The sequence below is a fragment of the Populus trichocarpa genome, chromosome 18 (genome assembly GCF_000002775.5).
Source record: "Populus trichocarpa isolate Nisqually-1 chromosome 18, P.trichocarpa_v4.1, whole genome shotgun sequence".
In the NCBI taxonomy this organism is placed as follows: Eukaryota; Viridiplantae; Streptophyta; class Magnoliopsida; order Malpighiales; family Salicaceae; genus Populus; species Populus trichocarpa.
The window spans coordinates 441418-510836 of NC_037302.2; the positions used below are offsets into that span (position 1 = coordinate 441418).

Consider the following 69419-nt stretch of genomic DNA (forward strand, 5'->3'; position numbering starts at 1 on the left):
GACAAGTGGGAGGGGGAGAGAGAGGCATTTGTAGGGGAAAATTCATCTTTTTTCCCTGCATATACGCGTCCAGAGAAAGAAGAAGAAGCACAGTGTCGTTCAAAACGACACCATTTCATGCTTCTCTTCTTTTTTTAATGTGAACAATGCATGAAACAGCGTCGTTTTGAACAAAACGCGCCGTTTCATTTAAAAGAAGAAGGAGTCAAAATGTGTTAATTCCAAATCAGTCCTTAATTTCTTATTTGTTCAATCAAGTCCTCAATTGCAATTTTAATTTTAAGAATCAATTCAATTATATCCCTACCAAATTCAAATGTCAGCTTTAAAGTTGGCCGTCTTTTTCGCTTTGATTCTTAGTTATAAATTTGTGTATTTTGACCCTTAATTGATCAATAAACTTTTATTTTCTTCAATTTGGTCCCTGATTTGGTCAATTTCAGTCCCTTTATTTACGCACATTTTCCAGTTTGGTCCTTGGTTTTGGATTTCTTCAATGAAGTCCCTAATTGTCCATCAAACTTCAATATTTATGCAATTTAGCCCTTGATTTGACCAATCAACTCTTAAAAATTATAATTTTGATCCCTGGACTTTAATTTCTTCCAATTAAAGCTCAAATTAACTTGAAAAATAATTTTTATTGCATTCAAACCCTCCATAAATTCAATTAAACCTTCAATAAAATTTAATTGAGTCCTTAAATATCTGATTTTGGATTGTTTTTTCTCAAATTGAATTTTCTTTGTCAATAGGGCCTTCATCAATAAAAAATATATAGTCAAATTTTAATTTTTATATTTTTAAACTTCCTCAACCAATTTTTTGCTATTTTCTGGGCGCTCTGACATCCTCTTTTCATTGCTATTATTTTTTTATTTTCTGTTGAATATATTTTTTATCTTTTTTGTATTTTCTCTTTTTTTTTGTGAGGACCAAAAAATAGGTAACAACAAGGGTGAGACGATCCATTTATAGAGGTTTGTAGGGGCTCGTGTGTCAACCTTTCAGTGGTCAAGAAACATATGAAATCTCTTTTATTTTTCATGTTTTTTATTTCAATTTTATTTTATTATTTCATGTAAAACTAAAATAAAAATGACACGTCAAAAATTCTAATTAGTTGAAATTTTTTGTTTCTACAAATGTAATTGCTTCCCATGACGGAGGATATTGGAGGGAAGGACAATACTTATGGTTATGATGAGTCAATGATGGATTTGCCATAATTAGACTACATAGATAGTCTTCTAGGGATATTTATGGATAGATGAGACAAGACTAAACCCATGAAAAGGTCTAGATTGCGCAAACCGATCAACTTGATAAAAAAAAAATTCATAACTTTCAATTGATCATTAAATCGCACTCAGATTTAGCTAGACGGTTTAAAAGGTCCAGCTTTACATGAGAGTTGGCTGAATAAAATCTATCGATACTTGGAAGGCCTTCAAATTAGACCCTAAAAGTGCTATCCATGCCAATTTTGTTATTTCTCTTTATTTTTATATTTCCTAGTTTATTAGTAATTTTATTTTATTTTTTTATTTTTAATTACAACTCTTAATTTCCTATCTTGTTTGGGTTGTTTTTTTTTATTTATTTGACTTGTAAAGAGACAAAATAATCGAAAAGAATTTTATGTGGTGACCTTTTTTCGCAGAATTTTATATTATTGTGCTGGTGATCTTTCTTATATTGTTTTCATCAATGTCATTGATCCACTCCTCTGGAAGTTTCGGTTTTGGAAAAGTTCATCAATGTGTGATCTGATCCCTTTTTCCTATCCACTGCGATCAAGAACCAATTCTCAAAGTTCAATAAGATAGCGTTACCAAAACGGTTTAGGAGAAATGGTCAAGATGAACAGAACTACACAGAAAAATATTAGACAATAACAAAAATATATCAGAATAGAAAGAAAGCTTCGTGAATGTTGTCTCATCTGGTTGTAATAGTAGGAAAACTTCAGAATATTTAGAATTGTAATTTAAAAAAATCCTCGTTTTCTATCTTTCACTGTACATTGCATCAAACTATCTTTGTTTGTTTACATTTTTAACAAAAAGATGAAATCACACAGAGAGGATACAGAATTGGTCAAGATTAGGCCCTTTTAGGATAAGCAATCAAGAAAATAAACTTTCTACGTAGCTTCAACTTGAGAAAGTGGCGTTTGGTTTCAATTCTTATTCATGCTTCTTCCTCTAGGAGGAGAAGAAGGTTGAGCTTTAATGGTTCAAATTAAAATTTTCAATTGTAGCCATTGAACATGTTGAATCGATAATCAAAACAAGTCTAGGTGTTGAAACCTGAAAGGTTCAGAACTCAGAAGTTATGGTTCTGATGAAGATATTGATAAGAGGGCAGAGATTTTATTTGCTAACTTTGGATGGTAACGGTTGATGGAAAGGATATTGATTTTAAGAAAATTTTCTTGAGGCTAGTATCATTTCTTTTCCCCAAAGAAATTTTTGTATCAATTCTATCCCCAAACAATTTTGGTTTCTCTATTACAACTCCTTAATTGAAAATCTTAAGTTCCCTAAAAATGATTTGCTCATTGCAAAAACAAAGTACAATTTGGATGGATATATGACCAAATCTGAATGGAATGGCTTGACTGGGTATTTCTGAAACTTTGAGGACAGAATTGATACAACAATTTGTTGGGGCCAGGAATTCTGTTCTTATAAAGTCATTAGTTGTATCGTATGATGAATTGAATACAGCAATATTTGTAAATATCATCAGGGAAAATCCAGTTCAAATGTTAGTTGTCAGGAATTATCAGCAGCAAGACATATGTACCAGTCTATAACAAACGTTTCCATACAAAAAATTCATAGGATTAAGTACATGTTCTTGGCTATGTATCACGAAAAGGAAAACAGAAAACAAACAGGAGTCATGTATTCTAGAACATTAACAGCAATGTTTTTCTAAAGACCACAATATCCACACATCAGCAACCTTGAAATTAAATAAGCTTCAGCTACTCCAATTCAATGGAGAATTGTCTGGATGTTGTCATCAGGTAGGTTTATTTAGAACCAGATTCATAGTCTATGACTGTCTCAAAAGCCCCAACCAGTGCCTTCACCTTGTTCTTTCTCTCCTCAAGTAGCTTATTCTTAGTCTCTTCGATCACATCATTGTATGCAGCATGAGATTCCTTCTTGCTTCCTTGTACAACTTGCTTCTTTTGCGAATCAGCTGCATCTGGTGCTTTTTCTTCTTCATGAACATTTTTCACTACTTGATCTTGTCCTTCATGGGGCTTAAGTTCCTCACTTCCTTCATTACCTTGGTTCATGTCTTCATGCTTCTTTTCTTCACCCACAAGTTCTTCATCAGAAACTGCATTGTCGTTCACAATGTTCTCTTCCACTCTTTCTTTATCAACAGCCTCAACTTTAGCCTCATCTGCGATACCCTCTTCAGGGTTAGCATTAGCGTTGATGCTTTCTTCTAATTTGCCATTATTATCCTCTCCTTCAAGTTGGTCTTCGTTTTCTTGATGCAACTCAGTTTCTGTTTCTTCAACCGGTTTAGCTAATGCGGAGACATTAATTTCTCCTCCAGCGACCGTGGGAATGTTAGAACCCTTGATGAGCTTCTCATCTTCACCATTGTTAACTTCAGTTTCTTCAGCATCAATATGCACTTCCTCATTTTCAGCCTTTGGTGAATCAGAAGGAACTTGTTCCTCGCTCACATCATTCAGTATCTCTTCAGTTTCATGAGCCAAGAAAGACTCTTCATTGCTTTCTAGCATGGTTTCAAGATCCAAATTGAGAGTTCCATCATGACTAACTGGCTCCTTCGGCAAAACAGGAGCATTGGTCACTTTCTTGTTAGAGAGACTAATACTCCTCCCTATTGTCCTTGTAGTCAGTGGCTGATGAGATTTTCCTGGCTTATGTGTTGGGGCATTCCTGTCCACAACAGTTTTTGGTGAAGTAACATTTTTTGATGAAAAAGATGAAGATCGGGCAGTGCCTATTATTCTGTCCCGACCCAGTCTCTCTTTAGGATCTGATGAGGGGTCTAGTTTTTGTACATGGTGATGAAGAGATGGAGGCCTATCAAAGGATCTTCTTCTAAGAAGAGCAGGCTTTTGAGTGGTGTCTTCATGGCCAGTTTTCTTAACTTGTTTTAAGGGCTCAGGTCTTGAGCTAAACGTAGGCTTGAGGTAGTTTGGGATAGGTTTTCCTGATGGGGTGCTGGAATTATCCTTGTTCGTGGAGCCTGATGAAGGGCTGGCTGGTCTTGAAACTCCTTGCTTGCGAGTACTCGTGTGAGGATGTGAAGAGGGTGTGGCCTTCTTCTCCTTCTTCAAGGTGCTATTGGTTGCACTTGTTGCCATATATTTTCAAGTTTTTGAGCTCAAAAACTTCTGAAAGATCCTGCATTATCACAGGAACCCACAATCTGTAATGAATTGCTCGATTTCTATTGTCAGAATAGATTAGTACTTCTTGTCTTGTTTCTACATTTGGGTTAGCGAAGTTTTTTTCTATCTATGATTTTATGTCCAATAAACAAGCAAAATTTCCATAATATTTGTCCAATCATATGCTCAAAAAATCACAATGTATGTCTCTAATTTGCTTCATTTCCACCCATTTAATGGAACCGAAATGATGCAATTTGCAAACCTTCATTTATATATCAGCATAAACTAGTATCTTAAAGCTCATTTATTGCACCATTCTCTTTGCCATTGCTCATGTCGTTGACCAAGGTTTAATTTATGTTCTATAGGCAAAGGCCGGTTACATTCAAACAAATTAAGGGAAATGATTCGTATTCACAATGAATCTTATTTCTCGGGAAAAGAATAGCAAGCTTGAAAACTTCATCGTTTATGGACAAGAAGAAAGGAATTGGTGACATGATTTTTGTCATCTAGGGCAAGGTTTCATTCATGTCTAGGGCAAGTGGGTACATTCAAATGAAAGAAAAAAAAAATCTGAAGCTAAAATGATTCTTAATTATTCTTGAAGATTTCTTATTATATATGGAACAAAAGAAAGGAATTGGTGACATGAATTTATTTATTTTTAGCAAACACTTTGTTGAAGACCATATAGAAATTAAATCGATCATGCTAGCTAGAAACGAAAAGAAGATTTTCTTTGTTTGGTTTCTTGTAAGACAAACAAATTACAAACTAATCAAAAAACAATAGAAATACAATAGAGATTGACATTACAAGCAAAAAGAGAGCGAGAGATGGCTTGAAATACATGTTTCGTACCTTGATCAAGGCAAGGAAATGGGGCGAGGAAGAGTAATATTGTTGATTGCTATGCCATGAGAAAGCAAAAGAAATGAGTATATGAAGAAAGGAGAGGAGATATGGTTATTGGGATTGATAAAGGAGAGTGAATTGCGCAAAACAAAAGGAGAAACGGTGGTGGCTTTGGTTGTGGAGATCATGGAAGGCCATGAAATCAAGTAATGATAGATCATCGATATCAAGCAACCTAGACATGTGGAGGAGGGAATGTTGACCTTTTCAATGCTTAGAAACTTAATTCTCTTTCTCGGTACTCACGTACACATAACAACGTTTTTAGTTGTAATTAAGCTGTTAATTAAAGGAATAATTATCAAGTGTAGGTAGTTTCATTATAAGGTATGGTAGTTATCAAAACAATTATATATAAGTTGTATGATAGAATACATCATCTAAGATTAGATGATGTCTAGAGTATTAAAAATTGTGGCCATGTCACAGTAATGGTAACCACATCAAGTCTTAATTAAACTCTCTTTGTTGGCTCACATGGTCAACCATATAGATAAATATTTTTTATTTTTTTTACATTAATAAATTATATTAAAATCATCCAAAAACATTTAAAAACATTAAATTTATATTTTTTAGGTGAAAAGTAATTTTAAAAATAATTTTTTCAAGTGAAAAGTAATTTTAAAAATATTTTAAAAAACAAAAGTATTCACGGTATTAAATAGATACTTAATGAGTTGGATTAAGTTATGTAACTTTCTAAGAATTTATTAGAAAAATTATGAATAAATTAGTTTAAATATTGATTTTTTTTAATTTAAATATGATGGGAAAGAAACTTAATTTTCAAAATTTTATTTAAGAATTGGTAAATGTCAAATATGTAAAAAGAAAAACACAGAGAAAGCCTCGATACAACCGATCTAATTCATCTGACAATTAATTTATTGATTAAATAGAAACAAGAAGGAAACTTGGGTTGATTACTTTAAAAAAAAATCATTTACAAATCAAAGAGATCAAATCACTCATGCTTTCTCTATCAAGAACTCATTGTCCTTTATTTTGGTCAAGAGATTTTCAATATTAAAAAAAGAAAAGGTTAAGATTCTTAGATTTTTTTTTTCTTCAATTGAAAAGGATTCTCATTGAAGTTAGCAAGGTGGTCTCCGAACAAATGATGAATTTTCATGAACTAGTTGCATAACAAGGTGGTCTGTGATGGCTGCTTAGCCCACAAACAGGTCTCTAATGATATTAGATAAAGACTCCAATGAATAACAGCACAATTCTTGTTATTGTGGAAGAGAGTGATCTCATTCAGATTGGAGCCTGGCCATGGATGTCCACACATATGCAAAATGGAGTTTCACTTTTCTTCTCCATCTCCCTCGTTTCCTTCTCAGGTTGACAGAGAAATCCACCTACTCATACAATTGGCTGTATGTGCTTTTTCAGACTTAATTTGTAGGCTTTAAGGAAAAAAATACGAAACTAAGGATGGTCAAATGTTTTTTTCCCTTAAAACACAACCAAGAAGGAAAAACAACTGCTTGTTTGTCTAGTTGCATTTGGCAACTCCTGGTTAGTTCTGGGTCATCGATGTCCGTGAGATATGATTGAAATCTTTCCATATTATCAATTTTGCCTGGAAATAATTTGGATCTGTTCTTAATTGGATCCCTTTATATCTTTTTTTATAAAAGAAAACTAACTCCAATTAATCGAGATGAATTCATGATCAAACGACAGATATGGATGGAAATTCTTAAACTATTAAAACTTGAGGGACCAAAGTTGATAAGAAAATGTCTAGATTGAGGAAGAGCTGAGGCAAGAGGGTACTTTTCAGGTTAGTCCCTTTTGTTTTCAATAGAGGGAAAACATCCTTCTTATAGCTGTGATAGCCAATAAGCCATTGACAATTGGACTACAGAAAACTCCCTCTTCTTGGTAATTAATTTATTGCTTCAAATTTGTCAGCTTGAAACAAAAACAAAAGGGTTTGGTTTTGTTGAACAGGTCACCCTCCTGCTTTTCCGCTTTGGAACACCAAACTTGAACTTAGTTTGTGTTTTCCGTTGCTGTTTTGGTTTTTGCGATTACAATTTTAAAAAATAAAAATAAAAAATATAATAATTTAGATTTTTTTGTAATTTATGGTTAGAATCATACCGCACCACATAAATAAAGAGATAATATTGGATTAGCCAGCCAAATACTGGTGCTGGCAAAGCACCATGAAACCCCACTTTTGCAGTTGTTGTGGAGGAACTTGGGGCTTTAGGCAACTTCCTGACGGCTTTGTCCACATCATCATCAAAGGTGACCTGTCATAGATGGTGGCTTAAGCCAATTTGTGCATAATCTTTTTTTAGACTAATTTATTAATGCAGGTCATGTCTTTCTTTTCTCTATTAATAATTGGAGATGATTTGTAAATTGATGATGGGTACTGTTGGAGAATTAATTTATTCTATTTTATTAATTAATTAATTTTATTTATTTATTTGCAAATCTTCTTATGCTTATCTTAATTTAACTAGTGAACAAGAAGATGGGGGGAGGATAATTATGTCATGGGTCTTGGTTAGTGGCACAATTGGCTCTTCCTTGTGTTACAACTGGCAGTGTAATCCTTGTGTTCATACTGTTTTTTTGTTGACATCCTTTCTTTCCTGTTTGGGATATTTTCAACATTTTATAATTATAATTATAATTATAATTAATTATTACCAGTAATACATGTAACATATTTGATAATAAAGTGAGTAAGAACTCACTCAATCACTGGGCCTGAGTAGTTTTGTAAAATAAAATAAATGAGCTCTTGAGTTAAATTCTCATTTTCATCCGTTTATTTCTGGTTTTGAAAGAAAAATAAAAGTTCTGGTTTTATTTACCCACTATAACTCAATCTAATATCTTTAAACTGCATGTTGATTAATATTTTTTTAGATCAAATTGAATATTAGACAATACATGAAAGGTAGCCGGCTTTTACTTTTAAAAATACAAAATTAAAAAAGATATTTTATTATTATTTTATAGAAAACATCATGTTATAATACCAAATCACCTTAAAAAAATATACTAGCTAGCTTAATTATATCACAACTAATACTAATATTGATTTTTCTCCTTTTCTGTTCGAGTTAGAAGTTGACTGGATTAATCTAAATTAATTTTAGGTTAATTATAATAATATTATTTTATTTTAAAAAAAATTAATAATATTATTATATGGAGTCACGCTAGATGAATTTCTAAATAATTTTTTTTTTATGTCCAGTGTGGATAAGTACAGAATGAAACTAGGTTTAATAATTATGTTTTGGATTAAAACTATTTTTTATATATAAAACTAAGATGAAAATATTCAATAGATGAGAATCAAAGCCCCACGAGCACCTGCTTTGTATATTGTGGGGTTGGGAACCTTTGCTCAACTATATGATAAAGTGATGGCCAAAACAATAATTTTTCTTTATTCTTTTTATTTTATTGGGATGAGCAAAATATATAATAGCTTAATAAGTGACTTTTGTCAACATAATTAATTTAGTAATGCCTTTCAACAGCACCACCACCACCACCACCGGCCCATCAACAATGAGAGTTTTTGAACCTTTATTCCGAGAAACCACTATGATTTGTCGTCTCTTAAAAAGTATCATAATTTATGCCGTCCTTTCCTATATAGAGTACACAAGAAGATACATAAATGATCATTAATTTTTGTGGTATTTTTGTTGGATTATGTAATGAATTTATATTTTATGTTTTTTTTTAATTAAGCTTGTGTTTTATTATATGTTCTTGTGATATTCAAACAATACATTTAAAAGCTTTTTTATTTATCTTTTATTTCTTAAAAACAATTAAAGAAAGGCTTATTATGTGATTTTACTCACTTGTTTTTATTTTTTTTACCTAGAAATATTTTTTGAATTTTTTGGAAATATTGAAGATTTATTGGCATACAATTTTCGATTTCTTTTTTATTAATTATTATAATTCTCTTATAAAAGGTTTAAGGTGTCTCGTTATGTAATCATCATTAATTTAAAAAAAATATAAATATGAAGAGTAACATTTTCTTCTTTTACAGCCATAATTTCCTTTGAATATAATCATGACAAGTAATATAATGAAAAATATATACAAATAAAAAGTCTTGACACTAAAAAATATATATAATGAAGTTTAGCCAAAAAAAAAACTAAAGAAAAAAAAAATCCAATGAAATAGTAGTTTTTTTTAATTAACGTGGGTGTCCGAGTCAGTTTGTGCGTGCCTCGATTAATCTCACGGGCCCTGAAATTAACGACCATGTAAGTATCCAGTGACCATCATATTAGCAACTATAAGGCTCGAATCTAAAACCACGGGGAAGAAAACTCTTTAATCTCTAGTTTTTAATATACTAAGATGTTGTGTATCTAACATCATTAAATATAAACTTTTTTAAAAAGATATATTATAAAAATGAACGTATTGATCTCTAAACTAGTCATGATCCTAAAACTAGTCTGCCCCGTACAAATTCAAAGAAAAGCTTTTTATTTATCCGATTGGAAGCAAAATAAAATTTGAAAACGTGAGAGGCAAATACAAATGAAAAATCTTTCAATCTAAAGCTATCAAATTCCACAATTTAAATGTTTATTTAGTTTTTAACTCGAGTTTGATTAAAAAAAAACTTTGATCATTAAATTATTGATTAATTCATAAATTACTAGATTAATTATTTTTTATTAAAATAATATTATCTTATATTTAAAAAATATATTTGATATTAACAAGTTAGGATTAGATCAAATTTAACCAAGTCAATTATGAATATATTTTTTTATTAAAAATAATATTTATTCTAAATCATACTTCGTTTTTGTCTAAAATAACCCGTCAATGTAACTATTTCATTTAATATCTATGACTAGAGGTTATCAAAAACAAAGAAAGAAGGAAAATATTTTGGAGCACTTTGAGACCTTTTCCAAATCCAAGTGTTTGGAAGTTTGAGCAGATCACCACATAAAATGATTGTTTCGATTTCCAAGATGGCAACACTGTGAATTGTGACAATTAATTAATTAATTAATTACGTGGTTGCCAAAAAAAAAAAGTTTGTGAAATTGTGCTTTGTTGATTTTTTTTTTTTTTTTTTTTGCAGAATGAAATTTGTTGATTTTTAAATATACATGACCACATAATATAAGTCTATGGTGACGTGGTTTTGTCTTAGTTTTTTTTCTTACAAGGTCAGCTAGGATTTGAATGGATTCCACAAGTTTTTTTTAAAAAAAATATTTAAATTCTATTATATATACAAAAATAAGAAAAGCAATATTATAATTCCATAAAAATTAAAGAGGAGTCGATTCAATCTCCTTGGCATGGATAATTTATTAAAAAAATTAGCACTTTTTTTGTGGATTGAAATAGTTTATATATAGTTAAAATGGAAGAAATGAATATTATTAGAAAGATTTACACCAACTCCATTATGAATAATTTATTTTAAATATAAATAGAAAAATATTTAGTTTTAATGCTTAAGTATCAGGAAGAATATCATATCATAAAACTAAAAAAAAATGAGGAAAAAAAAAAGGGAAATCGAGCCATAAAAATATCTCCCCAGCTAAAAGATATCAGCAATACTGTACTATACATGTAAACAGGGCGAAGCAGGAACAAAAAAATTGGAAGGGTCAAATTAAAAAAAATTATTTTAAAAAAATTAAAATTTTAATTATTTTTACTAAAATGATAAATATTTATAAGAGAAGTGCTGAGAAAAAATATTTCTTTGGACCGGGATCCCTACCAGCCCCATGCCTTCACTACTAAATACTTTCTGTTTTTTTTAAAAAAAGGTTTTTGAGAATGATAATATTTGTTTTCATAATCCAAGAAATAGGATAATTTTATTTTTTTTAATAAATGTTTTTGTAAAAATAAGAGGCTGGCCGGCTCAAGGAGAGGTGGCGTGGGGCATCCTTTTCCCGTCCAAAAAAAGAGAGCATAAATAAAGTAAGTGATGTAAAGGTCATCAGTAGCCGTAGATCTTTGACTTCCACACGTACTTAATCCAACGGCCAAAAAAACCTCACTCACTTAGGCTCACGTTTTTCTTTCATTTACTTACTGGGACGGCACTAACTCCTCTATAGCCCATCGTATCGATTAATCAATTAATAAATAATATATAAACTATCTTATAAAATACTCATCACCACGTCAAGAAAATATTACATGGTCAAGAAAGATCTATGTTCATCTTAGGTCAAATTTTCATATAAAATAGTGAGAAATATATCAAGAATACATTTTCAAATAAAATTTTGAAAGGATAAAAAATCATTTCAAATTTTTTTATAAATAAATTTTTTTATTTTTTAATCAAACATATTACTATTTTTTAATATTTATATGATGCTAGAGAATAACTAATATTATTTATTAAATATTCTCTACACCCATTTTAAAAAAAAAAAAAAAGGATTAAAAACAAAAAAAATCTCAAATAGAAATATTCTCGTTACTTTAAATGATTATATTATACCTCATTTTTATATTAATGTCTTTATTTAAAATGAATTGCAAGAAATAACTAATATATATCACTAGCATCATAAGATTTTTCATTAAAAGCCTAACTAAACATAACTTTAATAATTTATTTTATCATGTAAATTGATATTTAATCAATATTTATATTTAATATTATACGTTAAGATAAGAGAAAATGGTTATGAGAGGCCCCATTTTTATACAAGCTAGAGAAAAAAAAAAACATAAGAAAGTATAATGATTTATTTTATTATGTAAATTAAAGTCGAATTAGAATTCACATTAACTTGTTATTCGTATTTTCATACAGAAAAAATTGAATCTAAATACTTGAAATTAACATGATTGTTAAAATCGGTTTAATTTAACCATTATCAATATTATTATCTTATCACTAATTTATCTTTTAATTAGGATAGAAATAAATCTTAATTTAAATTTAATTCATGAGCTCTTCATATCACTTATTTATCTTTTAATTAGGATAGAAACAAATCTTAATCTTGCCGTTAAAAAAAAGGGGAAGTAACAAAAGGTAAATTGTAAGAACAAAAATTAGATTAATTAATATTTGGATCTTCCATCCTGCCTTCCTTCTTCTTCTTCTTCATTTATAAAAACAATACAAACACACACGTTTTTTCCCACTTCTCTCTCTACTAACTTTCTCTCTCTGAAAAACGCCTCCTTTTCTCCTTTAAGCCTCTCCCTCTTTATCGAACAAACACAGAAGGAAAAGAAGAAGAAAAGGTAGACCAGAGCACACGGGTTTTCATCTTTTTCTTGGTTTTTATTCAAAATTGAACAAGAAGAGTTGGCTTTGCTCTAGTTTTTTGTGTTTTGCTATGTGGTTTGTGGGTTTTTTTTTTGTTTTGACTGGTTATATATATATATATATATATATATATTTTTTGTTGAATTTTCTGTCTTTGTAAGTGTGAAACCTGGTTGAATTTCTTTGTTTTTTTTTTTTTTTTCATTTGATGGAATCCTGGAATCACGGAGAAAAGGTCAGGTTATTTTTGGAAAATAAGGGACAGATTGAATGGAGAAAAATTCAGATAAAAAAGAGAGCTTTGGTTTCTAAAAACACTGAAGAGACCCACTTTTTTTGGAACTGAATTGTGGAAGTCTTGCCATCTGGTTGTTCTCTTTATCTTTCTTTGCATGTTTGGTTTTTCTTGTTTTCCTGTCTTTGAGTGATCAGGATTGATATAGTTGTCAAATGGAAACTAAGGCTCTTGTCTTTTCACTATGTGATTTTTTTTTGTTTGTTTTTGTAGGTTTATGTGATTGGTTCTTGGTAGGTTCTTAATTTAAGGAACATGGTTTCTTTTATTACCTTATGTCTGTTTTGTTTTGTCAGGTGTTTAAGTTTCTTGTAATTGGGTTTTGAATTCTTTTTCTTTTTTGCTATATTTATTTACTGTATTTATGAGCAGAAGAGGGAAAGGATGTATATTTGAAAATAAATAAATTATTTACCAAGTGAGGCAAAGGAATGGAGTAATTTGATGGCTGGAATTAGACTGTTGTTTGAAGATATTACGATCTGTTTATCTGCTGTTGCTTAAACTTGAGGTTAGAATGTTAGATCAAACTCTAAACATGTTCTGTTCCTGTAGCAATACTGAAGGTGTGGATCTTAATTTGGTTTTTATGGGATTTGTGCGTGATGGTAATCAATTTCTGTGGCACACATACTACCAATTAATGCATTGTTGAATGTTTATTTAGGGTTCTTCAAAGACAAACCTATGAGTATTCTCAATAAGAATTTTTGAGCAAATTTGCAGATATTTGCGACTGGAAATAACACCTCTTTTGGAGCCATTGTAATCTGAAAAAATCTTGATTGGCAATTACTCTGAATTCTTCCTTTGGCACTTGGCTGTAGTTGTATGGTTTGGTAAATGGCAATAAAAATGGAGATTCTTGGATTGCACTTTGCATTGTCTTATAATGATTGGATGGACCAGGGACTTATCATGTAGTAGTTTTTTAGATGCATCGTATGTGTCTCCAATAATGTTCATAGTTACTTTGACATAAACACCTTATATGGTTTTGTAATCTAATGCATGATTGATCTTATTGTTAAGTGTTTATTTTTTCCATCAATGATGATTGAGAATGTAATTTATTCTTGAGTTAGATTTTGGCAGCAGGTTTCCTTTTTCTTTAAGTTGCCTATTGAATCATTCATAGTTCCTAGTTATGCCTTGCATTTTCTAATAGTGTATAGTGTGGATAATGTAGTGGTACATTCTTCTTTTTTACAAGATGTTTGCCATGCGGCTAGCCTTTTCCATTTCATATGATGCAGCTTTTCAAGAGGTTTAATGGTCTTAACAATAGATTTAATTTGTTGTTGTTGCAGATTTAAGGGAGTTATACCATTCATGGATGACTATTCTGGTAAGAGAGCTGGTGATCGGTTCATTGTCTCCAGAAAGGGATCTCCCCATGTTTTGAGAGATACTGCTAACAATAGAGATCAAAAAGCTCAGTTTTGCAACCGAATTGGATGCAGTGGCAGACTGAACTCTAGTAAAGGTACTCAAATAAGTTCAGAAAAAGCCAAATCTTCAAGGCCAAGGCCATTAATTTCATCTTCCTCGAGTGGCAAGGAAAAAAATGGAAGCTCGTCTAATAAGGCTTTCTCTGCCATCAGCAAACCTAGAAATTCCTTGCAGGAACCTCGTAAAAAGTTTTCTTCTCAGCTAGAATCAGAATCCTTAGAAACTGGGAGTGGTCAGGATGAAGTTACACCACCTTCTGGAAGGATTAAGTTAGACCTTCGCCCTGAAACCGATGGAGCTGCTTCTAGTGATATTACCTCAATGGAAGCTGGAAGCTCCGGTATATCAAAAAGTACAAGATCTCATTGGAATTTTCATCAGAAATCAGGATTGGTAAACCCCGAGACTGTAGTGGGGTCACCTGTTTCTTTGGCATCCAAAAGCACCATTCAGGGAACTCGACTGAATGCCAGCAGGTTTGGTCACAGAAATCTTAGATGCAATACAGTATCTGATTCTTCCTCTTCAGGTTCTTCATCATCAGATTTAAATCTAAGTAGACGGAAAGACACATTCAACAAGAGAATTTGTGATGGAGAAAGTAGTTCCTTTGCCAGGGGGAAAAGGATGATTGGGTCTTCATTAGAAGGGCGGAGTTCTAGTTCAAATTCCGGTATCTCCATTTCTGATTCAAGGCGAGCTAGAACTGGAACTTTGAATAGGGATAGCAGTGCTGCATCAATTGGGTCTCGAAGACCACTCAGTGGCTACACGAGGGCAAGGGTCGCTAACCAAGGAAGTGGAAACAATTTATCAGCAAATGAGATCCCACTAACATCTCAACCTGATATGTCCCTGGATTTGAATGCTCCGAGTTCATCACACCACTTCTCAGTGGAAGCCTCTTTAGGCCGCCCAAGTTCTTATAGTCGACCTGGCAGTAGCAATGGGAGTTTACGGGGTATTAGGCCATCCAGTCCAGAAGTTAGCAATGCCCAATCTTTGATGAATCGTGAGAGCTTCCAGCGCTACAATATGGTTGGGATTGCTGAGGTATTTATTCCATATTTTGTTTCGCTATACTTTTGTGCCTTTTCATATCATTAGTTGAACACAATGTTTAAATAATTTTGTACAGGTATTATTGGCACTCCAGAGGATTGAACAAGATGAAGAACTAACATACGAGGTTGTTAAAATTTTGCCATTTTGATTTCATATGGTTACATATATGTGCCTGACTCTTCTTTGCTGTCTTGCAGCAATTGCTTGTTTTGGAGACCAGTTTGGTCCTTAATGGACTAAACTTCCATGATCAACATAGAGACATGAGACTGGATATCGACAATATGTCATATGAGGTTTGTGAGTGTGTTATAATAACTCATGCAGTATATCTTTCTCCGATTATGTCCTTATACTTTCCCTCCTTTCTTGCTTTATGTGCTCTTGTGTTTCTTGTTGGTTTTGTTATTCAAACTGCTGTGCCTCATCAACAAAGAGTTGAAAGTCTCCTGAACAAGTTATGTCATCTTCAACCTCACATTTTTGCTATTCCAACAGGAACTATTAGCTCTTGAAGAGAGAATGGGTACTGTGAGCACAGCACTAACAGAGGAAGCCTTGTCAGAATGCCTCAAGACTAGCATTTATCATTCCACTCCTATGGAGGATGCGACTGCAAACCTTGAAGGTGATAAGGATGACATCAAGTGCAGCATCTGTCAGGTCTTTTTCTGTTCATAACTTTTCCTATAGTCTTTGATTTCCCCCCCCTTTTCTTGCTCTTTTCTTTTTTCAGTTTTTGTCTTGTCTAAGATATGCCTTTCATTTACTTGGAATTTTTTTTTTTTTTTACACATTTTGATTGAATTCAAAGCATTAGATAAGGGTGACTTGACCTAGATGTAGAAGCAATTGTGCTAAACCAGGCCATTTTGGTTTCTCACCTCAATGAGCCTGGAGGTTTGATCAAGTTATAGTCAAACAAGTCTGAGCTTACCCATTTTCAAGAAAATAAAAAGAACAATAATTATAAGATAATCCGAAAATCCAGTTAGTGAGAAGCCAAAAGAAAAGGTAGTTTCATTAGTTAGACTTTAGGGTACAAGTTACTCTAAAGAAAATGAGTATGGGAGGAACGAATTTATTCTGCTGTTTCTTATCTCTCTCTCTCTCTAATACATCACCCTGTTTCTCATGCTACCTGATTACTATTTCAGGAAGAGTATGTTGTTGGAGATGAAGTGGGAAGGTTACAATGTGAGCATGGATATCACATGTCCTGCATACATCAATGGCTAAGTCTGAAAAATTGGTGCCCTATTTGCAAGGCATCAGTGGCTCCGTCGCCACCATCCTCGTAAACAATTAATAAACTGGATGCAGGCGACTGGCTTTTTCATTTTGTACAAAATAAGTCTGTCACCTTCATCTTTTTTTCTTTCCTTTTTTTTATATGTTTTCTTTTATGTACAAATCAATTCTCTTTCAACAGACTAATAAGTCCAGGCTCTGTTGGCCTCTACAGTCATCACTCGATTGTCTACCCATAGAAAAAGAATGAATGAAAATTACTTTGATTGTTTCTGGCCTTTTGGCACATTGTGCCCCTTCTATGTGATACACTTGTTCCTTGAAAGACGAATTTTAAGGTACTTGCAGTTTACTTTCTGCATTGGTGTGCCTTGTTCGGGGTGATAACCCCTTTATCAAAGCAACTTAGGGAGGTCACCCTAACCCCTCCAAGGAAAAAAGGAACCTTCGCTTTTCAGATTCGGTCCCTGACGCCATGTTTACAGCTAAGGTGAATAGGTGATGAATTTCATCTCAGCTGGCATAAGCCAAGCTTATAATTATCGGTAATCATGATTGAATGCTGGTTGCAACAAAGGCATCCGAAATTAGTAATAAAATCTCGAAAAGAGAGTATGATACCCCTATATCAGGGAGGTGTAGGTCCAGGGAAAGAAAAAGGGTTCCAAAAGCATTTGTTTTCAAGCTATGGGACAAGGTCTTAGGCTAGTAAGGGGCCATGGAGGCTAAAAAAATGGCACGACAGGATAAACACAGGGAGGGCAGGTTCAAGAAAGAATGTTTTTAACACAAGGATAACCTGAGAAATTATTGCACGTCCCTGTTCACGTAAATTGTGGGATCTGTCATTTTGTGATTATCGTCGGCTCATGGTGATCCAAACTCGTGCAATAATTTTTCAGCTGCTTGACATTCTACCAAGTGAATCTGATTGTCTTGACTCTTGATACCCCTTGTCTCCTCTCCTTGGAAAAACAGGTACAAGAACAATTGCAGGAACACGAGCTCATTTGCTCATTATTTAATGGAGTTTAGAAAGGGCCACTCTTTCCTTATGGTGTGTTGGTTTTATGGTTCTTTTCTACATCCATCTAGGTCACCAACCAGTTGAAGGACTTTGACTGGAGATCAGCAAGTGTAGCCTTCTCAGATGTTCATATCAAACTCGAGGGAAAAAAAAATACAAGGACCCAAACGAGATGAACATGTTCAAGGCACTACTACTTTTGGATATCAACACTAGATTTGACCAGTTTGATGCCAAGTTTGGTACTCAGAAGAACCAGCAAGAACAGATGCAACAGGCCGCGAGTAAACCAAGGCTGCGACTGCTCAAACTATGACTGAAGTAGCAACGATGAGAGCAGATATTAAGGCAGTCATGTTACCTTAGGACTACTTAAAGACGTAGTTTCCCAGGATGCTAACACAACGATAAATCCTGGAATCGGTCACGTTTCAGCTGGAGGTGGAATGTTGGGACAGAGTGAGTCTAAGGGCAGATCCAAGTGCAACTAACCCATCTGTGCCACACATTATTATTACTAGCATTGCCACTAGTGCTTCTGTGATGAGAAATATGTGTGGTGAGCTAGGTCAGGTCCACATATCGGGTCTCCTCATATCATACCACCGACTCACACTGCTTCACAGAGGCATTATGGGGGCATTAGTGGTAACCTTGGCCAAGGACACAACCATGTCTTTGGGGTCGGCATGGATTAGCTCAAATGCAGGGAGCCCTCTATCGAGCAAATGTGGCAGGACATAATGTATATCCATCTGGGTATGCTATGAGCCACTTCTATGGTGCTTGGCCCCATGTTTGATGACATGAGGACTAGATAAGTGAAGAATCTGCTTTAAATTCTTCATAGGAGGGTTATCTCCAGAGTTTCAAATTGCAGTAGAAAAGGCCAACCGAAGTCACTTGACGAAGCCATTAGCCAAGCAGATATGAAATACTCTAGCCAATGTCATAAGCACACTTCCACCCCAAAACCAAGCCACCCAACCATCCTCGTTTCTCTTACCTACATACACACAACCCCATACAATGAAACCACACCAAACAACCCAACCTGTGAACACTACACAAAACTAATTTTGCACCGCAAAAACTTATCCAGTCAGAGCTTGAAAGAAGGGATGCTAGGAGAGATGAGGAGTTATGCTATTGGTGTGATGAAGCTTATAGTCAGAATCATAAGAGTAAGAAAAAGAAGTTGTTTTTAATAGAAATGGGGTCGAATCATAAGAAGACGATGGCATAATTAAGGAGGAGGAATGTGATGTGGGAGAAGAACTCCTTGATACCTACATTACATTGAATGCAATCACTGGTGCAAATGGATATCAGACCATGAGGGTTAATGGGAAGGCTAAAGAGAAACCCTTATCCTCAAGTGTGTAACTCCAGCTGATTGAGGGCCTCTAAATGGAGAAATTGTTACTTAAGTATAAAGAAATTCAAGAGGCACAGATTTGTAGTCTCCATATTGAGCATGTAGTGCACGAACCAGAGCTATATGTAACAGTGAAACTGAAGGGCACCATAAGTCAGCTCAATCCCCATTGCAGCATCTATTAACAGAATGTGGTGATGTCTTCACAGAACCCAAATCACTTCCCCCACACAGTTCCCATGATCATCAAATAGTGCTGAAGGAGAGTACCTATCCGATTAATTTATGGCTATACCGATATTCCAATATACAAAGGGTTTTCATCGAAGAGATGGAGAAGGAACTGCTTAGTTCAGGTATAATTCAACACAGCGCACCAGTCCTTTTTCTTCTCCTGTTGTGCTTGTTAAGCAAAAAAGGATAATTGGTCGGTTATATTTTCTAAGATGGATTTAAGGTCGAGGTACGATCAAATTAGGATGCATTCTGCTGATGTTTCTAAAATGGCTTTCAGAACACATGAAAGGCATTACGAGTAAGTCATGCCATTCGGATCGACCAATGCACCCTCTACTTTTCAAAACCTCATGAACACCATCTTTAAGCCTTGCTTGAGTGAGTTTATTCCTGTGTTCTTTGATGATACTCTCGTTATAGTCGTTCTCGAGGAGAATTGGGTACATCATAGAATGACTCTATAAATTTGAGGAATCATGTGCTGTTTGCCAAAGAAAGTAAGTTTTCCTTTTTGTTTAGACAAGATTGAATACCTAGGACACTATATCAGCAAGGAGGGTGTTAGAGGTCTAGGCATGAGGGTGTGCCAACAAATGCACTCTACCTAGGGTTCGATAGCAAAAAACATTGTCAGCCTATGCAGACAGCAGCAAATTTGGCCGACAACGTGTAATGGTTCATGCAAGCCATGGGTTCTTGGCTTGGCATGAACATGAGGATTGGATAATGAACCATCTAAGTTGGCATAAAACACAACATAACTGACAATAAAAGCTTTTCGTTAGACGTTCATCTTGTAGGAAAAAGTGGTGGCAGAGTTGTGAGAAGTTTTGATTGTTTTCAGACATGGCTAGTTGGGGGGAGGACTGTCCTGATCGTGGGTGATGGACTGTCAAACGTGGGGCATAGCTGGGAATGCTCTATATAGTCACTAAGTTCATGGAAACATAGAAAAGACTGTCCAACAGTTATTGGATTGAGGCCATTAAATTCATAGGAAATATCTGGGAGAAACTACCCCACTATATTTTGAAAAATTAAGATGACAGCTTTGCTTTGTAACTCTCATAATACTATCTATACATAGGCTTGAAAGCCTTTGCTATGTAGCATACAAGTTTTTGCATAACACACATAAGTGTGTTGTGTATTTCCTTTGTTAAGGTAATAATAAAGGTTGAGAATTTTCTTGTATATGTTATGCATTATTCTGTTTTATTGCTTGTGTTAATTATGTTTGATGATGACAAGTTAACGTGTATGAACCTTCTCGGGTGAGCGAAATACATAGTTGTAGGCAAACACGAGCAAAAAGGTAAGTAAAGGCTTAGTTTAATGGGACTAGACTACCGTATGGGGGTTGGAATTTTAAGTGAAATTTTTATCCCTCTGACAATTGGTATCAGAGTGCGGTTGTTTTTGAAGCTTTGTAGCCTGATTGGTAATGCCAGCGAATATGGAAGCAATTTAAGAAAAAACTTGTTTGGATTGAAGTTCTGATTGGATTGATTAAAGAGGGTGAAGATTATTCTATTCTTGATAGACTAAGGGAAGCCATTGAAAATGCTGGAAGGGTTGAGAGTTTGTACATCGACTTGGCATCCAAGACAAGCCATAGATTGGAGGTCAGTGAGAATCGATTTCCATCTTAAAGATGGCAATAGCAAACACTCATTATGGGGTAAGACATTCTAGGCCTAAAATGCCCAAATCGAAGCCTTTCGATGCGGAGAAAGGTTCTAAAGAACTTGAAAATTTTATATGGGATATGGAGCAATACTTCAGTGTGGCTAAGATTAGGGTAGTTGACCAAGTTGATATCACAATGATGTATCTCATAGGTGGTGTTAAGTTGTGGTGGAGGAAGATGATAAAAGAGGACTTGAATGTTGAACATTCTAAGATTAAGATTTGGGATCGTTTCAAGCAAAAACTGAAAGAGAAATTTCTGTCAAGCAATACATCATGGATTGCGAGGGAGGAATTGAATAAGCTTAGGCATGAGAAGTCAGTTCAGGAGTATGTTAAAAGCTTCATTTCTTTGATTCTCAACATCAAGAATATGTTTGAAGAAGATAAGCTCTCCAACTTCATGTTAGGTCTCCAACTTTAGGCACAAGCTGAACTAAGATGATAAAAGGTACAAGATTTATCTTTTGCTATTACGGTTGCTAATAGTTTGGTTGATTTCAAAGTTGTCATTAGAAAAGGCTACATGTCAACCTCCTCCAAATTTAAGATTACAGACAAAGAGGAAAACAAGAAAAATAAAAAGTTTGGTGGGGGTGTTGCATCAATGTCCATTGCTGATAAGGGAAAGGTTAAGTCATCGGGTGGACAAGGTAAAAATGCTAAATTGAACTTTGCTTGTTTCATTCATAATGGACCACACTTTGCTAGAGAGTGTCTAAAGAGAGAGAAACTCAATGTCATTCTAGTTAAATAGGGTAGTGAGGATGAAGAAGTGGTCACATATGTAAATTCAATGCGTGTATTGAATTGTTTAGTGGCTCGGTTGGGTAATTTGGTTGTAGAATCTAGGCTTGTTGAGAATGATTTGACACAGATTAATGCATTACAACAAGGAAAGTTAGGTGCTTTGAATGGTTTGATGTGAAACTTAAAGTAAATAACATGGATGTCAATGTGATGCTGGATTCGGGTGCAACACATATATTTCTGTCTGATAAATTAGTGGAAAAGTTGGGTTTACAATTTAGTAGCGTCACACTCGGACATCGTGGTGACCCATTAATAATAATTTACATTGAAAAAAGAACATATATCTAACATCTTGTTCTTTGGGGGCGAAGGTCTAGTTCAAGGAGTCACCACCTAGTATTATGGTCACTAAGAACTCTAACTGGTCAATAGAGATTCTAATGGTACGGGACTGATTACGCGAAAGGAAAGATGTTATCACCCCTTAAGCGTCCTACCTAAGGTAGGCTGCATTGCTGGTCTTGTCTAAAATTGCTAAGAATATGCTCACATTTTTTTTCTTTTTTTTTATTCTTCCTATCATGTTCCTTACTCTGACATCGGTAAACAATTCATATGAATATTTCCGACTCTAGCGTTGGTAAATATTGCATAAACCCAACAAATTATGATATTTCTAACTTTGGCATCAGTGAATAATTTCACAAAAAATTGAATTTTGAAGAAGAATTTTTATAAGTCATTTTCTTTTTGTTTATCCTTTATTATTATTTGCCCTTTTAGATGGAAATAAAAAAAAAACATTGCACATCAGATTTACATTTAACCACAATGGTCCACAGATTAAGCACATAGCAGAAAAAATACAAAACGCAAAGAAAAATATAAAACAAAGTGTGAGGGGCCCACAAATAAATCAACGAAGATCCCTAATTATTTTCATAATTTTCTGATATCAAAATAGGGCTTGTTTAGACAAGTATCAAAATAGAAGGGGATAAAATACATGAACAAGGCATAAGGGTGTGTTTTGCCAAACACATCCTTAGTAAAAGAAGTTTGGGCCAGCTGAGCCTAAGGCCCAGACCTGACCCACTCTTACTCTCTAATGTTTTTTGGGCTGGGTCTAGCCCAGCCATCTGGGCTAGACCCAGCCGGCCTAGCTTGGCCATTGGCCTAAGCTAGTGGCCCGGCTGGGCAGCATGCACGCATGAACTAACTCACGCGTGCACTGTTTTGAGAAGTTTGAAAATGCAAAATAGGGTAGGAGAATGAAGTCTTATATGGGCGTGCTGCTGGAGACGAAGACGCGAGATGATAGTCCCTTGGCCGATTGGTGTTCCCCCTCTCTGTTTCTTCCTTTTCTTTGTTTTTCTTTCTTCCTTCTTTTTGGTCTCCCTCTGTCTATGGTTTTCTCACTCTCGTTCTCTCTCTGCTTTTTTTTCCTTTGAATTTTGGATCCCCCTCTGTTTTTGGGTTTTTGGTTCATCTGGCTTTTCCTTTCTCTTGATACTCTCCTTTTCTTTTCTTTCCCTTGTTCTCTGCCCTTTTTTTTTTGTTCCTCTGGATAGCTCTGTATTTATAGGGAACGTCCCTCGTTCTCCCTAGATGAGCATGGCTGGGAGGGAGGTGCTGGTTTTTTGTTGGGACTTGGATACCTGAGGTTCGATCATTATCTCCCCGGGGTAGTAATCTTCATGAAGATAAGATTTGCAATTTGTGTTTTGGTTGGACTGGGATGCCGGCATTCCATAATTTCTTTTCCTTTTTTGCAGATGGATTTACAACATCAGAGGAAGAAGAACTGTGCATGTTTGAAACAGTGCTGTTTTGGATTGGGAATGACCATTTCTCAATTTGATCTTTGAAGTTTCCAAATTTTGCATTCAAGCCTCTAATCTTTTAATTTCAAATTTTAACCCCTTTAAAATTAGATTAAAAAGCAAATGGGTCAAAATTAGGTTATAACAAATAGTAGTCACACCATTATAAAGGAAGTGAATGTCAAAACACTGAAGATAATCGGCATGGCTTATAGTGTGTTAATTGTCATAGATCGTTGGAAAAGGAAGCATGATTTCTTAGTTGTAAGTTTGGATGATTTTGATGTAATTTTAGCATGGATTTCTTAAGAAATGCCAAGGTCAGTCTTATGCCATATCTTGATGGCATTATGATTGCTGACGAGAATTGTCCATGTTTTGTTCAGTATTGTAAAGCTTTGATGGAAAGTGGCAATAAAAGGAAGAAGAGTTTATTCTCGGCTATCATAATTGATAAAGCTTTGTGAAAAAAAGAGAAGTGTTTCTTGTGGAAATGCTTAATGAGAAAATGGATAAGTATGATAAGGTACTTAATGCCATTGCATATGTGTTAAAATAGTATATAGATGTAATGCCTCCTTAAGTTACTGAAAAAGCTCTCACCTAGAAGAGTTATTGACCATCAAATTGAGTTGGTGCAAGGATCAAAGTTATTATCTCAACCTCTTACCGAATGTCACCTATTGAATTGACAGAATTAAGGAAATAATTGGGAGATTTGATTGATGATGGGTTTGTTTGTCCTTCTAAAGCTCTATATGATGCCCCAGTTTTGTTCCAAAAGAAGGTAGATGAGAGCCTTTGTATATACGTGGACTATATGACATTTAACAAAGTGACAGTAAAAAACAAGTATCTAGTTTCTTTGATTCAAGATTTGATAGACAGATTGTGTAGAGCTTCCATCTTTACAACCTAGACTTGTGTTCTAGATATTGGCAAGTCATAATTGATGAAAGAGATGAGCGTAAGATTAAGTGTGTAACAAGGTATGGTGCATAAGAATTTTTGTTCATGCCATTTGGTTTAATGAATGTTCTAACAACTTTTTGTAATATTATGAATGATGTATTGTATGATTATTTGGTTAATTTTGTTGTAGCCGACTTAGATGATGTTGGAGAGATCATGTAATTCATCTTTTAAAAGTTCTGAGTAGATTGAGAGAACATAATTTATATGTAAAAACAGAGAAATGCAAGTTTGCAAGATCTAAAATTATGTTCCTAGGATATTTAGTTGGGGAGGGTCAAGTAAGAATATGACTTAAGAAAGTTCAAGTCATTGTTAAGTAGCCAACACCAAAGAGATGTTCCGGAGTTGCGTTTATTTTTTAGGACTAACAAAATAATTATAGATGGTTTATTAAAGGCTATAGCAAGAAGACAACCTTTTTTTTAGATTTTTTGAAGAAGAACTAGAAGTGGGAATGGTCAGTTGAATGCTAATGAGTTTTTGAGAAGTAAACGACAACAGTGACTTTTCCTCCAGTTTTGGGATTGCTCGATTTTGAGAGGACATTTAAAGTGCACATCGATGCTTTGGATAAGGTTATTATAGGAATGTCGGTGTAAGATGGACACCTGTTGCATTCGAGAGTCAGAAACTAAATGATGCCTTACAAAAATGTTCAACACATAAGAAAAAGATGACAATAATGGTGCATTGCTTTGGTATGTCAAGAGTATACTTGTTGGGGCCAAGGTTCATTATGAAGATTGATAATGTGGCTATTACTTTCTTCAAAACTTAGAAGAAATTATTGTAACAGCATGCTCGGTGGCAAGAGTTCTTAGCCGAATATGACTTTGTGAGGGAATACAAGTTAGAGCAATATAATCATGTTACGGATGCTCTTAAAATTGTACCAGTCAGACATGCTAGTACAATTTTATCAAGCTACTAAGGATGACATAACGTACAAGAAGTTGGTTGACCTTATTTGAGAAAGGACAGTCCAAAGATATTGGTTGAAAATGATCTCCTCTATACAAAAAAGAGTTATTTTTTAATGCTAAGTAGGAAATTACAAAAGTATATTATATAAAAGATGCATGATTCATAGTGGGCTAGACATCCAGGAAGGGAAAGAATGCAGGCTATCATATCCCAAACTTACTATTGGCTAAAAATTGACAAGGATGTTGAGTTTTATGGCAAGACATGTTTGGTATGTCAACAGGACAAGGTACTACAATAGAAAGAAGTTGGATTGCTACAACCACTGCTTATTCCAAAGAAGCCTTGGATGTCAATTTCGATGAACTTCATTGTGAGGTTTCTAAAAATTGATGGCATGAACACCATCATGGTTATCATAGATAGATTCACTAAGTATGCAGTGTTTGTGGACGCCCCCTGACAGTGTGTCCAATTAAGGTTGTTGGTGGGTTGTTCTTATCAAAATATGGTGAAGTATTCTGGAGTGCCTTCTTATATTGTTAGTGATCACAATATGTGATTTATAGGTAAGTTTGAGACAATGTTATTCAACATGATGGGGACAGTTAAAGCATTTCACTATCAATCATTCACAAATCGATGGACAGATAGAAAGGAGAAATGTTTTATTTAAGGAATATTTGAGGCATCACATGACAACAATGCAACAAAATTGGTTGGAATTATTTGACAGTGTTCAATTTTGCTACAATATCCAAAAATCCTCGATAACAAAAACTAGTTTGTTTGAGTTGATTTTGGGGACACAACCCCAAACTCCTATAGAGATTTTTGTGCAAAAATATGATGAGAAGAGTCCAGCTACGAATAGGTTTGCTATGGAAAAACAAGAATTGTTTAAACAAGCAAATGATAGCTTATGAAATGCAAGAAAAAAGGATAATGAATTATGTTGACCAGAAACAAAGACTGCTGGAATTAAGTGAGAGCGACAAGGTGTTACTCAAATTAAGTCCATAGATTTGGAAGAAAATTATGGGGAAGTCAAAGCATCGAGGGCTGATGCCGAGATATGATGGACCTTTCAAAATGATGGAAAAACAGAGATTGTTGCCTATAGATTGAAGCTGCCAGAGCAACTACTGTAACTTTTCATATAAGTTATTTAAGACTTTTAATAAAGTCCAAAAAGGATCTATAATAAAGTAAGTTATAAAAAGCTCCAGCAATGATTCACAAACAGTTTGACAATGGTATTGTCAAGATTCATCATCAACTCGACCAACATAAAAAGAATTAACAAACTGAGTTTTTAGTAAAATGGGAGAAAAACTTGGAGGTTTTTTGTGGGAAAAGAAAATAAATTTGTGACAATTCAAAGACAAAGTGCAAGAATACCTCATCTTTATTCTGATGAGAAAATTGGACTCTTCTGGTAGGGATAGTTTGTTAGAGGTATTGGCGCAAGGGTGCGCCAACAAATGCACATTATCTAGAATTTGGCAATGAAAGACATCGTTAGCCCGCGCGAACAACAACGAATCTAGCAGGCAGCGTGCAATTGGTCATGCGAACCATGGGTTATTGGCTTGGCATGAACATGGGTCTTTGATAATTGACCATCTAGGTTGGCACGAAACACAGCAAAACTGACAATAAGGGCTTGTGGGAGAAAGTGGCAGCAGAGTTGTGGGAAGCTTTGGTGGTTTTCAAACATGGCTAGTTGGTGGGAGAACTATCCTGATTGTGGGTGATAGGTTGTTAAACATGGGGCATGGTTAGGAATGCTCTATATAGTCACTAGATTCATGAGAACGTGGGAGAGACTGTCCAACAGTTGTTAGATTGAGGCCACTAAGTTCATGGAGAATATGGAGGAGAAATTGTCTAGCAGTTGCTAGATTGAGGCCACTAAATTCATAGGAAAAATGAGAGAAAGATTGTCCTACAATGTCTTTTAAAATAAGGATGACAGCTTTGCTTTGTAACTTCCATAATATTGTTTATAAATAGGCTTGAAAGCCTTTGCTATGTAGCATGCAAGTTTTATGCATAGTATATATAAGTGTATTGTGTATTTCCTTTGTTGAGGTAATACTAAAGGTTCCAAATTTTCTTGTATATGATGTGTCCTATTTTGTTTTATTGTTTGTGTTGAATCCGCTTGCTTACAACAAGTTAACATGTGAAAACCTTTTTTGGTGAGTGAAATATATAATTGTAAGCAAACACGAGTGAAAATATAAGAAAAACTTCGTCTAACAAGACTAAACTGCCATGTAGGGGCTGGAATTTTGAGCGAAAATTGTCCTTGTGACAAAGGGGATGGCAACCGACCCTCGGAGAGTAGAGGCAATGCAGAACTGGTCTAACTTAAAATCAATGAAGCATGTGAAGGGATTCTTGGGGATGAAAGGTTATTATAGATGGTTCATACGTAATTATGGCAAGATTGGCAAGCCACTTACTGACCTGTTCAAAAGGAAGGGTTTCACTGGAATGCAGAGGCACATAAAGCGTTTAAAATCCTTAAAGAAGCCCCGACTACAGTTCTAAATCAATATCTGTTAAACTCCCTCTCCCTGTGTCTTTCATGGTACAGGTACATGCGAACATCTTGTGTGTATTCAAGTAAAGCAACTCACAGTGCAAACCACTGCAAATGCATGGCAAGTTTCCTTTAACGCCAGCACCTGATAAACATCAGTAAGAGTAGAAGAGATAGCATGTTGATTAACGGGGCACAGACAACTTCCTGGAAATGCAAATTGCAAGGCTCAAAGAGAGATGAAAGAAGATGATAGAGAATCAGTCTGATGAACTAGAAGATACCACCCGATGTACTTGATCTTCATGAATGAAGGGTGCACGGTGAAAACAGTGTTTTTAGGGCCAAGAAAGACAGAAATATGGATTTGCAATGTTTTAAGAAACGAAGAGATCCTTCAATGGAGAGAATTTGAAATAAAAATGAAAGAGGATTACGATTTGCTGGATATTTCCCTTATTAATTCAGTGGCGCAATCAGGTTTTGAAAGCAACTTGATATCCATGAAATAATAACAAGGGAAATAGCTTTGAAACAAAAATAATAAGCTACAGGCAAATGGTAACTGATCAACAGAACAAAATTGATTGCAGAGCTTTTCTTGCTTAACAAGAGCAACCAGCTTTTTAAAAGTCTATGGTTCTTCAGAAGTCAATATGATTATAGAAAACTCAGTCACTGGCTCAAACAAGATTGGGATAAAAACAGTTCTCAAATCTTGTCAGTGAAAAACCGAAGCTCTAAGAAAATATATATTTCATCTACAGACCAAGCTACAAACAGCATTCCAGCAAACAGTGCACCACCTTTGGAAGAGCTTGTGGGAAATATGAAAAACATTTTGCAAATTCAAGGCCTGCCTTTCACAGGACATTGCAAAACAATTTTACTGACAGTGAGAGTCTCTGTATTATGCACAAAGAGTGCTCGAGGATAGAAAAGGGAGAATTAGGATGGCTTGACCTGTGCTGGAATTTTAGCTTGGTGGCGAGTCTTGTATGGGTGTTCAGATATCTCTTGCAATTTTTACCTGCTGCTGATCCTTTAAAGTTCATGTGCATACTGGATAGCTAAGTTTCGATCGAATGGGATAAAACAGTACTGCTATGAAGTTCTTTCCAGGAATAGGATAATAAGCAGAAAGACATTATTTCTTGCTTATTATCAGCCAAGTACTTTGTTTCCAAACTTTGCATGAGGTCAATTATGTATCACTACAATATGAAAATCCCTGGTTTCTATCCCAGATTTTGCCCTTTTCGCATCAGAGCTCTGAAGTGTATAGATTACATTCTTCGCTTATCACTCCCCATGATTTGAATATAACTAAGTTGTGCCAGAAGCCCATGTAAGATTTGCCAGATTCTGCGATTCACATGTACAAACACATTTATGCTAAGGTAGGCATGGAAAACCCACAATCTTGAAGCGAAACACGAGCAGCAGAATACGGCTTCAGCAGGGATGTTTTCCGGGCCCAGTCACTTGAAAATTGAAACATAGCATCAAAGACAAGTAGAAGGATATCAATTTGTTATTAATATTGGAATTCCAATCAATTCTCAGATTTTAAAATACAAAGAGCAAGACTACAGCTCTTTACACCAGTGGTTTACCTTTCAACAAGCTACACAAGAGTATCCCGCAAAACTGTCTAAGACTTCCTCTTTGTTGGCTGTAAATTATACAGAAGAGCTTCAGGTCTGTAGCGATGGCAGCAGACAGCCAACACCGATGCTTATCGTACAACAGTGCAACCAACTGAGGGCATTCTATTTGAAACTTGCCCTGGCTTGGTTGCTGCAAAATAATTTCCTGATTCATACAGGATCTGCAGCAGGAGAGTACAGACATCTGGATGCTCAACCCACAATTTCCATCTTGCAGGGGCCGAGCTTCAACAGAAGGGGAGCCATCTGGTTCATCCTGGCAACAAGAAACAGAACTGGGTGCATCAACAACTTCCAATTTAAACAATTGTCAATGCCTTGGAACCAGGACAGCCTGACCCAATTATAGCTTTGGGATAACAAATCTTCACAGGTATGTTTCAATCCTCGAACGAATGCATGCATATTTTCTCCAGCAGCAATGGCCAATCTTCACCAAGTTGCTGTGGATTTAGCTCCATGGCAACTTTGAAATCAAGCATGGATATTGAACTATGCTGTCTCTGTTCCTGCATACCCTCTACAGGACCACTGCTACTCTGCATATGCGCGTGATTACTCGCCCACATGCGATTGATAACCTTTTGTGCCTGCTGCTTGTGAACAGGGTGCTTTCTTGGATCATGCAGAGACCGTGCTCCTACTAACTCAACACATGACTTGATCAACCTCTTCAAGTACGAATCTAACATATTATTCAACCTGTTTGCACATTCCATAGTAACCCCTCCAAGGCCTTGTGCAGCTGCAATCTGCTCCATGCGTTTCCTCAGCATCTCTGAATCAGACAATTCACCACTGTCATAATAGCGAACAAAATCACCACTACTTGCAACTGGCATAGTTTTGCGGGCCCCACCCACACTAGCTGAACAAAATGGAATCCCTAATGGTGCAAGTAGGGGAGTTCTAGAAAAGTTCAAGCGGTTTGCATGCTCCACCTCTTCTCCATCTTCCACAAAAGCTGTCTGGTCTTTGCTCTGTATCCTTGATCCTTCAATTGGCCGTTGAGCTGACCCCTCCCTTTCATTCTCAGATTGCTCAGCAACTGTTTGAAGATGCTGCACTGGTCTCTGAAAATCACAAGGAGCCGATTCCCCATTCTCCACAACAAACTTACTTCCACTATCTTCTGTACCAATTGATTGATGTGAGATACATTCGACTTTCCCATTGGGCCCAAGCGGGCTGGGTCTATCTCTCTGCTTCCGATCACGTATCCCTGATCTAATCTTTCTTGGAGACACTGGTAAAACTCCATTGGACCAAATGGGTGTGTTTTGATTTGGAATAAGGGACCCACTTTGTTCATGCCCATCTTCTCTAACTGGAGAACTGTTTGGAGCTTGAAGCAGAGATTTTGTGGGACCCGCCTCATAAATTGGTGGTGGCGTCTTCGCCTGACAGGCATTCTTCAATATTGAGCGTATAAGATTATTGTGCAGCGGCAGATTCTCCCTTCCGAGCAAGCGAAAACATGACTTATCAAACTCACTCTTACTCAGCTTCTGACTCAAAAATCGATTCAGATAGTAAAAATACTTCTTTGACCTCTCAACTCCAATCTTCTTCACTATCTGAGTTCTCAATTCAACCAAATCAACTCTGGAGCTCTGATGAGGTAGCATTTCTCATGAAACAGATTCATACACCATCCAAAAACAGAACCACAAAACCCCAAAACCCCCAATCGCACACTCAATTACTGTTATTTTCACCTCCCCGATAACAAAATTCACACACCCACATATCAAATTAAATGCAAATCAACAGTCAACCTCTGCTTATCTCTAGCACAAACAGTCCCAAACACCACCATTCACCAAAATCACAAAAACCCAAGATTCTCAACCTGGAAAACAGCTATTTCTGTTTCCAGACAACCCAAAAGTCGCCAGCCAACAACCAATACAATGCTAACCCAAATCTCATCTTTACGAAATCCAAAACCCTAAGAGATCAAACTCACTAAAAAAAACTCAATCCAAATCACCCAGAACCAAAACCAATTCATTCAAACACACAATAAATCAAAACCCTAACTTCAAATCACCAAACTTTATACGCACAACAAACTCCTTTCTCTTCTTTCACCACTGCACCATTCAAAATAACAAAAACCCATTTCATTTTTCACATTATTTCACACAATTCACAAGCTAACAAGTTCAAATTTTGACTAATTTAACTTAATAAACGGAGATCAGTAAAAGAAACTAAACAGAGCCCGTTCAAAAAATTGACACCAAAACAACAATGAAGTGCAAAAGGCAAACTTTAAGAGTGTGAAGTTAATGGGTTTTAAAGATTAATTAAGTAAATATTTAAAAAACTAACCTTTGATTAAACTTCACCAAAATTGGAGAGTGAGAGGTTGATTCTTGGCTTGTTTTCTTGGGTTTTCAATGTAGTTTTTTCTGTGTTGTTGATTTGAAAAGAGGGCCAAAGAAAGAGAGGTTTTCTTGGCTTTGAGAGTGTTAGCTAGCTTGATCGCTCCTTTTTGCTGCTAATTTAGTGTAATAAATAGTTTCTTTTCCTCTCTCTCTCTTTGTTTTTGTGTTTTATTTTCTTGGTTTCTCTCTGTGTTTCTTTCTCTCTCTTCGTTTGCTTCTTTCTTGCTTGGTCTCGCCTTGTGTTTTTTTTAAGTACAAACGTGTTTAATTCATTTTTTTTTTAATTTTGATCCTTTTTAATTTATTTTGTGAATTTAAATTCAACTATCATTTATCCTTTCTACTTTCACATACTATTTTTTTTAACAATTAGCATAATTATTAAACCTGATTTTATATATTTTAATTTTAAATAACAAAACTAAAACATTATTATTTTAAAGTTTTTTAAGTCAAATTAAATTTTAATTAAACATGTCATGTTAATTGAGTTAAATTACATGCTGTTTAATTTAAAAATCAAAATAGTAAATTAATAGATTAACAAATCAGACCAAATCAAATTTAATATTGATATAATTAAATTATTTTTTATGTAATAAAATTAATTTTTTATTCAATCAAATTTAGAGAGAAATTAATTGTCTTATTTTGATTTGAGTTTGAGATTAAAACCCACTTGTTTTCAACCAGTTTTTCAAAAATACTCCATATTTTTTAATTGAAAAATATTAATTTTGAACAATTAAATTGGTTATAAAACTAATGACCCATATAACCAAAATTAGATTTTATAATAACTAAAGTATAGAAACACATAATTATGTTGTATTTGAAGATTTTCTACTTGTGAGTTATTGGTCGGCAAGTACTATTACGAAAATGGGAAGATTCATCGCATAGTATTTGGCTAGGGCAAATGGCTCCACCTCCCACTCGAGGAATATTTGCCATCTTGGAGCTCAAAACGGATGACCTACTACACTACTATTTGAAGTCAATTGAGCTTTGTGGATAAACTATTTAATACAAATGTGGTGGTGTTTTATCCTCTTTTAAGACTTCGGAACATTTGTGCAAAATCTTACCAAGTAACTACTAACTACCTTTGAAACACACTAAACATAGGAGAAAAGAAGCTCTCGTGACCTGCCTTGAAAGCCACTTGCATAGGAGACGAGAAGCCATGCATAAGCTGAAACAATTATTCCATTTTTTTTTAATTAATTTTCTGTTGAGTATTCATTGAGAATTTTTATGCTGCTTCCCATGGAAGATATGAGAGATCCCGCCAAAAAAATAATAAGAATTCTTTCATCTATTAAAACCTTTTTTTTTTTTGGTAATCCCTTTTTGTTTCTCTCATTTTGTATTCATCTCTCTCAGTGGAGTGTCATAAATTTCTTTATTAATAAAATGTTAAATGTCCTTTACTACTATTACATGATCACGAGTTGAAATTATATTATAGTGGCTGAATTATTATTTACTCATATTTGATTAATTTTGAGTTTTATAATTAATTTTAGTTTAGTTTTTATGAGGTTATTATTATTTCATGACTTGATATGTTGATTGACAAGTCAACCTTGATTGTTTCAAATTGATTCAAAATATTTTCATTTCAATATTTATTAAAACAAACTCATCTTAAACTTTTATTTTGACCTAAACTATATTTTTACTTGTCATTCGTATTGTCTTTAAACCCTCCAAGGCGACTAAGTCGAATTGAATCAATTTACACATAGTTTAATTTTTCTTCTACTAGAAAAACATTAACAATGTCTAAATCTTTTTTATGTTAAAAAAAAAAAGAGATTTGGTTCCACCAGCAACGTAGCGCAGGCCAATAATCTAGTTAACATATACTAAAAGGCCTCGACTTTTTACTATAACAATGAATAATGAAATGTCAAGGTCTTTTTTCATTTTATTTCTAAAAAATAAGATATTTTTCACTTTAGTCCTCCAAATTTATGAGGACTCTTTTTAATTTTTTAATTTTAAATGTTTTTTTTTTCAATTTCATCCTTCAACATTGAAATTTACTGAGTATTGGGCTTAATAATTTGTTTTGATTTGTTTTCTGTTAAATTATCTTGATCTTATAACCTGTGTTGCAAGTTTTGTGGGTTAGCTATGTTGACTCGGGTCATTTTTTTATTTGCTTTTTATAGGGATTATAAAGGTCTCATGACTTGCATAACAGCTTTAACAAGTTAACTCAAGTTGGTCCGAATCAATTTAATATGTTATTTTAATATTTTTTAAAAAAATATTATCTTAATTTGTTTTTCAAAATATATTTTTATTGATTATCTGGTTATTTTTTATCTATCAAGTTAATCAAATCACATTATATCAATCATATTTTTTTTTTCTAATAACAAACATATTAATCAACACCTTATTTTTTTTTTTTACGTTGAAAATAAATTGATCAGAGTTGCAACTTGCAACGTTGCGTGAACAATTATCTAGTTCGTGCGTGCATGTGTAAGCTAATGCTTTTCACAAATCTAATGGTTGAATTCTTCGGAAAGTGGTTTTGGAAAACAAGTTGAAAAACTTTCAGTAAATTAGATCATAGATGTCGTGGAGTGCTTGTTGAAATCAAAGCACTTCGGAACCCCTTTTTTGAATTTGAACAGGAGCCAACTCACAACAGTCTCACCTTCATCCATGGAAGGAAATATTGATGCACGGTTTTTCCAAGTTTCTAATATGGTTAATTATGTGGGGGCGAGGGTTTGCGGACAGTTGTTATCTGACAGTAACTTCATCAGCTAGACAGCAACATGGCTCCTGCTCAAAAAGCTTCCACCTATGGAAGAGTGAACCTCATATGAAACACAAGATAGCTGACTTTTCATAAGAAAAGGTATTCAATCTTGTGACGTAAAACATTTGACTGTGGAATGATGTTCCTAACAGCATTATATGTGTTTAAATCATGATAAAAATTGTTCTGAAAACAGCACAGCTCCTGAATGAAATAATGCTTTCAAAGCAACGCGCAATAGATTTTCAGAGTGACACAATAAATATGTTTCACCTGCGTAATCTGAAGTTTACAGAACAGGATATGCGGTCCTCAGATCTTACAAAATTCTGTTGGTATTGAGCACAGCTAATTTCATTGCTTCTGTTTCAAAGAGAGAGAATATAAATGGTATCAGTCATGTCTTGAAAACTTGATTACTTAATCCTTGGAGGTTATAACCAGCAGACCTAGAGCGCCTATAAGCATGTACTGCAAGAAAAACCAGCACCACGTTAAACATTATATGCAAAACTAGGGAAATGAGTGCCTCCAGAAAAAACTCAACTCGTAAAAGCGTAGAATGCAAAAACTTAATTTTTCAAGTTGATTGATTTATAATTTCTGTGGAGAATTTCATATTTCATTTTTCAATTGTTTGTCATAAGCTAGGGAAATGAGGTCCTCTGGCATTTTTTACTCAAAAAGGAAAGATCTGTGTTAGTGCAAACCCTAGACACTACCTTGATAATAGGTTTCTCAGTCATCACGATTGTAACCCAACCGGCGTAAGGCATGAACCTGCGGAAGAGGATATATAATTCAGTTTCACATAAATCAAGAGGATTTATATTTCAGAAAGTGTTAAGAAGAAAACTACAAGACAGAATGTTTGTGTTTCTTATGCCAATATGAGTTGGTAAATCATTCATTTGGATTGGCATATTAACTAGCCTGGATTATTTCATCATCAGCTAACCCAAGATGTACGCTATTCGATCAAACAAGTATTAGATAAAATCAGCAGATGACAGTATATGCAAGCACCAATTTCGAATGCCCACTTTTTTGCACCTTTCAAGTTGATCGTGGTCTCCCGCATAAATTACAATTTCATGCTAAAAACAAAATATATGTAAATAGATGCATAACTGACTTACCCAACAGCTCTCCCCATAATTTGTTGTGGCTTCAACCAATACTGACCATAAGCATACAAACCCCTGTCATCCGCATCATTAGCATCTCCTGATAAAATTATCCAATCACAAATTGAGTATCAGTCTCCTGGTTATTGAAAGAAGAACTATAGGCAGAAGTTTTCAAACATTTTTTTAGACCATTTCACTTGTATCCCTTATGCTATGACTTAATATGCTGAAAGGTTGTCTATTAATTACCCTTCACTTTAATTGATCCTCGTATTCAAGGTTGTTAAAATCATGATTTTAACACGGCACGGAAAATACAAAATAAACTCGGATCGTAAAATCGTTAGGAATTTTAAAATACATTAAAAAAAAATTCATGCTTCAAATAAAAATCCATACATAGTTCAAGCACCTTAAAATACATGGTTCAAATAAAAATTCATACATAATTTAAATAACTTTTCATTAACTAATAATTAACAAACTTAAAACAAATAATATGCTGGTGTGTCATATAAACTAAAACCAGTTTCATTGTCTTCATCAATTTTTAATCAATTTTTAAAAATATTAATTCGTTCTAATTCGTTCAAGGTCAAATATTAATAATTATCCAAGCACAATTTACCACGTTGGTCTAATTTATAATTAAGTTTTAGCACTATGCTTCAAAATTAAATTCTCATGCGATTAACTTATCTAATCCAATAAATCATTTTTTTTAATTGTTGATGACGAACATCGATCTTGTGGTTTAACTCTCACTTATCACCTTGGCTTACATCGCATTATCAAATTATATTAATCATCGAGGAATATTGTTAACTCTTCAAGGGAGAAAGAGTCACCAATTAAAAAAATATCTCTTCACAAAAGCAAATGCTATTTATCAAAATAAAAGAAGACAGGTGGCAAGCGAAAGAGTGATGCTGTGAGAAAAACATCCTTTGCTGCATAATCAAGTACAGAGACAGGCAAACACACACATGCTTAACTGTGATTGGTTTGTCCTTGTTCCTATTCACGTTCTCTCTAATAGAAGAGGCTAGATTATGCAGAAATCGTAAAATCGGTGGTGAAATCACGATTTTATGCAATTTCACCCAATTTTAACGATTTCACTCGATTTCAACCCGATTTCATTCATTTCCGAGTTTTTTGAACGATTTCGCACGTTAAGCCTATATTGACTCGTAAAATCGTACGATTTTACGAGTTAAATCGCGATTTTAACAACCTTGCTCGTATTTAGAACTCAACTGAGAAGGAACGTGGCACATGTATAAAAACAAGTTTATTCTTGAGTGTAGAAGAGGATTAATTAAGACAAGCAGATATGAACTCAAAGAAATTTAACAACTTGAGTCACAAATTGTGTTACCTTTAGTAAGGATATCAACCTTTCCAGTATTTTCCTGTTCATGAACCTACCAAAGCACAATCAAATGTACATTACGCAAAGGAAAGAAAATCAAATAGCATCATGCAAGACTTTTGCCACTGCTTGCTGATCAGCCTTCCTCTCCCCCACAAAGGAAAGCAAATCAACAGTTACAGAAATTCTCAGCTAAGAAAAGTTGTAGCAACTTCTAGAAATAAGAAACTAGAGCGAATGGTGGAATTAAATCTGGCATGTCACAATTTTGTGGAATACAACCTCCTATTTCTTGATCAAAACAATTAGTACTTTTTTTCATTCTGCTATAGATAAGATGCATGCTGTGATGAATCCAACTGAAAGGATAGCTTTCGTAATCTTATTCAATTGACCAAACTCACTCTGTGGGTGGGTGGATATGGAACTAGCAGATACAAATAGAAATTCCAGAAGAAATGATAGTGAGATCAAGATGAGCTGAGGAACTTTATTCTGTCGCTCAATTGGCATGCTTCCTAGTGAGAAACATTAAATATATTATAACTGACATTAAAATAAACAAGAGTGAATGGATGAAAGCTCGTATTTCGTGATGGTAGTTTCCTCTCTATATGGTCACTAATTGACATTCTCAGTTTGGAACTAAATAGTCAGCATAATCCCAGTCTAAAATGCTTTCAACAAACCTGTGCGAAATGCCCATCATATTCTACAATAAACAACAAACACTAGCAAGCATACTAAGATAACAATACAACTGAGATCTCGCATATACGGTTACCTCAACTACTCGATGGACAATTGGAATTGGCTCTCCCTGAACAATGCATTGAAGATATATCAGTTCACAGGAGTAGAAAAGAGACCATGATGTTCAACTCAAGTACACTGGAATGAAGAAAGGATAAAATTTGGGATATAATCAAAGCAAAAGAGAACTTTGTCACGGACAATGTCCACCTTTAAGGTAAAGAATTACTTCTCTACTTTAAGGTAAATAAAAAGCTAAATCACCTTATTAAAGAATCAACTCACACACTTCTTTCTAAATCAAATGCTCTCACTAAAGTTCCTACAGCAGGGCTTTTGACTGCTAAAGTGTGTTGAAACAATATTCACCAAATCACCCTCATTGTTCCTTTTGAAGAACTATCAGCACTCCACCAGCACTGCTCCTCGTTACACATTAAAGCGGGTCCCACATGGAGGAACAGTGGGCCCCGCATTCTTATGACCGGGAACTAGGAAGCAATAGCACCCTATAGTTTATCCGTCATTTTCCATGATCATTCAACCGAAAGATGTGCTAAAACTAAACACTAAAATCATCAACTCATAACAAAACAAAATCAAATATAAGAGCAAAGAAACTCAATAATCACCAAATCAATCAAAAGAAAAACAAACAAATTAAAGAAAGAACATACTTCTACATTATACACAACAATCTCTCCCGCGCGAAAGGGGGCCTCGCTCATATGCAAGAACAAAATGTCTCCCTGCAAGCCAAGACAGGAAAACGTAAGAAAAACCACATGTTGCCCATATGCATATCGTATGCGAACCAAAAAAAAAAACATGGGATTCTTAACTCGTTTGAAAGCAGGTTCCATGCTACCAGAAAGAACAACAACAACAGGAGATTCGCTACCAGTTAAACACATCAAGGCTTTCCATATTATTAAAGCCATCGACACTATCATCCCTGCAAAACAAAACAAAATCAAGAAATCAATAAAAAGAAAGGAGAAATATCAGTAGCTAGTGAAATAAATAAATATTTTTAAAGAGAAGGAAAAAGAAAAGGAACCAAGAGTGATCAATTGAGAGAGAGTGTCTCTGATCTTCATGGATTTGATTGACTCTACGTTCTCTGCTATCCACCCCATGTTTTCTGTCCCTTTCCCTCCGTCCCTCCCTCCCTCTCTCTCTGTGATTTTCTTTTGTGAAACTGAAACTGGGATGAAGGATACTTGGGTTTTGCAGGGAAATTGTAATAGAGAGCGCAAAGATGGCAGCTAAAACTCACTTATAGTCCCTAAACCGTTTCTTTTTAGTCTCTTCAATCCCTGTACTCTTAATTAAGTCCAAAAATCTCCTTCCTTCCTAATTAAAGGCTATTTGAGAGATTATATAATGAAAAATATAATCCATATGGGAAATTAATTAGTCATATATTCTCTCGTGTTTTATATTAAGAATCTTATTAGCATGAAACGAGAGGTTCAGACTTGATTTGAATAAATGTAAATGTACAGGGACCAGATGTGATTCTTAGTCCTTAATCCAAAGATCTACTGTTTTGGTCCTGAATGCGGGCCCCGGATGTGGCGTGGCTTGTTGAGTTATATTTTGACATGTGGAACTACTTAATAGTCCAATTAGTAAAATTTTAAGAAATGAGTAGGTTTGGCATATTGCATTTTGGTTACTATGTTTTCCTGCTATTCTGATTCAGTACATAATTTTAATAATTTTAGCAATTTTATTCAATACATATTGATTAAAGTTTTATTCAACAAAGATATATATAAATTCAATAAATTTAATTGAAGTCAAATTGATAATAAAAAAATTGTAGATAGTTACCGTTTTATATCAATTATTCAAAAATTTTATTTGATGAATAATGAAAAACATATTGATATTATTAAATCTAATTCGAAATCCAATCTAAACTTAACCAATATATATAATTTCATAACTCTAATATTTATAAATTTATCATTTTATATACAATCTTCTTCAGTTAAAATATTTATTTACATAGAACGTTGATTCATATATGATTAAACTTAAATTATTATAAACTATATCGATAAATAGGTTAATGCAAATTATTTTAGAAACACTATTTCATTCAAAAATTATAATAGAGATAATATATATATAATGAAGTATTTCTTGAACAAAAAGAAAATAAAACAAGCCGCCGCCATGGTTAATATCTCTAAAAAGGATCTAATTGAAAATATCGAAACAATATAAGACCTGAAATGTACTTTACCACAAGAAAATCATAACGAGTCCATGAGGAGTGTAATCTTCTCAAAAAAATAATAAAACGGGTGCGGGTCGGGCTCTGCAATTCGATTCGTGCCCGGATATTAGAACCCTAAATTTTAAAATTTGTGACTCCTCTCTCTCTCAGAAAAAATCAAATCAGATGGAGGTCAGCGATTTTGAAGAAGAAACCCTAAAAAAGAGGCATAAGAAGAACCCTTTTACATCATCAATGGGAGAAGTGGTAATTTCTTATTAATTATCATTCAAAGCTCTCCTTTTTTCAATTTTTATGTTTTTTTTTTTTGTGATTGTAATTTTAATTTTTTGTGTGGAAAAAACAGAACTTTATGCACGAAGATGATGATAATGACCGGTTAGAAACTGCACGTGCTCGATGTAAGAAAAATGATTTTTTTTTTATTAAATTAAGGTTGTTTTGTAAGAAACTGAAAGTTGTGTCCTTTTTTTTATTAATTAGTTTCGAATGTAATTAAGAGACATACGGCATTGGCAGAGAGGCTGTCTAGGTGAGAATTGTATTGATGGTTGTTTGATTAATGAAAATGTTACTGGGTTTTGAGGATTAAGGTTTTTTTGTTGTTGTTGGTTTTTGACAGGGATTCTGATAAGATGATATTCGAGCGGTTACAGAAAGAATTTGAAGCTGCAAGAGCGTCTCAAGCGGAAGGTATTTTCTTTTTGAGATAATGCAGTGATTAACAGTTTATTTGTGAGTGATTTGATTGGAAAAAATGTGCTTTTCTTTTGAATTCTTGCAGAGGTTTACTTAGATGGTGAAGAATGGAATGACGGACTGTTAGCTACGATAAGAGAGAGGGTAAACACTGTATTTTCAGTACATTGTTGGAGGTGGTTGAATTCTGTGGTTCTGATCACAAGTCATTGTTAAAATAGATGGCTGGAACAATTTACATCTTAAAGTTTGGGTCTCTATGCTCTATATAATGGATAATTCCATGACGAATACTTTTGTTAGTACTCCATCTTGATGGATTTGTTTGTGCGGTTTGTATCATTGTAAAGTTATATGTTTGCAGATGGGCGTGATCAAATTGTTAATGTTTTAAGCGTGCCCTTTTCATCAGGTTCACATGGAGGTTGATAGAAAGGCAATGCTAGCGGAGACAGATGTGATACCAAATCATCATGTTGAGGAAAAAATTACATATAGAGTTGGGAATAAGGTAACATTTTCTACTAACAAGGATACGATGCATGGAATGTGCTTAGGGTGTAGGTTTTGATGAAATTTATTGCATTGGTTGGTCATTTATCAATCAGTAGCTTTTTTCTTAATACAAACAGGTTATTTGTTGTCTGGAGGGGGCAAGAATTGGCATTCAATATGAGACAACTTTTGCAGGTCTGATGCAAATTTTCTTGTGCTTTATTCTAATATGATCACTCTAGTTATGTTATCATCTCATTTTGCATCCAACAACAATTGCTCAAATGTTCATGGTTTTCCATGACTGCACTTGTGAGGTTGGTGGCCGTTTTATTTTTATATTAAAAAATATCCTGTTTATCCATACAAAAATTATTGTGATCTTCTTGTACTGCTCAATTCTCTCAGAGGAGATTGCATGTCAGTGGATGCAACTTAAAGCTGGTTCATTTGTTTCTTCCTTTCCCCTTCTTCCTTGCAGGAGACCCTTGCGAGCTGTACCATTTGGTGCTTGAGAGCAAGTCATTTCTTGAAAAGATGACTGTCCTTGAACACACAATCCCTTTCTTCCTGCCGCTACGTGAAGCAGAAAATGATCTTCTTTCATCTAATGCGATGGTAAGGTTAGTTGCCAGAGACATCTTTTTGGGTTTGATATTCCTCGGATATTACCCATTCTCAGTATTGCTTCTCTTCTCTTTTCAGAGATTTATAGATTACATTGGAGAACTTCTGCAAGCTTATGTGGATAGAAAGGAACAGGTATAGTCCAGCTTACATGATCTTAGTATTTATGTGTTTCTGTTTGAGCTAGCTTTGCTGACATACTGATCTTTGTTTACCTACAAGAGATTGTCCTACTGCATCTAGTGAATTTTCAATGTTCAATTTGCACAGATCAGCTTAAGTCAGTTTCACCCTTTTTGCCTGGTTTCTGTGGGAACTATCGTTGACTCAACTATTCTGGTGAATACTTAGGAGAAATTTATCAACTTTGTTATAGTTAAGATAAAGGGGGACCCACACAAAGATTTTATTTGTTGGAGTTCCCTCAGTAGCAATTTTTATGCTTAAGCTTGTATCTGAAGTGTAACCCCGTTGGACTCTATTATTAGATGAAGTCTTATTATCGAAGGCTGATATTTTTCAGTCATTATGTGCAGCTTCTTATTTCCAGTTTTGCTCTTGGATCTTTCTCGATCTTCTTTGTTAGGAATTTATATGTGCTAGATGTTTGTGTAGTAATTTTCATTCCATCTATTGTGTGTGCATGTGTGGGTGTTTGCAGATGTTTGTCAGGTATTAAGGGTGAAATAACAGATTGAACATCTTACAACACTCATGTAGAGATTTTATTTTCTTGGTCTTTGCCTTCATAATTACTCAATCTCCACAACAAGTGGGCGTACTCTTTTTTCAACTGTCCCCTTCCACACCCTGTTGGTGGGATTTGGTCTCTAGCTTTTTTATCTGAGATGACAACATAGCATATACATTCCTTTTTTTTTTCTCTTGAACTAACATATAATTCCTGGTAAATTTTTGTTTCATGATGTAATGTTTTCTTCTCCTGGTTCTTCAATTTATCAAGTATATCACATTGACAAGTTGCAGCTAATCTTTATATCATACATACTTTTGATCGAACAAAAGATCTAATTACTCTAACTCACTTTCTTTCCTATCATGGTGCAGGTTCGACTTATTAAGGAGTTGTATGGAAATCAAATAGGAGAGCTGTATCATAGCCTACCCTACCACATAATAGAATTTGTACTAGATGATTTTCCTTGGTGAGTACTTTTTTACTGCTGCATGCTATGGAATGCTTTTTGTACTTTATCTACGGTGGTTTGCTTACATAATTTCTTGAGATTATCTCATTCCTCATCTTTCTTTTTACCAAATTAATCTACATTATACACTGTAGCTTACCCAAGGTTCATCGACTCTTTCTCTCATGTGGTTATCTTTAACTTCACTAACCTTGGAGATATTTTGCAATCCCTTTGTTGCTAAAAGGGAACTGTAGCATAATCAATGCATGATTGGTTTTTTCAGTTTCTATAGCATCAAGGATGAATCCTGTACTGCACATATTGCATATCCTGATGTTTTACTATGCCTTTTTCTTGTTGCAGCAAGGTAATTGTCAGTCTCAGATATGCAGACCTTGTCTCTGTACTTCCAACTCGGGTCAGAGTCATTGCATGGCCAATTGATCAGTTTAAGAAAAGTGAAGTAATGGGAGCTCACCCTAGTCCAAGGCGTCTATCTTACGCAGAGGATGCCTTGAAAAGTATGAGCTTGCCAGAAGGTGATTTTTACCCTAAGATGTTGAGCTTTCTATTTTCAAATTGAAAGTCAAGACTTATACTTATTTTTTCTGTCGTCTTTTATCCTCTTAGTCTTCTGAATTGACCAAGAAGAACATCCATAAACAGAAGAAAATATGTGGTTCATTCTTTCTCTACACTGTGTTTTCTTTCTTTCTTTTGACTGGTTAATTGCATGATTTTGTGAATGAGCTCGACTTGCTTGTCTTGATAGTTGACATATTTTTTCCTGATTATTAGTTTTTCATTTGACAATATCATCCCTGCTTGCTTATGGGGAATGAGATTGTGATAAATGCTGTTTCTTGCTAAAATTGGATATTTGGTCAGACTGATGCCAGTTTAGATGCTCACCTTATTTATTTCCTCTGACTTAAATTCTGTTGGCTCTTTGAGACATTGTTTGCCATCAAATGCGTGTTTGTTTGACGGTGATTCGTTTTAAGAACTTCACTGGACTTCCTGCTTTCAGCTTTCATAAGTCAGAGATGGGATGATCTATGCTGTTTGAATATAAACTAGGTATATGGGGAATACATTGTAGTCTGCTGGTGCTGGTTTATATGCTTACCTAATCTTTTTTCCACCGATATAATTTTGGGTCTCTTTGACGCATTTTCTGCCATCAGGTTTCTGATTGTTTTAGGTTCATGTTGCCTTCAAAGAACTCTTGTGCATTTCCTGCGTTGCTGTTCCCTACTTTATCATGTTGCCTTCAAAGAACTCGTGCATTTCCTGTGTTGATGTTCCTTACTTTATCACTGCGTTTCGTTTTGTCGGTGTCTCCTGTCGGTTTTCTGTTTGTTCTGATTTGTTCTTGCTTATTATCCATTGCAGCATATGCAGAGATCGTATTGAGGCTGCCACAAGTCACTCAGGAAAATTTTTTTGAGGACAGGAATCCGAGTTAGTGCGTCAGTTTTTTGGCAGAAAACTTCTGATCTGTACAACCGTATCATAATGGTGCCGGAGCAACTCTTAAACTGTTTCTTGAGATGATTAGTACTCAATGTGAAATGTGAACCCCCCCGCCCCCCCTTTCAGGAAGAAAAGATTGTCATAAATATTTACAAGAATATAAAATATGATCTTAGGGGTGAACAAATTAACCGAATTATCTGGACCTAAAATTAACCAAACTGCATGGTTTTCTGAGTTTATTAGATCATTTCAGTCAGAAAATTTGGAAAAAAAAATGAATCAAGCTAAAAAAAACCCCCATTATAGACTGAAGGCCTATTATACTTAAAGATTTATTAAATTCCGTTGAAAATAATTTAATTAAATGTCTATTGTTTTAAAATGGATTTGTTTGGATTTTAGAATTTTGGAATTGAATTGAATCAAATCGATAGGTTCTTTCATTCAATTCGGTTCTGTTTAAAATTAACTACTTATTCAATTGAATTTGTTTTTAATTTAAATCAAATTATTTGAATCATACTGAATGATCTTGCATGTATGCTTGTATGAAATTTTAACGATGCATTGACTATATTTTTCCGCTAATATATTCATATATTCACGAGGCATCTGGATTTCAAGTCAGAAACAAATACACGTCAATTTGTTCTTGCACGTCCATCAAAAATCGACTCCGAGAAAGAGTTCAGTTGATTTCAAGGTACCAGCCCATCAAGAAGAACTGTCATGGTTCGATTAATGACTCATGACATGGGTGACGTGTCCACCATAAACGAAAGTCGTGAAGCTCCTTCCTTGACCAATATCCTATTAATTTTCAAGTAATTTTTTTTTCTTTGTTTGTAACTGTGGTGAGGCGGCAGCAGCAGCAGCAGCTTCGCGTTGCTAGCAAGTGCATAAGACATTTCCATCTTCTTGAGTTGCTAAGTTGCTAGCTCTTGGCCCTTGTTGAAAGCTAAGGAAGAGCTAGAATTGTTTTCCCCTCTACAAACTCTGTAGCCATGCCGCCCTATAAAAGCCCGTTTACCATTACAGTTCAATTGCCAGTAGAACTCCCTGGAGATCTGTTTTGTGAGTTTTCAATTGCTTATAGAAGCCCTTCCAACCCGGTGATCCCTCGACTTGAAACCTAGTTTGAGCCGAGTTTCAAATTAAACTAGGTTAAAATTAACTAGTTTGATTTTTTATTTTATAAAAAAAATTTAATTTAAAACTGCATCGTTTTATTCTTATAACCCGAGCTTTATATTGGACTATGGACCAAGCGGGGTTTAATATCTTTGCTATAAGCATCAGCCCAACCCATTTGGAAACTTGGTTAATGGAACAAGTGATTCCATCCATAACTAATAGCAACAGTTAGATGGTCTAAAGAAAGAGAAAGCTTTGAAGTATCACTTTAAACAGTAGCCTCGGATTGCATAACTCTATTAGCAACGTAAATTGATGCAGGGCATGTAAAATTAAACGTGATAGAAAATTGGTACAGAGGAGGAAATAGATGGCTGATTATATTTAGCTCCTAAAGGAGAAACCATGTCCTCTGGGCTTGAATGGTAGATAACAAACAACAAAAGAGTACCTAAGTTATAGCAAGAGGAATGCCATTCTAGTCTGATTAAAAGGATTCTCTCTCGAGGCCTTCTTCGTCGTCATATAGCTATAGCTGCTTCCGGCTTTTCTCCGAGGAGTTTGTTCTCTTCGAGACTTGTTAACTCCTTAAAGGGTGTAATGTTGTTGAATTGTATCAATGTCTAGTCCCTTCAGCTTCACCACTGATTCCACATGCCCCTTGAGGGTGTTCAGCTCCCTCAGCCTGCGAAGAAACATGATTTATGAGTACGCAAAAGATCATGGAAGGACAGCAGCTTTTTTGCTCCCTGATTCGTTGTGGAATATGGCTTGCTTACCTTGCCATCTCAGCCCTACGCTTGGCTTGCTCTGCGATCTCAGAAAGCTCCCTGTAACTACTCTTGTCGGAAAAGATAGTGTTGGTCTGAGCGGGTTGGAGGCCATGAAGGGTCCTCTGAGCTGTGGCCCACTGAGCTTCTCTCTCTTCTTTCCCATAGTCTTTCTTTGTAGTAAAGGCAGTCTGTTACAAAGAAGGTAGCAAGTGAGCAAAGAACATGAGCAGAAAATCAGACTCGGACTCGGGATTTTGTTAATGAAATAATATACCTTGTTCTCCAAGAAATTATCCCAAGCCTTCCCGCTCAAGATATAGCGGATTGCAAATTTGAGAACATCAAGCGGCAGATATGTCACCAAGCTAAATAGCCAGATTACTCCAGCCCATCCCCAGCCGCACCCCTTGATATGTGCAAAACCCCAGTTTGCGTAGACTGCTATCAATGTCGCAATCTGTCATTCATAGAGTGGCGGCAATGTATTAGGTTTCACTGATAATCTGATTCATTTTCCAAACTATAAGCAAAATATTTGACATTCAGAATGCGGAGCCCAAGATTATCATCAGCAGAAGGTAAATAAAGTGCATTGCCCTGCTTAAAAAACTCGAAGCAGCACAAACAAGAGAAGGCCATGACAAACTAAGCGTGGTAGGGAGGGTTGTTTTAAGTAGTGATTGGCGGATAGGATGAATCCTTACCAGCTGAGCGACTACAAACGCGCTGACAAGAAGAAGTCCAGGACGTTCAACAAAAGACCAGCTGCGGGATCGTGTGACGAAAATAAGGGCCTGGCTCACAATACTCACTTGCAAGTACAAGGCCGCCATCATTTCATATTTGCTATCTCTCAGTGATCTTACGCCAAACTTATCCTGTGTTACGAAAATCATATAAAGATATAAAATCTGAATAAAGGAAAACACAAACTGACAATGATATTTTAGGATATTCTTACTGAGAAGAAGTCTGTGTCTTTCATAATCCAGAAGAATAATACTGTCATTAGTGCCAAGTAACCTCCAAGCACAACACCAGTACTAAATATCTCTTTAAGTTTCCAACTGTCTGGCAGTGGAGATGGCTTCACTCGATCCTTCGATATTGTCATGATTGTTCCTGGAGGTTTGATAATGCACCATATCAGACTTGTGCTCATGCTAATTCAGTTCATGGTAATTTGTGAAAGGAGAATGATATAAATTTACGAGGAGGTTTACTAGAGATCTCACCGTCATTTAGGATGGCAATGATCAAAACCATGAATGGAGCGAAGTCAAACTTCCATATCAGGGCAATAAACATGAAGCCAAACTGCCATAGAAAGAACAGATAGAAGGACATGATCAAAACAGATGTCTCGAGCAGATTAGTAACAGAAAGATACATTCATGGACATGTTGGTACTTACCACAATACGAATGGTAATTGAAACTGCATATATCTGCAAAAGAGAACGGTCAGACCAGAGTGAGTTAGACACTCGCAAATTCAACAACAGTGAACACAGCAATAAAACAAGCAGAAGATGTAACTAACAGTGTAGTTCTTCATCCTTTGGAATATAGCCCTGCTGGTCAGCACTGCACTTATAATAACACTAAGTCCTGGTTCAGTGAGGACAATGTCGGAAGCGCCTCTGGCAGCATCAGTAGCATCAGCAACAGCAATTCCAATATCTGCTTTCTTCAGAGCAGGGGCGTCATTAACACCATCTCCAGTCATTCCACATATGTGCTTCCTCTCCTGTAGCCTCTTAACAATTTCATATTTATGTTCTGTAAAAATGAATAAAAAGGTGTTAAGTCAAGACTAGGAAACATGATAAAAAGTAATAAAAATCTAAAAGATAATCATGTAAGAAAATAATGGATGTCAATTGAAATCATGCTCAAATAGTGAGGGGAGAAGGGGGGCTGAAGAAAGATCACAATCTTGTACATGCTGACAAAATTAATTGGGACAGTGACTTTTATCAATTGGAAAAATTAACAAAATAAAAATCTGCAAATTACCATGATATGGAAAAGAAAACGAGTGCAAGTGCATTTTGGAAAAAGAAAAAGAAAAAAAAAAAAGCATCAGTATTAGGCAGCTGACTTCACCTGGAAAAACTCCAGCAAATCCATCAGCCTTTTCAATCAACTCATCCACAGGGAGGGCTGCAATGGCAGCATCCTTATCTTGGCCGAGCAATGAAGAAGAGGGGTACATGTTTGTTCCCATTCCAAGCCTCCTGCCAGTTTCCTTAGCAATTGCGAGCTGATCCCCTGGACATTGAGGAGCCAGCAAACAAAGCCTAAGTAATGGCATAAGAACAAATTTCAAAATGAGAATGAAAAAGACTTACCAGTAATCATCTTAACATTAACACCAAGGTGGAGAGCTCTTCTAATGGTTTCAGCACTGTCGTGCCTGGGAGGATCGAACAAGGGCAGCAAACCAACAAGTTGCCATGGTGCCCCTGGAGCATCTTTTGATTTCTCAGGTACTTCCTGCATCCATTTCATTGAAGGAACGAAACAATAAGATCAGGCTTGTTTGAGTAGCATGGTGACAAGATGTAGATAAACACTAAACTGCAGACCTGTTTTGCAACACCTAAAGATCGAAGTCCACGTTCAGCAAACTTGTCAATCACAGAATGAACCTTCCTCTTAACATCTTCCTTGCAATTGCATAGAGTTAAGATCTGCATAGAAGTACAAATAGGGAATGAGTTAGTAGTTATTACTTTGAGTGCTGATTACCGAGTTGGTAAAGGGAAAAGCATCATACCTGCTCAGGGGCACCCTTGCTAGCCCGGTGCCAGTTTCCATTATTATCAATGTAAGTCAGAGCAGTCCTCTTGTCCACAGGGTTGAAAGGAAGGAAATGAACTTCTCTGATCCCAGCTCGTGCCTGCCAAACAATAATGAAAAGGACTATTACTTTAAGTTCTGATTTTTTGTGCAACCTCAAATTCAGAGATCTCGGAGAAAACTGCATTAAAGCAGCTATACCTCCTTTGGGTCAGCAAGCATCCCAACAATTGCAGCATCAATGGCATCCTGATTTTCCGTCCTTGAAGCTCTCGCTGCAAGAAGCATAACATGCTCCTTCTCCACACCCTTTGCAAACACTTCAATCAAGCTCTTGTCAACAGTAAGCTTGTTCAGAGTGAGAGTCCCAGTCTTGTCACTGCAGAGAACATCCATTCCTGCCATTTCCTCGATGGCAGTCATTCTCTTGGTAATGGCACCCTGTTGAGAAAGTCTATGGGAACCAATAGCCATGGTGACAGATAAAACAGTTGGCATAGCAATAGGAATTCCTCCAATCAAGAGAACCAGCAAGTTGTCAATTCCATCTCTGTACTTGCGCTTTTGTATTGGGTACATGACTACAATCTCAATGATTATTCCAATAGCGATTGAGCAAATACAGAAATTACCAATGGCAGTAAGAACTTTCTGGAAATGTCCAACTTGATTGGTGCTGTCCACGAGATGGGCAGCCTTTCCGAAAAAGGTGTGCACACCGGTGGCAATCACAACTGCTTCAATTTCACCTTGTTTACATGTTGAGCCAGAAAACACTTCATCAGAGGGGTTCTTGGTGACAGGAAGTGACTCCCCTGTAAGGGCAGATTGATCAATCTTCAAAGGATCACCCTCAAGAAGACGGGCATCTGCAGGAACTATGTCTCCCAATTTAATGCTGATAATGTCTCCTGGAACCAAGATTGCAGCGTCTTGCTCGCTCCATCGGCCATCTCTCAGAACCTGAATTATTTTCAGACATAAAAATCAATAAAATAACAAATAGTATATAAAAGCTAAAGCATGCAAGCAGAGCCAGTGAAGTGCAGTTATCACCTTTGTTTTAGGAGCAAGACCAGCCATGAGGGCTGCTGCCGCATTACCAGCATTGTTTTCCTCGATGAAACTAATAGTGGAGTTAATCACCAACAAGACAACGATCCCGACAAAGTCCTGCCAATCTGGAGGTCTTCCATCACCATTTGCCAAGACTATGGCCATCAATGCAGCAGCTTCCATGACCCATGACAACGGATTCCACATAAATCCCAGAAACTTGAGAATCTTGCTCTCCTGTTTATAAACCATGAAAGCTCAAATTTAACACGAACTCCATAGAACTGAATCAGACTACTATCAATACATTTTTCTTCCATTTTTTTATTCACTAATGAATTGAAGATTACAAAAATTAACCTTTTTCTCTTCTAGTTTGTTTGGTCCAAAAACTTGAAGCCTGGTGGCTCCTTCGTCTGAAGTAAGACCTTCCCTTGAACATTTGAGCTGCTCAAACACTTCCTCTATAGGAATCCTCTCCTGCGAGCAAAATATTAACATTAACTAAAATTAACCAAGAAAATCTTTGCATAACGAGACACCATGTACCTTTCTACAGTATTTTACTACAATATCATCACTCCTTCGTACATTATTCCATCCAAAAATCTAACTGACAAGAGTACAAATAACATTTCATAGCAAAAGTCTCTGCAACTATTGTTTATTTTTTAATGCCATCAATAGAATTAAAACTTTTTTTTCCTTTCTATTAAACAATCCAATATCTTTTGAATATGGAAACTTGTATTGACAATTAGTATTAAGCTCTGTCCAGCTACATCATGCACAGCAATTTCTAGAGTTAAAAAATCAAAATGGGAAGAAGCCCTTCATTTTTCAAAAGCTAACAGCCAAATCACTATATATCAGTTTAACAGCCAAATCACTATATATCAGTTTGAGCTAAGAACTCCTCTAGGCTCCTCAGATGTGAGCATGAGCTAATACTGGGCAATCAATCCAACACACCAAACGACATACATTTTGTCTCCAATGTCTCCAGCATTAAAAAACTCACTTATCAACCAACTTGCTTTGCAAAAACCAAAATGTAGAACAGCTGTAAAGTACCAAAAGATACAAATTCACGACTGCTCAAATGATGCAAAAAAAAAATGGAGATAAAATCATATTTCAATTGCCAAAATATAAGGAAACAAACATTCAACCTATATATATAAAACAATAACACAGGATGATCATACCAAAAAACACATAAATTATGTGTTTGACTATAGAGCAGACAGGTTTAGTAACACTAAGGGTAATCATTACACCACACGCGCCAAGATATTTATGATTTGCTATAAAAAAATAATAATTTTAAAATATTTTCAAAAAAAATTAAAAAACAATTTACCATAATAGTAAACATACCTTAAGTACTTTAACATGAGTTACACCATTTAACCAAAAAATTTATAAAATATTGTTTCTACGAGAGTCAACTCTCCTCGTTTTTTTGGGAAATGTAAGATCAGATTTTAATAATAGTGACTCCAACAATATATATATATATATATATATATATATATATATATATATATATTCGCCAAAATAATCGCCGTGATGCATGCAAAATAAGTTACGCTGCCGATTTGATTAGATCTTTTGTTTTACTTAAAGGAACTGAAAAAAAAAAAAATAAATTTTTTATTCTCCTTGAAAATACTTATTATAAATTTAAAAAATCTTCGAAGCTGGAGATTAAGATTAGTTTGTGTAAAATAAATTAAAATTTTAAGAAAAAAATTGATAACAATTTATAGAGATTAACAAAAATTGTCAGAAAAAAGAAGCATTATTTAAGTATGAACTGAGGAAACGAACTGATTCTATATTGTTAAAAAAAATCTAGAAAAGATATCACCATGAACAAACGAACATAGTTGAAATTCTTTCATTTTCTCGGAAACCAAACACATGCACATGTAGAGATGAAAGGAAGAGGAACACAGAAGGTAAACAGTATCATTACATTTTCCATCGCTTTCTCAGTAACCGAACACACATGCAAATGAAAAGGAGAAAAGGAAATACCAGATCAACAGACTCATTTTTTATCTCTTCTAGGCTGATCCCGCCCTTACTAGACATCAGTCTCCTCGCCTTAATTTCCAAAAATATATATTAATAAAAAAAAATTCAAGAGACAATTACAGACTCGTAATAATATTATTTGCTATCGAAATGACAGTAGCGAAAGAAGTGAGTGTTTGTTTTTTTTTTTTGAAGAAGCAGAAATAATGAAGAAGGCGAGGAGTAGTAGAGGTGGACGAGTTGGAATTTATACCGAGAATGGAGGGTGCGGCCTACGTGGCAGGGGGTTTGTTGGTTTTGTCAAAATACAGAGCCACGCGCGGGTTTTTATGACGAGTGGTTGTTAGATTTGAGAGAATCTCTCTCCTCTGTCTCTCTCTTGTTATTTTAAAAGTAGTACCGAAAATATGGAGCAAGTAAGTGCTCCAGTTATAAAAGCTTAAGATTAAAGGGTTTGTTTTCCATGTTATTTCAGATTTGAGCCATATAATTGCTAATATAATAATTATTAGAGATTTATATGGTCGTTAAATTCAGAACCCGTAGGATTAGTCGAGATACATGCAAGTTTACCCAAACATCCATATTAATTGGTCAAGCTAATCAACCAGCAACTTAACCAACCCGGATTTGGATCAGTTTAGATTTTTTTTAAAAAAATCAGTTGATCTTGTTAAGAGTTTCTGTTGACCTTTTGATTCGGTTAAATTAAAAGCTTCCAAGCTTGTAAATTTATATTCAAAGCAAATATTAGAATAAAATCTACTAAGATCTCATAATCAAAATTTAAAATGTTAATAGAATTTGTGCGAGTGAAGATATGAGATACGAGAGTTTTCATCTATATATTTTATATCTAAATTTATTGCTATATTAATTTTATTCATTATTTTTAGTGTATTTTTAATAAATAAAATCTGTTTGTACAGTATAGACATTGAAGTCCTTGTTATTCTTAAGGTATTCAATTGTATCCTTATATCTCAAAACTAATTAGCCTTTTCAAGGATAAAAATCCCCCCCTTCAATGTTTGTATATCTAATAAGAGATTTTGCTGGCAATAAAATATAAAAAATTTAACCCACTGTTTCCTTTTTTTTTCCAATTACTTTTTTTTTCTCACTCATTATAGTAAACCAAAAAATTTATTAAATTAATTACTCCTTGGCACCAGAGCCACAAAAAAACTCTCCAGTATGTTTGGCTTGGAGATATGATGTTTTTTTTTAAAATACAACACTTTTTAAATACAAATCACACTTTTAAAAATTAAAAAAACATGTTTTCTATATGAGTTCAAAAAAAAAAGCTAAAACTATCTCCCATCCAAACACATAATAATTATTATCCTAAAACACCGTCGTTTCTTAACCTCCCATAAGAGGAGCGTGTGATTCAATCGTCGGTACCGCGCACGTGGACTGAAACAAATAAAACGAAACCTCAAAGTTCCGAGCAGTAAATCAGTGCGCCATCTCTTCTTTTCCCCTTGGTCGTCTTTGAGATGATTACGTGTCAATCTATGGTGGCTCGAGGTAGGGAACTTCTGTTTCCTTGAGGACCCAAATTTAATTTAATTTCATAGGGAGGTTGTCTTCTTCTGTCCCCATAACCACCATTAGTTTCTAACACCTTGCGTTATTATTGGATGATTTTAGAGATAAGTTTTTTTTTAGGATTTTGTGAGGTTTTGATTTGATTCAAGTACAATGTTATGTCATTACCGTACGTTTGTTTCCTTGGAACAAAGGTTACTGGGTACTATTCAAATTTCAAAGTACTTAATGTAATCTGACCCTAATCCTATATTTAGGCATAGGCATGGTATTTTTATTCAAAAATATATTAAAATAATAATTTTTAAAAAAATATATTTTTTATATTATTATATTAAAACAATTTAAAAATATTAAAAAATAATTTAATTTTTAAAAAATAATAATTCAAACAAGTTTTTCAAACGACCCGAGAGATTTCAATGGAAAGCACCACATGGGTGGGTGGGACCCGAACCCGGAAATGGAAAACCAAGTCATTCCCGAAGAGCTGACTCTTCTTTCCGATCAGATCCCTGAATGTCTAGATCAGGTTGCCAGAGAATGGCCTGACGGACGGCCTTGAATACGGATCCAAATTGAAATTGTGCTTCAAAAAGATGGTGGTGGGCCAATTTGGCTTATATCTCACTGTAAATTTATGGAAAATAAATTTAACTTGGAAAATTCATGCCATTTGATTCCATTTCACACGTGAAAGGTATTCGACTTTTAACTTTGAAAATTCATGCCCCCCGCCCTTCTTTCTTCCCTGTGTTTTGTCTGGTCTCTCGAACTTCAATTTCTCGTGAGTTTTTGAGCGAGTTTACTTGTTGTGGTTTTACTCAAATATAAAAAAATTAATGATGATTAGCCGAAGATTATGAGAATTAAATTATGTAATTATTGCAACATTCTTCTTTCATTAATATTTTTTTATTAACGTGAATATCCGGATCAACTTATATATACCTTAATTAATTTTACGAGTTTTAAAATTAACAATAATATAAATTTTTAACAACCCTAAAATTTATAAAAATTAAATTAATAATTTTAAAAAAATAAATTTAAAACTTGATTAATTAAACTACATGATATCTCAATAATACCTCTTATAGTATAAGAACTTAGCTAGCTTTTTGGATGAATATTAATCTATAAAATAAGAGTATCCGATGCATGCCTTGTAAGCGCAGGTATCAATCAATCAATCAATCACCACATGTTGTTCTCAATTATCTTCAACTTTACAAGTCCTTCCAAGCTTCGATGATTCTGGATTTTAGGCTAGATTGTTGCGGTCAGTGCAAGGCATATATATATATATATATATATATATATATATATTAGGTTAGGGTTAGGGTTAGGGTTAGGCCTAGTCACGATCACAGAAATGCCACTTGATAATTGATTGCACAGTCAAAAGGAGCCGTACTAGAGGTACTTCCTTGTTTTATTTAGGCTTAAAAAGTTTGACAAATATTACCAAATTAATTGTTGTTGTTATGAATATTAGCAGCATATTTTATCTTTTGAATGTGGAGCGCTGTAGATTTGACTAACATGTCTCTTTCGCTTGACCCTCTAGAAATGGTCGGTTGGAGAATTGATACCTTCTCATGTCTCTTTTTTTAAATTTTTTAAATAATAAAAATTAAAAATTCTAGGTAGTGGTTAAACTGCCGGTTGAAAATTCCAAGATTTTTTAACAAATACATTAAATTAATTTATTTTTAAAACTTAATTTTCACATATTAAATCGAAGGAAGAATAAAATAATTCTTTTAAAAAGCAAGCCACCTAAGCGTGATCAACAAGATTTTCATAGATTGTGCTTCTTGCAAGTGGAGGATGACAAGACCTAAATCCCTCTCCTTTTGTGATCCCACCGGAGAATTATATCATGATTTGATTATAGGAGAGTTGATAATAAATCCATGCAGCATCTGAAAGTATTCCCTATGGGAACCAAAAGAACTTAGCTGTTGGGAGTAGCTAATTAATTAGCTAATAAAAATACGATAAATTAATCCCAATTATTTTTCTCCAGTTATATGCTAATTTGCAAAAGATTTTATATACTTCCCATGTTATTTGAAGAAGGAAAAAAAAACCCAACTTTGTTTATAGTCTTGCGATGCTTGTTTGGATCTTGGAGTTTGTTTTCATGTGAATTTTCTATGAAATTCTCATCTCATGTAGGAGACAAGCAAGTAGTGGGCATAGTAGAAAGAAAGAAAGAGAAGGAGAGAATCATTTAATATACGACAGCAAGTTCACAGAGCATTATAAATGGGTTATATTCCCTCATCAGCAATCAGAACCATCCTAAATGGTGAGGACTGTTTTCATTAATGTACGCAGGAGAAGGTTATGGTGCTTGATTTTGGTTCTCCGTTAGGGTCCACCCTTCTACTTTTAGGGTTTTGAAAAGAGCCTTTTGACCATTTGAACAAATAAGAGATGGACACGGGTTGATATGGAAGCTTAAAGTGAGCAGACAGAGATTAATGGAGGTGGTGAGGAAAGTAAGAAAGATGCGTATTGTTCTTCTTTCAATTATGTACACCTCTTCAGAGAGATTCTTGAGAGCTGGCTCACGTAGTTTTTTTTGGAAGCCAGGACTCTATATAATTTTCCTAAGACTAGAGAGACTCTTTTTGCATGCAGTTATTTCAAGGTACACCGCGAGGCACACCGCAGGTTGCACCATAACAGAAACATCTTTTTTGATGTTTTTGTTGCTAAAACGCAGGTGCAACCGCAGTGCTGAGTAGCTTTTTTCAAAGAAAAGTCAGAATAATAGAGTGATTTATCTACTTTTTTCTCCTCTTGGGCATGACCCTACTTAGATTCCAAGCTCCAGCAGGATATGGAGTTGATGAATGGATAGCAGACACCCACTTTCGAAAGTGGCTAGAGCACATATATACCTATCTCTCCCCACCCTAGCTCGAAGGGACTAAAATCTCCTCCACAATAAAATAAAATAAAAAATATATAAAGAGGAGACACAATTAGGGTTGGCTCTGAGCTAACGCCTAATCCTTTGTTGATTGTCATATTTCTTCATGGTAGCAGGTATAGATCAGTATAGATGGAGGTGGGAGTTGGGACCATGCATGTACCTCTGTATTAAGACAAGACATCAAGATTAGGGCAAGAAAAAGGAGTCGGATATTGGACCAGATATCCAATACAGAGTCCCACTATCCTCATATTCGACCTTGCAATACTTCTCTCTTTTTATTAAAACTAATTCCCATATGACTTTTTAATTTTCTAAAGATAGCTTTAATATATACACATCTTGGTCAAGTATATATAGCAAAAGTTTAAACTAATATTATTAAACTTGGTATAGTCTAGTTGATCAAAACTTGAATCGATCTAGGTTTATTAAAAAATAAAAATTAATCTGATTAAAACTCCAAATTAACTCGCTAAAACCTGCTACTCATGGTTTAAACAAATGTGATCGATTAAGCTCTTTTTTGTTTCTTCAAAGGTTTGTATTCGATTTTCTTTTACATATATATATATGTAAGAAAAAACCCTCCAACTAAACTATTTAAGCAGGGGTGTAATATTACGAGTATTAATTAGCTGTGGAGATTTTCCATTTCTTGCAATAGATTATGAATCAACATGGATGATCTTCAAGATATTAATGATTAGTTAAAGTATTTCTGAAACCGTGAAAGGATCCCTTGATTGCTCACGGGAAAGGACCAAGCATGACAATCAAAGGTTAATGAGAAGCCTTTTTCTCCATAGAATTGATTGGAGAAGACACGTGAACGTTCATGAGACAAAAACTAAATAGATAAAAAAAGAAAGATTAATACATAATAAATCTTGTTCTAAATGTTAACCACCACTCAGAGCATGCCAGGTAGAGCTACAAGACTCGTGCTTAAGACTCTTTAGATGCATGCCATCACATGTTTTTCTCCTTTCCTCCATGCATTCAAAGCTACAAATTAAATTGCGTCCATCACGAGCAGAGAAGTCAAGAGCAAAATGACTTGCAAAGGGAGGGGCTAGCTAGTTGTGGTGTAGAGCTGCTTCCATGTGACTTTGTCACAAGCATTAATGCCTCGTATCTGTATGTATTAAACACCCTCAAGAACCAAAATCTATGTCGAGGACCAGTCCTTGTGAAGAGATATCTTTTCATTATCTTACGAGAATCTGAGCTAAAAAAGAAAGGGCTGTGTCTGTCTCCCTGCGTGTGTGAGAGAGAGATAGAGGGAGGGAGGGAAGTCATGGAAGGTATGATTTCTAATAGTGTCCATGGAAGAAGACCCACTAGGGATTTAAAGTGGAAGAATTGGTATGGCTTTTTGCTATCGGCCATTTCCTTCTCTAGTGGATGGTGATGGTGGCAAGGAGTGGACAGACCCCGTAAAGATAGGGTCTTCCTTACACTTTAGCACCCAAAGGCCAAATGAATACAATTAGAAAATTAACAAAGAGCTTGCTTGCGAGCTCTGCATGTGAATAGCACTTGTATAGCAAAACAAAAGGTTCTCCATTTTTGTTCTCGGAGTCTACTAATTGGATTGGGATGCTGTCACTATTCTTCCATATGATTCACTAAATATTTTTTTCTTCACTTTTTCTACCGTCCATTTCTTCAACTCTTCTTGAAAATCCATGACAGATTGATGTCCTTTTCCACATTTAATTTCCCCATTTTCTGGTGGTGTAAGTGTTGCAGCACTGCATAATACAGGCTCATATGCTATGAACAACAGATGTGCAGTACTGGTTATCTTTTTGTGTTCCCTTTCACCCCTACTGGCCATATGCCGCTGTAGTTGACTCAGCAGGCAAGATAGTGATCCAATAAATGAAGGGCGATAATTTTTTTTTTCTTGAGCTACATAGCAGGGACCAAGCCAGAACAGGAATCCAAATGGTTAATGCAAATCCAATTTAATAAATGTTCAAAAGAGATAGTAATCCCAAGCAGCCATTCTTCAAAGAATTAACATCAATCATGTTTCAACCATTGGCTCAGGGCCGGATGTCTCTGCACGAGATCTATTTGATTGACGAACAGAGTTGAAAAGGATGTCCTTGATAACCTAGGCATAAAAAGGAAAGAAAGAAAAAAAAAATTAGCCTAAATAATAAAACTGTTCAAAGTTAGGTAGGCATCTAAAAATTGGACCGGCCAGTTACCTGTGACATTAGACCATGGACCTGCTCCACAGTTATCTTAGCACTATCACGAGTAATTTTTGCAAGTTGAGATTCTTCCTGCAATTAAGAAAATTATAAAAATCCAAAATAAAGTCAAAACCGGAGAGAGGCAGGACCGTAAATGATAAAAAGAACAGATGTTTAAGATGCAAAGGTAACTGAATAGAACAAAAGAAATGTAGAATTGAGAAGAAGAAAATGTAAGGACGCATGGGACACAGCTAGCACCCATTAAGGACATGGATCCTAAGATGATAATTGAAGATGGCAAATCTAAGTAATAATTTATCTTCAAGTTGTAATTCATATAAAACAAAGTCAGTCTTCTGTGCCCTGCCTTGTCCCCAACAAGTAATTACAACAAGAGAAAGAGGTGGATGGAATCTTTGGCCAAAGAAATTTCCATAATGTTCCTATGTGTGGAATTTGATGTGATTTTTTTCACATACATGACATGTTAACATTAAACATAACTTATGCAAGCCAATGTCCTCTTAATGAGGGTTAAGCGTTTTCGCTGAGCAGAAAAGAAAATAAAAAAGTTTCATGACCAAAGCAATGTGCGGTAACACATCTTAAGGTAAATGTAGTGCATAGTTGTATACCCACATGCGTACAGTTTAAAGCAGGTACAAAACATCTACATGTTGAATGATGGTGACACGTTTAGCGGCTGTCTTACAGTTCAATGGATATTTTTGCCAACACTGTTTGCATCAGTTTCTACTGATCAATGCAAGAAAACTGAAGCAACCCTCTCGGTTGAATGCATCAAATATACATTTTTAGGCACATAGCATGTCACTTCTCACAAATAATTATCTATGCAAAAGACAAAACATTCAGCAGAACACAAACACACACAGAGCAAGCCTTGTGTAATGTTCCTCTTGTTGAGATAAGGGTAAATAATCTTTAGAGGCGTCCCATCAGAAAAGCACTATTTAGTTTTGCATGCCATATATATAAAAAAAAAATACCAAATATAATGCATAATAGTCACTTGGAAACAATTTATGTTTCACAGAAAGACGTGATTTTTTGTGGTGCAATTAGATTAAAGAGCCTACATTAGCAGAGTTAACAATCATACTTCTGAATTAACATAGATATAACGATATCAATGAAAAGTATACTCACATCTTTCTTTCTTTGAGGAGCCATTAATGGTCCCAATCGAGAATGTGCCAATTGATTCTCTGCATGCTCCAGCTTCTCAGCTGCATGGCAAATGGATGATTATTTTCATCTCACATACAAGCTACTGATACTCGTGGACTTTGAGTACCTGGTCTTTCAACTATTTACAGCTATACTCTTCTCTAATCATGACATGAAGTAGAAGAAAATTGTGCAAAATAAATATAAACCAAAAACTTTGAAATTACCTAGATCAGAAATTTGCCCCGCAACATAGTCTCCATTGCCCAAGAGAGGTGAAGATGAAAGTGTATTCACCCAGTATTTGTTCCACAAAAGATCCAAGAGGTGGCAATCGAGAGAAGATTTGAAATAAGTTATATCCAAAGCATAATACTACAAAACAAAGTAGCATTAGCCAACAATGGAATACTATGAAACCATAAGGCCAAGCAGTCAAGGCCAGTATAATAACCTGTTTGCAATGAACTCCAAAGTCCTCAATCTTATTAAGAGGAATAGTTTGGTATTCAGAAACAGGATCATCTGGAGGTTTGTATCCTTCTGGATATGTCCTGAATGCCCCAATCTCAACTTTCCCCGCTGAGACAGTCCTTGTTGGATCAATAACAACTGCCAAAAACGGCTCCTGAAATTGCTGGTTAAGCATTTGGGTTGAAACATCAATACCTGAAAGCCAGCATCCATAGCCAGGATGTGAGTGATACCACCCAACAACATTCTCCAAACGTCCAGCCTGCATAAACACCACTTTTTTGTCAAAAAAAGGCCCAAGTAGATTGGAAGCAATGGAAATAAATGGATTACAAAAAAATCAGATTAAAATAATGCTTCTATGCACCTTTAAAAACTATTAAAAGTAGTCCATTTATATGCCAATACAAAATGTGGAACCTTGTGCGCCACTGTTCAATAATTAATTCCTACGCTTTCAAGTAATAACATGTAATAAGATTCACATTTTAGATTCAGCTAGTGGTGACTAAAGCATAACAGCAAATCTATCCATGTTTAGTGTTCCCTTGAATCTAAAAGATACAGAAAAGCCAAGCTACTGAGACTACATGAATTTCCCTGAAAATCAACTCATCAACTATCAGATATCAAGGTTTCAGACATAAAGCTGCAATGTGTGCACACACGCATTTGGCTAACAATTAAATTTGGGCTACCAACTATTTTGAACCAAGTCTTCACAGGATTTAGCTTCAAGTTATGGTTTTTCATTAGGGATTCCACACACACTTCACAGGTATAAATCTAGAATTTTCCTTTTCCAAACATATAAAAATTTGACAATGCAACCATTCTCTACACATAACCAGTAAAGCCCTAAACCCTAATCAGCCAAAAGAATCATGTAAAATATACACACAACTTCATTAAATCAAACCATGCCCATATCTTACAACCACGTTAGGGATGCAGCTATTTTCAAACCAAGACTTAGTTGACTAAAGGTCCAATTAGGGTTTTAGACTGCTTCATGAAATCAAATTAGCAATTCCACAAACACTCTAAAACCTAGTTTCTACATTTTCCTCAAAATTACAAAATTTCACCAATGCAACCATTCTCTGCTCTTAATAACCACAGCAATACAAACGCCAATACCCTAAAAAATCCTCTAATAACAGAAAAGGTAATAATTTTATATTCTGAGACTGATCCTCAATTCAATTAAGCTCCAAATCAGGGTTCAAAACACTCACTTTTCTAACTCAAATTATAAATTCAAGGTTCCACTCCTCCTGCCAAATCACAAATTTCCAACAATGCAACCACTCTCTGCACACATAACCACCACAACAATACAAACCCCAAAACCCTAATCACCCAAAAAAAAATTAAAAACCAAAACCCTTATAATCCAAAATACCCCCTCCCAAAAAAAGAAAAAGCAATGATCTTTAAATTGAAAACCCAAGAATAAAATAAAAAATCAAAAGCAATAAGCAAGCAAACCTGTTTATTAGTCTGAGAATAATCAACCATATACTCATAAGCATCAGCCTGAGCATTAACCCTCGTCTCCGTCCCTTCGACAGGAAGAGCAAAAGCATCCATAACAATAATAGAATCCCCATCAGTTTTCCCTTGCATTAGCCCCATAACTTCAATAGTCCCGCCTGATCGAGCATGGACAACCATCTTTAACAAAGCAAGAGCAGAGATCCTCACTCGTCTAAAATAATTCGGATCGTTCGACCACGGTTTTTCTTGCAGGAACTTCGCTTGTGCTGCATCATCGTAGTGAAAAATCGCGTCCGATAAAAAAGAAGTGCCTGTTGCTATTGTTGGGGTTGATGTGTCGATGGTTTTAATGTTGTTTTCGAGCTCCCAGGTTTTTTGGGCTATCGAGGAAGAAGAAGAAGGATAGGGATCCATGGAGGTGTCTTTTCTGCTATTTTGAGGAATTTTTCTTTTAGAGGGAGGAGAGTTTATGTAAGAGAGGGCATAGAGTGTCGATTGTACTGGTCAGCGAGCGACCGGTCGGGTTGAAGGTTTATGTAAGGTGGGTCTGTTCCTGAATCCGGCCCGGCCCGTATTAGGATAACTTTTTTCTCTCTTTCCTTTGAAGCTGGGAAATTTTTTAGGGGAGGTGAAGATAACAAAAAAAAAAAAAAAAAAAACATTTTAGAGCGTAAAAACTTAAATTTTATTAGTTTAGATTTTAAAATTTTAATTTTTTTAGAGCAAGAATTATTTTTCTTGCAATTTTATGTCCTATCAGCCATATATATATATGATTCAGTCAAATTTAGATCAAATTATACAAAATTAACTAAATGGATTTGATTTAATTGAAAAAATCTATTATATAAACTATTTAACTGGTTTAATTTCAAATATAGTCTAATTAAATATTTGCAAATCAAGTTTTTAGATCAATTCATTGAGTGTGAGCTAGATTTAATAAATATAGTTTGGGTAATTGAGTTTATTTAAGGTACATTTTGTTTACAATCATGCACCTAAAGCATTAGTATTCACTTCTTCTTTTTTCTTTTTATCATATATAGATCTTAAAGTTCATAATTGATGCTTTATGTGCATGATTAGGAGAGTAAGAAAATCGTATTACTACAAGGATAAGAAACTACTCTAACCTTCTTTAATAACGAGGTATTAATGATTGAGTTTGCCTTGATATAAAAGGTGACTCGAATATCACTGGTTATATATAAGAAAATATTGCTTTGAGATTAAGGATTAAGGATTAATTACACTAATTATGATGTAAAATCATGGATTATTTATGATTTTTAAATTATAAACGAAAAAACAGATACAAATAGCAGAGAAATCCTGGATTATAACTATTCGTAAGGTAAGGATTTTATTTTATGTATTTATCTATCATTTTCTTCAAAGTAAATTAGTAGCTAATAAAATAGACTGATTATAGGCTAAACCTAGATAGAAATGTCATAAATGTACAGGTTGATTTTATCAAACCTTTGATTAATAGTTTAAAAACGTGCGAGTTGTCGTTAAAAAATTTAGCTATATTCCAAGAGGGTAGTGTATTTTTACCTTGAAAAAAAACATACGAGGAGCAAGTATTAATCTGCGCATGCGATGCAATTTCTATAAGTTGTATATAACCTGCAATGCCCAAGAAAGACTTGACTGTCAACTATGAAACGATAGGGTTCGAGCCAAAGAATCAAATGAATTCAACATATGCCGAAGATAACCCAGGAAAAAGAAGGAACAGCCAAAGAGGCCAAAACATATCAACTTTGCTACAGCTTGCAAATCTTCTACCAAAATAAATACCAATTCCTGACTACAGCTTGCAAATCTTCAGACATGATACCATGAATCAATGTCTGGACTGGAAAATCAATACCTAAATTTAACAACTACTGAACACCCGATTGAAGAGGGAAAACCAGCGTAGTTTAGCATTAAACGAAGAGCTATATGAGCCTCGCTATACTTTATTGTTTCCCTGTCATGGCACTATCCTCCTCCCTTTCTAGTCTAGTTTACAGCTAATTTTACACTAGAGTACAAGGACATGATTTAGCATTATTTACCCCGTCCTCTGCCTCTCCTATTGTCTCTGCTCCTAACGTTTCTTCCTTGCTGCTTGGCACCAGTTGTCCTGGATACCGAGCGGCGTTTTGGATTTGGTCGAGCCACAGCCTGTACTAACCCTCCCTGGTACATGCTGGAGCTGTCTTCAGAGTCATTAGCAAAACCAACAATTTCATTATCGTTTGGCACCTCCATGGAAGCCTCACTCAGAAGCTCGCAGGTTTCCTCTCCAGGAGCAGTTCTTGTCACCTTGTCATGATCTGGACCAACTAAACTGTGTTCTTTGCCAGACAGCATAGACTTCTGTTCTCCGTAGTGTACTGCAGGCAAACTGAAAGAGGAAAATGAAATTAGTAAAAATCACAGTAAGCAATTAGCAGAGGAAAAAGAAACCCCGCCACAATTTTCACCTGTATGCTGAAGAAGGGCAGCCATTGGTAGTAAATGCATCATCTCTTCCAGCAACTTCCTTGGATGCTATATAATTTACTTCAAGTAACATTGAATCTGGGATTGTATCTAGAGAGGATCAGCTAGAGAAAAGGTACTACTTATTGACAGACAACAGTCTACCACAAAAACAAATCACGCAATAGAAAGTTAGGAACATAGTTTAACAGAAAGAGCTTTTGAACAGGACATTATGTAAGACCATGTTTCCAAATTTATTCAGCTTCCAGTATACCCTGAAATCCTAGTATTTATTCAGCTTCCAGAACACTCCAAATTCTGATTTGTGGATATAGATAAAACAGAATTGATGCACGACTCTCATATTATACATCCTAATCACTCAAAATCAGAAACGTACAGTGCAATTTCTGAATCAATCAAATCAAACAGAAGCAGCTTTTAACCTGGCAATCAAGGAACGGATAGACTAAAATCCTCCATACATTGTCAAGTATGAAGCTGCATATTGTCAATAAAAAGGTTCTACTAGAATGCTACCAGATTTAAAACTCTTGCCTCTAACAGTTTCTGCCATGGAGCTTGAAGGGTGGCTAGTCTCCTCGACGTCTCCAAGGCCAGGAGCAGGAGCAGGAGCAGCAATGTTGGCATCAGCACTGTGACATAGAGAGAAGTGGAAATCATGAGAAATGACGATAGAGCTCTTCATAGCCCATAGAAATACAGAAAATCTGGGAAAAGGGGAAGCTAACCTTTGTTTTACTATCACTTCTTCTGAAAGCTGTTGTTGCTGTACATGGCTTGATATCGCTTCAGAGCCATCTGGCAAGCCTAAATTAAATGGCTTCACTTAGTCAGGAAAGAGTAATTTCTAGAGAACAAAAGGAGGGGGAAAAACTCTCATATGTTATGGATAAAGCACCTGCCCTACACTCAATGGTCGGTGTTGATCCCAGATCCTTCAAAAACATATTCATAAAAATGTCAAAAATGTCAAAATGTCAGAATGAGATTGGTTTAGTTTTAGTAATCGATATTTCATTTTATTTTCTTATAAATTAAACAGGAAGGATATCAAACAGATAGAGAAAGAAGAAGAAGAAGCAAGCATTCCATAACCCTATTGCTTTAGCTATAGGGAATTGTAAAAACAACTTTTGTGATTCCTATGAGCAAATCACAATAAAATCAATAGATATAACAAAAGATCAAGTAAATTTTTTTTACTGAATTCCCCATCCCACTTCCAAAGTACCTGACTTTTTTCAGGAACAGAAGTAGCTGCATTAGGTGGAAAAGCTTCATTCTGCAACTTATCTTGTGCCATCTGAGAATCTGAAAATGCAGAAAAGGAGTTTTCATTTCCCCCCATTCTTGGATAAAAAGACTTTAGCCAAGAAGGCTTTATTTCACAAAAAATTCACATGTTATAGCACTATTGATCACAGCTACAGTTAAAATAGTTTCCCTCCGACAAGTAAAAAACACACCTGTCAAGCCAGAAGTAGTTGCTGCACTGCCCCACGTCAAAGGTACATCTACTAATTGTGTAAAGTTGGAAAATTTATCTTTAGCACCACCAACTTCTCCAGTACACAATAAACTAGGACCTCCTTTATAAACTGAAGCTAATGCAGACCAATCAATTTTGGAAGACGGTCGAGTCCTTAGCATCTCTTCAGTTGCCCTGGATCTCACTTTACGTAGTTCTTCCTGAATATTCCACGAACCAGTGACAGGGGAATCCCAGTTCAACTGCTTTCAAGTTACATCATATCACAATAAATTAAGCTGCACAGAGCAATAACCTTGAGAATAAGCAACCATTGCACAAAACCACACTTTTTTCCTATTTCTTCCTCATTGCCCTCAGAGGCCATAACATGGTTCTGAAGGTAAAGGAGTTGGAGAGTTAAGAGAAGACACTTCTATTAAAAATGCATGAGGGTAGGATCTTTATATTCTTCCCTCCAGTGCCCCATCATGGCCTCAATAGGGTCATAACTGAGTAACAGCCTTCAATTTTGTCCCTAGTTTTGTCCTTTCTACACCCACAAATTAAAATAGAATAATAATCCTTATGAGTTCCTTGCTCAATTTCTTTCCAATAAATTCAAAAAAAAATCAATCTGTTTGAATTGAAACAGAACTAGCATTTGTCCAGGTCAGGTTTTACCTTGTAGCCATAAAAATTACTTGATTCTCCAGATAGTCTCGTTTCTTTCCTGATCCCTACCTTAATTACTAGTGGGCATATATTTTATCATCAGGTAAGATTATGATTGTCTAATAAAACCATGACCGAATCACTAAATTGCATTTCTAAGTCTAACTGGTGAGAAAATATGCTTTGAAAGTTCATAAAGATCAGATCTTACTGTCAAACTCCAAGACCCTCACACCATAACAAAAGCAATAAAAGGGCTTATAACTATACCAAGTAAATGGAGAAGAGAGAGAGAGACTTCCAAACAGCACCTTTGATGGGGACAGTGACTTGCCACCAACTGAAAATGGTGTTGCTTCCTTAAAAAGCTCTTTTCCCATTGATGATGGGGATTGCAACTGGATATGGTTTGTGGAAGGAGAAGCCCATAGTGGGCGAGCTTGCATGTAAGATTTGGCCAAATCCACTGGTGAACCTGCTTCTTCTTCAGTAACCTGTTCAATAAAAATAGATAGTCAAAAGGTGGTGTGCACCAATTAGCTCACAGCAGTTGCAGAATAAAACAAGCATATTAAGGTATTTGCACAGTTTTTTTCAGTTTCTTGGTCTAGTGAAATCAGAATCTACAAACAAGAAGATTGAAAAAAAATCAATGCACCTGGTTCATAATAGGAAGTTCGATGACTATGACAATAATTGGTTAATGGATAATAGCAAATCAAAGTATTCTGGGAGCCTATACATTTCAACGAGCAATAATGGACACATTTCACAGAAAAGGAATTTTACAAAGACAAAGGACCTGCCATGATATGTAACAATCCAACAACATGCTGACCCGTTGTGAGATAGGATTATATACAAACTACATCATTATAATCTAAAGCCAAAAAATATTTTGTATTTTTCATAAATCCCTTATACCAGGATTACTAACATGTGGAGCAGTGTTGAGAGTGCAGATTCCACACTCCACTGGCTTTGAATTTGGCCCCAATTTCTTCCCCTCAAACCATTTTTTAGCCTCTTTAACAGCTGTATTGCGGAGATCAGGTGTGTCGACATCTGAATCATCACTAAAACAATCAGCGAGATACACCTCTTGGCATGTGAATTTCTAAGTTCTTTGAAAGTGGAAAATCCAAAATAACAATACCATCGCCAGCTGTCTTGTCCAGAACCTCACTCAGTCTCCCATCTTCTGTGCCTCTAATGATGGGAGAATCTACAACTCTTGATTTAATAATATGTGTTAGTCTGTCGCATTCTTCCCTGGTCATAGTGAATAGCAAATAATTCAGAATTTGAAGTCAAGACATCAAGGTTATCACCGATATATTTTTGGATTTGAATTTAGAACTCGAACCATGCAGCTCACTAGTTAAGTTAAAAGCTTGAAGTTAATAATTATAGTTTAATAACCAAAGGGAATTAACACAAACACAACAAAAGTAGTAATGATTATATAAAAGTACAGAATTACGAAGTTTCCAATGCATTGAATGACAAGCAACCAAGGCAGAACTACAGCATAGCCGAGGGCCCACGGGACTACCTAGAAATTGACAAAGTTCATTTTAGTCATAAATTTTATTTTATTTTTTAAATCTACCCTTGAATTTAAGTTTTCTTTCCCAGAAAATATACATTGCCCCTCCCCCGGGAGGAAAAAAAACATTAGTGTTCTATAACTATCATTTGTTTATTTTATTTCCTAATGTACCCTGCTGTGTTTTATACTGGCATTCCGATACCTCAAATCCTAGTTTCGCCTCCTGATAACGAGAACTCAAAGAACAACGTAAATATGCATACAAAATAAATTTCTAAAGAAAGAAAGCAAGTAATTCCCAATTACCTCGTGAACGTTTCCTGCGTTAGAAGCTGTGCAATTAAACGCATTGTTCCAGTCCTCCACTCTACAGCTGGGAGATCTTTTTTTGAGTAATGAACAATTTCAGTTGTTTGATTCTTCTAATTTCCCCACCAAAAAAGAACAAAAAAAATCAAACGGCAATCACAAGCAATCAACATATCTTAATCAATCACGTCATAAAAACCTAACGGGACCATTATTAAGCACTCAAATTGCCCCAAAAAAAATGCACTTATATTAAAATAAAAAAGCACTCGTAAATCAAATAATAAAAATCTAAAATGTATCCAAATTCCCACATTCAAGTTAAAAGGCCGCGGTTCAAAACCACCTTTTCACCGCTTAGAGAAGAAGC

General features: G+C 35.1%; 8 protein-coding genes across 16 annotated transcripts in view; 2 read left to right on the forward strand and 6 right to left on the reverse strand.

Annotated features, from left to right (window-relative positions):
* Positions 1 to 2808: 2808 nt before the first annotated feature.
* LOC18107537 (uncharacterized) lies at positions 2809 to 5497 on the reverse strand. 2 transcript variants are annotated; one of them, XM_052448871.1, is made up of 2 exons: positions 5264 to 5497; positions 2809 to 4434 (listed from the first exon to the last, which is right to left on the reverse strand). In XM_052448871.1, the coding sequence occupies exon 2, from the start codon at positions 4367 to 4369 to the stop codon at positions 3044 to 3046; it is 1326 nt and encodes a 441-aa protein (XP_052304831.1). In that variant the 5' UTR covers positions 4370 to 4434; positions 5264 to 5497; the 3' UTR covers positions 2809 to 3043. The 2 variants fall into 2 exon arrangements, with proteins under 2 accessions (XP_052304831.1, XP_006371799.1); XM_006371737.3 differs by having other exon boundaries at positions 2809 to 4409; positions 5264 to 5496.
* Positions 5498 to 12427: 6930 nt separating this feature from the next.
* LOC18107536 (probable E3 ubiquitin-protein ligase RHG1A) lies at positions 12428 to 16948 on the forward strand. 2 transcript variants are annotated; one of them, XM_006371736.3, is made up of 6 exons: positions 12428 to 12589; positions 14220 to 15414; positions 15500 to 15550; positions 15624 to 15722; positions 15925 to 16089; positions 16584 to 16948. In XM_006371736.3, the coding sequence occupies exons 2-6, from the start codon at positions 14242 to 14244 to the stop codon at positions 16725 to 16727; spliced, it is 1632 nt and encodes a 543-aa protein (XP_006371798.1). In that variant the 5' UTR covers positions 12428 to 12589; positions 14220 to 14241; the 3' UTR covers positions 16728 to 16948. The 2 variants fall into 2 exon arrangements, with proteins under 2 accessions (XP_006371798.1, XP_024446180.1); XM_024590412.2 differs by lacking the exon at positions 12428 to 12589 and adding an exon at positions 13010 to 13142.
* A 12126-nt stretch (positions 16949 to 29074) lies between these two features.
* On the reverse strand, positions 29075 to 32339 carry LOC7476672 (uncharacterized). Of its 2 annotated transcripts, XR_002979133.2 has the most exons (3): positions 32042 to 32339; positions 29651 to 31800; positions 29075 to 29518 (listed from the first exon to the last, which is right to left on the reverse strand). XR_002979133.2 is itself a non-coding variant. In XM_024590662.2 (2 exons), exon 2 carries the CDS (start codon positions 31330 to 31332, stop codon positions 30085 to 30087), a length of 1248 nt encoding a protein of 415 aa, XP_024446430.1. In that variant the 5' UTR covers positions 31333 to 31800; positions 32042 to 32339; the 3' UTR covers positions 29542 to 30084. The 2 variants fall into 2 exon arrangements, 1 of the variants encoding a protein (XP_024446430.1); XM_024590662.2 differs by lacking the exon at positions 29075 to 29518 and having other exon boundaries at positions 29542 to 31800.
* A 2748-nt stretch (positions 32340 to 35087) lies between these two features.
* LOC18107535 (uncharacterized) lies at positions 35088 to 39370 on the reverse strand. The gene is made up of 8 exons (XM_006371734.3): positions 39201 to 39370; positions 38983 to 39095; positions 38818 to 38889; positions 38172 to 38207; positions 37394 to 37439; positions 36022 to 36109; positions 35605 to 35662; positions 35088 to 35353 (listed from the first exon to the last, which is right to left on the reverse strand). The coding sequence occupies exons 1-8, from the start codon at positions 39277 to 39279 to the stop codon at positions 35303 to 35305; spliced, it is 543 nt and encodes a 180-aa protein (XP_006371796.1). The 5' UTR covers positions 39280 to 39370; the 3' UTR covers positions 35088 to 35302.
* A 1073-nt stretch (positions 39371 to 40443) lies between these two features.
* Positions 40444 to 45035, forward strand: LOC7458741 (uncharacterized). 2 transcript variants are annotated; one of them, XM_024589905.2, is made up of 13 exons: positions 40444 to 40637; positions 40738 to 40792; positions 40875 to 40923; positions 41014 to 41084; positions 41176 to 41234; positions 41503 to 41601; positions 41723 to 41780; positions 42067 to 42203; positions 42291 to 42347; positions 43281 to 43378; positions 43727 to 43902; positions 43994 to 44042; positions 44759 to 45035. In XM_024589905.2, the coding sequence occupies exons 1-12, from the start codon at positions 40557 to 40559 to the stop codon at positions 43999 to 44001; spliced, it is 948 nt and encodes a 315-aa protein (XP_024445673.1). In that variant the 5' UTR covers positions 40444 to 40556; the 3' UTR covers positions 44002 to 44042; positions 44759 to 45035. The 2 variants fall into 2 exon arrangements, with proteins under 2 accessions (XP_024445673.1, XP_002324956.2); XM_002324920.4 differs by lacking the exon at positions 43994 to 44042 and having other exon boundaries at positions 40445 to 40637.
* A 1204-nt stretch (positions 45036 to 46239) lies between these two features.
* Positions 46240 to 52859, reverse strand: LOC7458740 (plasma membrane ATPase 4). Its single transcript, XM_052448833.1, has 16 exons — positions 52653 to 52859; positions 50970 to 51089; positions 50610 to 50846; positions 49755 to 50516; positions 49531 to 49653; positions 49340 to 49444; positions 49103 to 49247; positions 48858 to 49022; positions 48292 to 48530; positions 48164 to 48196; positions 47985 to 48066; positions 47711 to 47871; positions 47454 to 47627; positions 47024 to 47206; positions 46756 to 46937; positions 46240 to 46661 (listed from the first exon to the last, which is right to left on the reverse strand). Exons 1-16 carry the CDS (start codon positions 52707 to 52709, stop codon positions 46565 to 46567), a joined length of 2865 nt encoding a protein of 954 aa, XP_052304793.1. The 5' UTR covers positions 52710 to 52859; the 3' UTR covers positions 46240 to 46564.
* Positions 52860 to 59113: 6254 nt separating this feature from the next.
* On the reverse strand, positions 59114 to 63139 carry LOC7458739 (COP9 signalosome complex subunit 5a). The gene is made up of 6 exons (XM_024589891.2): positions 62529 to 63139; positions 61018 to 61299; positions 60791 to 60938; positions 60543 to 60622; positions 59382 to 59459; positions 59114 to 59284 (listed from the first exon to the last, which is right to left on the reverse strand). The coding sequence occupies exons 1-6, from the start codon at positions 62949 to 62951 to the stop codon at positions 59195 to 59197; spliced, it is 1101 nt and encodes a 366-aa protein (XP_024445659.1). The 5' UTR covers positions 62952 to 63139; the 3' UTR covers positions 59114 to 59194.
* A 1152-nt stretch (positions 63140 to 64291) lies between these two features.
* Positions 64292 to 69419, reverse strand: part of LOC7476244 (protein KAKU4) — a 5693-nt gene continuing 565 nt past the window's right edge. The window contains exons 2-13 of one of the 5 annotated variants that reach the window (XM_024589889.2): positions 69396 to 69419; positions 69047 to 69162; positions 68345 to 68460; positions 68113 to 68264; positions 67500 to 67682; positions 66512 to 66776; positions 66277 to 66356; positions 65944 to 65980; positions 65774 to 65852; positions 65580 to 65677; positions 65021 to 65117; positions 64292 to 64941 (exon numbers count right to left, since the gene is read on the reverse strand). The exon at positions 69396 to 69419 is cut by the window's right edge and continues 44 nt beyond it. In XM_024589889.2, the coding sequence (XP_024445657.1) occupies positions 64602 to 64941; positions 65021 to 65117; positions 65580 to 65677; positions 65774 to 65852; positions 65944 to 65980; positions 66277 to 66356; positions 66512 to 66776; positions 67500 to 67682; positions 68113 to 68264; positions 68345 to 68460; positions 69047 to 69162; positions 69396 to 69419 (1587 nt within the window). In that variant the 3' untranslated portion in view covers positions 64292 to 64601. Of the gene's footprint in view, positions 64942 to 65020; positions 65118 to 65561; positions 65678 to 65773; positions 65853 to 65943; positions 65981 to 66276; positions 66357 to 66511; positions 66777 to 67499; positions 67683 to 68112; positions 68265 to 68344; positions 68461 to 69046; positions 69163 to 69395 lie in introns of all 5 variants that reach the window. The other 4 variants (XM_024589888.2, XM_052448932.1, XM_002324359.4 and 1 more) reach the window with 4 other exon arrangements.

Coding starts and splice junctions, on each gene's coding strand:
- LOC7458740 (XM_052448833.1), bottom strand. CDS start 52,709: ATGTCTAGTAAGGGCGGGATCAGCCTAGAAGAGATAAAAAATGAGTCT. Junction 48,531..48,857: donor ATTTGCTGGAGTTTTTCCAG/GTGAAGTCAGCT, acceptor TCATTTTTACAG/AACATAAATATGAAATTGTT. Junction 47,207..47,453: donor CGTTTGTAGTCGCTCAGCTG/GTAAGGATTCAT, acceptor TATGAATGACAG/ATTGCGACATTGATAGCAGT.
- LOC18107535 (XM_006371734.3), bottom strand. CDS start 39,279: ATGGGGTGGATAGCAGAGAACGTAGAGTCAATCAAATCCATGAAGATC. Junction 38,890..38,982: donor TGGAACCTGCTTTCAAACGA/GTTAAGAATCCC, acceptor CTTGGCTTGCAG/GGAGACATTTTGTTCTTGCA. Junction 35,663..36,021: donor ATTATGGGGAGAGCTGTTGG/GTAAGTCAGTTA, acceptor CCTCTTCCGCAG/GTTCATGCCTTACGCCGGTT.
- LOC18107537 (XM_052448871.1), bottom strand. CDS start 4,369: ATGGCAACAAGTGCAACCAATAGCACCTTGAAGAAGGAGAAGAAGGCC.
- LOC7458739 (XM_024589891.2), bottom strand. CDS start 62,951: ATGGATCCCTATCCTTCTTCTTCTTCCTCGATAGCCCAAAAAACCTGG. Junction 60,939..61,017: donor TTGGAGTTCATTGCAAACAG/GTTATTATACTG, acceptor TTTGTTTTGTAG/TATTATGCTTTGGATATAAC. Junction 59,460..60,542: donor CTCCTCAAAGAAAGAAAGAT/GTGAGTATACTT, acceptor TCTTAATTGCAG/GAAGAATCTCAACTTGCAAA.
- LOC7476672 (XM_024590662.2), bottom strand. CDS start 31,332: ATGCTACCTCATCAGAGCTCCAGAGTTGATTTGGTTGAATTGAGAACT.
- LOC18107536 (XM_006371736.3), top strand. CDS start 14,242: ATGGATGACTATTCTGGTAAGAGAGCTGGTGATCGGTTCATTGTCTCC. Junction 15,415..15,499: donor ATATGGTTGGGATTGCTGAG/GTATTTATTCCA, acceptor AATTTTGTACAG/GTATTATTGGCACTCCAGAG. Junction 15,723..15,924: donor TCGACAATATGTCATATGAG/GTTTGTGAGTGT, acceptor CTATTCCAACAG/GAACTATTAGCTCTTGAAGA.
- LOC7458741 (XM_002324920.4), top strand. CDS start 40,557: ATGGAGGTCAGCGATTTTGAAGAAGAAACCCTAAAAAAGAGGCATAAG. Junction 40,924..41,013: donor TTGGCAGAGAGGCTGTCTAG/GTGAGAATTGTA, acceptor GGTTTTTGACAG/GGATTCTGATAAGATGATAT. Junction 41,085..41,175: donor AAGAGCGTCTCAAGCGGAAG/GTATTTTCTTTT, acceptor GAATTCTTGCAG/AGGTTTACTTAGATGGTGAA.